We start from the raw sequence: 72089 nt of genomic DNA, 5'->3' as shown, positions 1-72089 counted from the left end.
AAGCTGCCCAGACAGGCCTAGGCCTTGGCAAAGTCCTCCTCTCTAGCAAAGAGCCCGGCTAGGCCAATTTACAGAGACTGTCCTCGCCCTGGACATCCAGCTACGCTCTTCTGCCTGGATGTCTACTTGAGTTCCTCTTCATTCCCGCCCTCAGCACCTACCTGCGTCCCTCCTCATGATCATCCATCCACTCCCTCACCCTGCCAGCTCAGCTAAGTCCTGCTGTGTTCCAAGTGAAGTTCAATCTCTCTCCCATCACTTTTCAACCTAGAGTCCAAACCATTTCTCTTTCCCATCACCTTCGCTGTGGGTGCCCAAGCCCTGAGCAGTGTCCTGAGCATCGATAAGGCTCAGGGCTTGACTCCAGCCCCTGTCTGGAGACACCTGCTGCTGTCAGGCAGAAAGTCCTAGCGGGTCCACCACTTCTCAGTTGTGTGTCCTTAGACAAGTGCTTTATTTTCTGCAGAGTGCAGGCCTGCCCAGCCTTCAGGCAGCGACTGGAGTGGTCAAAGCCAGTAGACATGTGCTTGCCCCTAGGGCTCCATCTCGGACCATTCTACTGGGGTGAGGGCATTCTGGAACCACCAGCCCACACATTGCTCCAAGTCCCAAGTCAACCTAGTTCTAGGAAGAAATAAGACAAGTCAGTGGAAGAATCCAGACTAAGAGATTCCTTATCCTCCATGCTTCCATATTATAATATCGAATGTACCTGCTTTGACCCAAAAGTCTGAGGTTTGACTGCAGAACTTTATATCGTAGCTGTTCATACCCAAAGTAACTCAGTGAAGGTGCTTCATTTATTATTTTTACAATTAAAGCCATTTCCTTTTTCATATGGAGAAAGACAGATAGCCAAATATTCACTCCTTTCAGTGACTCTTCCCTCTTCAAAAGGGCTTCCATTTGACCCACAAAGGAGGGAGTGGAAGCTAGAGGTATGGTGAGTGTGGCATCTGTGGTGTGGCTGTCCTCCCCCAGTGCGTCCGCCCTCTCCAGGGCACAGCTGTTACTAACTCTGCATGATGAATCCCATTACCTTCTAGGGCAAGAATTCAGCTTTACAAAATAAGATTCACATCCGTTCTCATCCATCCCTGCACAAGATGGAGCTTCTCTTATATCCAGAGGCCCAGGGATAGGAGACAGATGGGAAGGTTCAGGGAAATGTGCACTGAACCACAGCCTGAGCCCAGAGGCTGCAAAACCTTCCACCCCTGGTGCTCTGGGGCCTCTGGCTCCATGTGCAAGGAGAGAGGGTTTGATTCTGCCTTGACCTTGGCATGCCCTGCAACCAGGCCAGTGAGGACTCGTGGAAGAAGGAGGCGGCTCAACGAAGTTCCAGGCCAGGCATTCTCCATCAGGTGTCAGATACCCACATGGCAAGGCATCTAGCCTCCATGACCTTTGTCTTGTTCCATCCCCCTTGGCTAGACCCACACCCACCTCCCAAGAAACTTGGGTCAGTGCCCCCTTTGGGTAGACATCCACTACCCTGGTCTCCTACCCTGGTGTGTCAGGGGACATCCCCCCGACTTTCAAGTCTACTTCCCCTCCTAGAGGTGAAATTTCAAGCACAGACTGTACCAGAGGAAAGCATAGATTTCCTCACTAGAGAGTCTACAGATGGGAACCACTAGTGTCCCTGGAGGAGCAGCCCTGGAAGCCCTGGGTACTCAGTCCCACCTGCGGCATTCCCGCTCGGCTGCCACAAGTGTTGGGTCACCCCCACATCCCTGCTTGGTCTGTGTGATACTGAGCATTTCATCCCGGAGCTCAGGATCCTCCTCCTGAATCAGAAATTCATCTTCTTTTTGGCTTTGTCCCTTGATGGTCTGCAACTTTATCCCTTCTGACTGTTTGGGCTGTGGCCAGAGTTCAGAGTGTTCAGGGACTTACCTCAGTGTCTTTGCCAAAAGTGGAGGATCCTCCTTATCTACAGAAGTCCAGCCTGATAATCTGGGAGGGTCCAAAACTCTCAAAGCAAGTGGAATTCTGTTTCTGCTTGTTACTGATTATTCACCTTTTGAGCCTCAGTCTCCCCATCTGTAAGGTGGGGATAATGTCATTTTACAGGGCTGCTTGGTAATCAAAAACAAGATTACATGGGAAAACAGCAAGCACAGTCCAGACATGCGACAAATCTCCAGTAAATTACTTGACTCAGAACCATTTTCCTGGTCCTTAAGGAACATCCTCTAGGGTGTGGTGGGAGAGCCCCCGATGCCACAAGTCATGGGGACACTGGCCGGCTATCCAGTGTCATAAGCTCACACCCATTAGACTGTGAGCAGGTTCATAAATTTCCCCGGGACTTTATGTTCCTTCCTTCATTGGTCTTGCTTATTTTACAAAATATCCCATGTTTAAGAGAAAAGCACTCGGTGAAAATTTTTATCAAATTTATTTTTATTATGACCCAGCTCAGGAGCTTCCCAGCTAGGGAATAATTATTTTATCTGAGCCTTCATGACTTCAGACTCCAACATCCATAACAGCCTTTTCACACATTAATATAGCACCTTGCATTTGCACGGAAAGATGTCCCTGATGTCAACAGAAGCTTTTCTTGATTATCCATTTGCCTCACATATGCATATAAACACACACTTATTTTTATGTCTTTGTTTACGATGTTATGCCTTAAGTAGGTTTGATCTTTTCATTCAAGATAAAAGTTACATGCTTGAAATGGTTTGAAAACCAAGGCGCTTGCCTTTTGAGGGTTGCATCGCCACACCGGTGGGGTTTGCCAACCGTTGGGGGTCTCCACCCCAAGCTGACTCTGCTCCTGGCTCCTCTGGAAGATTGAACCCTGAAGTCTGTAACCTGCAGCTCATGCTGGTTGGGGACATGACGTGCCCATCCTGCAGGGATCGGTACCCTGCCTGCCCCCAGGAGATTTAGCATTTGCCTGCTTGCTTCATGGTTAAATTCGAAAATCACTGAGATGCAATGAAAATGACCCAGACCCCTGAACCAGGAGGTTCTTCAAGAGCCCCACGTGAGTTTGCCTGCATGCGGGAAGGTGGGATTAAAGTGACCCTTCGAGGAGACCCATTGAGGCCAGCTTCTGGGTTTCCTCCCTCCTATTCGAGAGCTCTCTTAGAAAAAGCTTTTCATAAGGTGGGGTTTAAAATATGTACAGGATTTGGATAATTGCAAGAAGCAGGAAAAACATTCCAAGCTGAGGTTTCAAAAACACAGTTTAATAATTCAATGCCTGATCATTAATTTACACGTTCAGCTTTACTGTCTGACAAAGACCTTGAAAGAGGGTTCTCAAGGGGCAGAGAGAGTCTACCTTCTCCATGTCTCCTTTGCTCCCCAAAGCACCAGCTCATGGCTGGACACACAGCAAGTTCCTAATAAACATTATTAATTACTGCTCTGCACTTCACTGTGTGGGACACAGGTACACACAGAAGATGGGCATTTGGTGATTACCCATAAAGAGTGCTTTGCTGTCGTGTCAAATAAGCATGTGAACACACTGAAATATAAGAAGATCAAATTATACCCTCATTGCTGCCTGTTCTCAAATGGGAAAACTAGCAAAAAACGGGTGACTCATCTTAAATCCACAATCAAAGGGACAGCATTTCTCTATTTTCCAGGCTCCACTCCAGAATCACAGTCTGGGAAGGATGTGCATATTCAGACTGTATCTGCACAAAACTGAAGGACGTTGACCACCAGAACTGAGTCTGGTGAAGTGTATCTGGAAGAATTTGCTGTTTGGGGTGATGTGGTAGGTCGTATCCTGTGTCCTTAGGATGGGGTCATTTTCCATTGTAATCTGAGCACCTACCGCCCTCAGGTTTCAGGTCTCATCTGCCATGCATGGCTCCTCACACATGGTGCCCCTTTCTCCTTGCAAGGGTGAATTTTGAAAGTGCCCCATAAATTAATAATCGTATCCGCCTTTCGTTGAGTACTTCACTCTGTGCCTTTCATGATTCTAACGTTTTAAGTGCATTTCTTTGTGTAGCCTGTCAGCAGTCCTCTGACGCAGATAACATTAGACCCAATTTGTAGATTCAGAAACTGAGCTGGAAGGGGCAGTTGGGGGGCTCCGTTGGCTAAGCGTCTGCCTTTGGTCATGATCCCGGGATCCTGGGATGGGGCCCTGCATTGGGTTCCCTGCTTAGCAGGAAGCCTGCTTCCCCCTCTCCTCCTTGCTTAGGCTCTCTCTGTTTCTCTCTCAAATAAATAATAAAATCTTAGAGAGAGAGAAAGAAAGAAAGAAAGAAAGAAAGAAAGAAAGAAAGAAAGAAAGAAAGAAAGAAAGAAGCATTAAGATGACAAGCTACTTGTCCAATTTACCCTTTGTAGCCTGCCTCCCTGGACTCATCCCAGTCTCTGCCCACACGGGCATAGCCAGTGCTGGCAATACAGTGCAAAAATGTGCTTAACTTTCTCTTACCTCTCTATTCTGATAAGAATTCAGGAAGTAGGGAGTTAGAGAATGAAGCCTGGGCCTAATCCCCAAGCAGTGAGCTGCCGACTGATCAAAGACCTTTGACCTTTCCAGGGTTCCCTGCAGGTAAGGCCTGGGCTCTTTCTGTTTAGTGCAGAAGTTCTCAAAACATGCTCCTGGCACCAACAGTATCAGCGTCACCTGGGAACTTATGAAAAATGCACATTCTTTTTTTTTAATAACTTTTTTAATTTTTTTATAAACATATAATGTATTATTAGCCCCAGGGGTACAGGTCTGTGAATCGCCAGGTTTACACACTTCACAACACTGACCATAGCACATACCCTCCCCAGTGTCCATAACCCAACCACCCTCTCCCCAACCCCCTCAAAAAATGCACGTTCTTGAGCCCCACCCCAGACCTACTGAATCTGAAACTGGGGGAGTAGAGCCCAGCGATCTCTTTTTAAAACCTTCCAGGGGATTCTGATGCACGCCAAATTTGCAGACCCTCCGGTTTAGCAGAATAACCAACAGACCCAGAAAGGGGTTAGCAATGAAGGCAGTGAAAATACTTGTGAATTTCATATTTGGAACCACAGTGTCCTAATATAAAATTGAAAGAGAATTTGGAAGCTTTCTACTCCAAGCCACTCTCTTTACTACTTGGGAAAACTGAAGCCCAGAGGTAGAGCACGTTACTCCTTGTCACATGGCAAGGTTGTGCCAGAGCCTTACAACCGAACCCAGACCCTGGCTCCTGATTCTGAGTCACCTTCTGCAATCCCGCTTCCCTTCCGATTTCCAAATATACCCTCAACAACTGTTCCTTCTCCCAAGTCTGTATTTAGAGATTGTCTAACGGTCTATGAGCTGGGAAAACAATCTTTCTTCTTCTTCTGAACATAGATTAAAGTACACTTCCTTTCTTTGTATTTCTGCTCTGCATCAATATTTATACACTCACAATTTTTAAAGCAATTTATCAAACATTTTCTTCAAACTAGTATAATAATTTTACTTCCTCTTTTATCTCATGGCTGGGCTAGAATTGAAGTCGTTACATTTTTAGGTTTTTATTATGCATTTGCATATTTTTTTCTGAAAAACTCAGAGCTGTGTTTCTTTATCTCTCTGGCAGATCATCATCTGAGATTACTCTAATCACGTTGCGCTCAGCGAGGCTGTTTGACTATCTTTGCTGAGCTGTGGGAAGCCATTTTTCTAAAACTCTACATCCTTATAATCAAATCTACTGTTTCCCACTCCCATATAGCAACCCAGATGGCCAAACAAAAATTCAGTCCAAGTCATCGGTTTATGAAAATAACTAGGTAACTGTCATTCGAAGGAATAGTTATCAGAATTTTAATAGTTCCATCCAAATATTTGGAATTTCACTAGTGAATTATTTGCTGAGTTGTTCGCACTTAATATCCTTATTTCTTTCTTTCTTGCTGAGTGTGGGAGAAACCAGCCTGTTTAGAGATAATCTTGACCACGGTCAATGCTACAGATGCTCTGGGACACACAGAGCTCGGCTCCCTCCCACTCAGGGAGACATGGTAGTGGCTTTTCAGTAGGGTCCCTCGAACTGTATCTTCACAGAGGCCACCAGCCTTTCTCGTCAACCTATTTTTAAAACTGTCTTCATTTCCAAAAATCAACGAAGTACTTGGTATCCAACTTTTTAGGAGGGGATCATGGATAATCTCAGAGAATTAAAATAATGCTATGAATCTATGCCGTAAGAGCTTGTGGTTCAAAACCAGAAGGAGCAATGTGGACATCATCTGGAGCAGAGAGAAGAATGAATTGCACAGTTTTGCGTACAAGAGAAGCGCCTGGCTAGTATCAGAGCATATCACTCTTGCTTTGGAAAAATAACCTGATCAAGCACCCTTTGGTATGAGATGCTACATCTTTCCTTAGACAGCGAACTGGAACAATGACAAAGGAGGAGGTAAGAAAGAAAGCCAAACTCTTCTGCCTGTGGAAATTTGGAGTTTCAGAGCCCTTCGTGAACAGCAGAAGACATGAAGGTGGGAAAGAGAGATGGAAGAAGAATCTGGGAGTTGGAAGGGAGGAAGAAGAGATCCACACAGGTGCGACCAGCAAGACAGATCCTGGCCCTGTGCTGCTGATCATCCAAGGATGAGGCCAGCATGAGGGCTCCCTGGGAGAGTACAAGAGAGTGGCACAGAAAGCTCTTGTACTAAAGCAAGACTGGTCATTCCTGTTTGTGAGCCTGGAATTTTCTGACGCTGAATTCATAGGAAGTCCTTAGGGCAAGTAAAAAAAGAAGCAATTCCTAGAACCAGCTCAAAGGACACTGTGATTAAGACCAACCTGTGAGTTAAAAGCCCTAGAATGTACGCCAATGCAAAGCCAGTGAGCCAAAAATCTGGTCTTATGAACAATACTTTTTAAAAAAATACAAAATACTGAGTCCAACACAGACATGCCTGGGCTCGGGTTGATTACAAGATTATGTGTTTTAGAAGAGGACTCTGACATACATCTAGTGGTCTGGGCTAAGCAACTTAAAAAAATATATTAAAATTTCAAGATTATTGAGGCATTTTGTCAAAAAGAGTGGCAAATTCTGATGTCTCCTTTTCATTACGTTGGCCATCCTTCTGTGTCCAGGCTTCTCAAATGCTTTCCATCTACTGATCAATTCAGAAGGTGAAAAGTATTTGTAGAGAAATTTCCACATCTTCCCCAAAATGCTGCTGAGAAAAAGAAAAGAAGAAATAAACCACCAGAATAGAAGGAAAAATGTCTTGATTTTAATGAAAGAAGAATCAAGGGTCAGGACACATTATTTACAATCAACATGGAAATCAAGACTCCACCCCACCAAGGGATTCTGATGCTGAGAGCATTGCTCTGGGAGACCAAGCCATGAATTGAGTGTGTATCAATATCTCTTACAAACCATACAAGGAAGGTCAGGGCCAATGCACCTTCCATGCTCAGTGCCCAAAAAGGGCCCCGTCTTTCCCCATAGCCTGAGCCTGACTCATATCCCACATATTGGGTGGCTTGAGAATTGGGATTTTGAGTAGTGAGTCAACAGGCTCCAGATGCCCACGTATTATTTCCATTGTAAGACGGGACACTCATCATTAGACTATCTTCCAAAAGAGTTCTGTTGGTCAGTTGTTCATTTCAGTAGCTATGATCTAAATCACAATCATTTTTAGAAAGTGTATAAGAGGCCTATTAAAAAGTCAACCTCCAAAGTCCTAATAGATTAAAGACTTCCAGTGTCAAACAGGTGTTCAGAAAATCAATCTATAGCAAAAGCAAACGAACTGAAAAAAAAACAAAAAAACAGTTTAATCACGCTCGGCTATTTTTATTCAATGCACTGCTGCAATATGACACTGAGAATAAGATTCACTTTTTTCTTTAAAGAAGACAACAGATGCAGACAACGAGCAGACAAAAAAAGAGGAAACAAACTCCCCAGCTCACTAAATCATTGGTCATATTAATTATTCATTATTGTCGATGAATGTTGATTCAACAGACATTTTGATTGGTACAACCTGAAGTCCTAGTTCGTTATTTCTTAGCCTCTGTGTCTGGGCTTGGGGTCTTTCACTATGGATGACTCTTTTCTACCAGAATAATGCTCATGAAGCGCAGCTCTGATCACCTATCTCTTGCTCAAAACTTCCCATGATCTCTCCCTTGAGGCCCAGAACCTCTGACCTCGTATGCAAGTTCCGTCATCCTTCTTTTCTAACCCTGCTTTCTGCCTCCTGCACGGTGTGCTAGCTTCTCAGAACTACTCACTGCTGTCTGCACAAACTCCAGCACTTCTCCCTTGACCCTTTGCTTTCTCTGTTTCCTACACCCGGGACACTTCCTGCCCTGATCCTCATAAAACTCAACCACTTCAAATGTTGCTTTCTCCACGGTGTCTTCTGCTCCTCCCCACTCTGCCTAGGCAGACTAAGAATTAAATATCCACATTGTTCTTGATCTCTGCTTTCTATAGGTCGCATTCCTTTTTCACCATATTATTTTTATCTTGTTTCACTTACTAGACAATGGTCTGCAGGAGACTGGTTGTGCTGTTTTTATCTTTGTATCCCATGCCTTCTACACTTCTTGGCCCACAGTGCATGTCCCGTATGCATTTGTGGATAGGAGGAAGGGAAGAAGAAAGAGAAGGAAGACAGTGTAGGAGGATGACATGAAGGGAAGGAAGGAAGGGAATAGGGAAGAAAGAATTCAGCTCATGCTAGTGTAATTGACATTTAGGAAAGTTGTATACGTGTCTAGAAATTTCTTTATCTACTGTCTTACTCCCTATTCTTTACTTAATCACCTATATCCAAGTTTTGTGCTCACCCCTCCACTAAACCGGTCTTGTTAAAGGTCTCGCACAAAGCCCCTCTTGCCAAATCTGGCGCTCAACTCTCGGGGCCACCTTATTTAACTGACTTGTGACATTTAATACTTCCATTATGCTTTTCTTGAAAAATTTGGAAAGCCATATTGGATTCCTATGATACCTTCACTCTTGATTTTCCCCATATCTCTTTTACCCTTGCATCTCTGGCCCCTGCACTGCACTCATTTCCTCCAGCCATCCTTTAAATATTGGTGATTTCCAGTATTCTTCATCTTGCCTTTCTCTTTCCATGCCACCCACACATTCTCTGGTTAAACTTATCCATCCCCCTGGCTTCAAATGATTTCCTATCTTTTGATAATTCCCAATCTATATTCCTTGGCCTCCTCCCACCTGAAATCCATCCAGAATGATGTGGCCTATCTCCTACTGAACACCTCCCTTCAGCAGCCACTTAAATTGAGCATGTCAGAACTAGAACATTCCATTGTTCTCCAGCAGACTTATTCTTCTTCCTGTATGCTTATGTCAATCAATAATACCCTGCACTTAACAGCCCACAAGGCCAAAAATAAAACAATCTTTCTAAAGCCCCCACTATTTAGCACAACCAATCAGTCATTGAAGTACCTTCATGTTTTTTGCATCCTCATACTACTGTTTTCATTGGTGCAGACCATTATTCCTTAGTGTCTGGGTCACCACAAAAGCCTCTGAAAGGTTTGGTCTTTGTTTATAAGGCATCTTCTAAGCTTTAGCCAACTCATCTACCTTTCTAAAATGTAAATATATTCACTTCACACCCTATTTAGAATCCTTCAATAGTACACCATTGTCTTCTGGACAAAACCCAAACTCATCAACTTCATGTGTATAAGTCAATCTTACTCTCTCTTTGCTGGACTATGCATTGAACAATAACTATAGCAGTCCATATAGAAATCATAGGAAGGAAGGCTAGTCTTCCAGTTAGTGTGACTCTAAGCCCACCTGCCTCCTTATTTACTCTTTTATCTTGGACTTTGGATGCCAGGAGTTGAGTTAATTGTATTGCTCCAACCTCTCAGCCTCTCCCCCTTATGAAACAATAAATCTTGATTCTACAAGCTTGCAACTCTCCTGAGTCTGACCTAAGTTACAAGACTCAGGTCATCAGCTGTGTATGGGCCTATGAATAAATTCCCCTCAAATTGGTCCCACCAAATTCCACTTTAACTTTACATTCAGCAAAAGGAAGGGAGAGAAGATTTTCATTCATTTCATTCCACCCCAACAAGAGGACTTTCATAACCCAGCACCATCCAGTCCTCCAGGCTCACCTTCCACCACTGCACCCCCACAATCTTCATGTATTACTATCGGCAGTTCTCCCCAAGCATGCCATGTTCACTAGCACCTCTGTACCTACTCATATGCTATCACATTCAGCTTGGATGATCTCCAAATTTATCCCTTCCCCTCCCATTCCTATTCCACCACTCCTCACACCTTAGATATCTTGTACCCATTAAATCTTGGAATCTTTATCAGACTCAGCTTTCCTCTTCCAGTTGGCTGGCTTTCCTCTGTATTCTCACACTGACTGAACATAATTCTAACATAGCATTTACATTCTGCAGTGCCACTGTGGGATATTCATCTATCTCAGCCATGAAACAGAAAGCTTCTGGAAACTGAGAAGAATGTTGTATATTCCTTTGTGACTGCAGGGTTTAGTAGAGTGTCTGGTTCTGAGCCACTGCTCACCCACTGGTTCTTGATAGATGATTGATTGATAATAGATAGATAAATAATAGTTAGATGAGAGAGCCTTTCATCAGAAAGAGTAGGATTTCTTCAAACATGTTTGATTTTGTCTCCCATCCAAGTAGAGTAGCATATGTCGCTAGGATGCAGCCTCATTCACACATTATGTGTGAATGACATAATGTGTGGAGCAGACACTCACAGGTTTTTTCCAGGCATATTTGCAAATGTGACTGAGGAAGATAAAACCAAACAATTGGGGCAGGGTTTTGTGTGTGTGTGTGTGTGTGTGTGTGTGTGTGTGTGTGAGAGAGAGAGAGAGAGAGAGAGAGAGAGAGGCTGGAATGGAAGTACAGAAGGATGGCTCATGGGGAAGTACACCTTAAAAGAAGAGTGCCAGACAGATTTGATCTTTTATTGGTAAGGGAAAATCTTAACCAACTAAGCTAATCCCTTTCTCAGATCAAAAAAACACAATAGAATCAATTTGTGTAGGACCTTTGTTTTAGGGCCTCTCCTTCTAGCTGGCCAGTCCAATTTTTACCACTTTCCATTTCAGAAGGTAACACCAGTATTCTTCCTTCAGCAGCTCCCTCAGTTGGATGTTCTGCCAGAAATATAGATTTCTCTGAAGTAGAAAGAAAAGGATCAAAAAGAAGAGGCAGAGAGCTTTGAGTTTCATTTGTACTCTGTGCTCGTTTTCTTTGGACCCAGTATTTAGCTTCTATAGGAATTCTAGCTCAAAGGCTAATTAATGCCTATGCTCACAGATGATATAAATAAGACATTAGAAAAATCAGATTGGAACCATGTGCTGGAACTGAATAGAAATCTCCAGTACACTAGAACAGCGGCTCCCAAATATGTTTTTTGGAGTTTTTTGTTTGTTTGTTTGCTTGTTTTTACCAATACACACACCCACACAAACTGAAAAAAATTTCCCAAAGCAAGACAGAGTGTCACAAATATCCTAGTACAGTTTTAAGTTGTAATAACCTCAGAAGGATAAATGCTAAAAACCTAGAACAACATCATTTGACTATATTTAAATTTATTATGTATTTATTTAGTTTTGTGACCTTCGAAAGATACACCTTCAATTTTTTTCAGTCAATGTCTGCCTCTTCAATCGGAGGTACTGAAATAAAAAATTAAAATTAAAAATGCATTTTTAAGAATATATCTAAAACTGAACCAAGACTTTTAGAACACTCTCCTCTCCTAATATTCAGCATTTTCTGTTGCTTTCTAGCCTGTTCAGTTATATTTTTCTTTATTTTAGTAATTCTGTGCTATTTTATTCTATTTGTCTTCTCTAAATGCTGATCTCACCCCAATAAATTTATTTCATGACCCACTAACAAAAACCATGATAGAGTGAAAAAAACATCTGTCCTTCCTTGATTCAAGAGCTTGGTTATCCTGGGCTTGGGTGAAATAGAGATCCATTGATACTCTAGATGACCTGGTGAGTGAAAACTAGGGAAGCAAGGATGGGATGAGGTGTGTGGAGTTCCTTGCTGAAGAAAATAATCCCCGTTACTACCCAATGGTGCTGACAGTCCCCCACAGCTGTATGTGTCACTGCAGGAAGTCATCATTTTAACAAGGTCTGAAAGCAATGGATTCTTGGGATTAATGACTCTGTGACATAATGGAACATTTTCTGTACCCAAGGAACATCTGAAAATATTTCACTTGTTAACAGTGAATCTTGTCCCCTGCCAACCCTCTCTGCTCCCCATTTCCCATTCCTGGTAACAGCATAAATGGTCTTAATGAAAAACACCCAGAGTGGAAATGACAAGCTTTTATGACAGCAGTCACTGAGTTTAGAAGCCCAGAACAGAGAAGAAATAAAATCACAGCCTTTGTGACGTATTCTCAGGATAAAGACGCCTGGTTCTGATCACTGCTGTCATACTAACTGCCTCTCTCTCTCTCACACACACACACAAATAGATAAATAAATCTTTTTAAAAAATAAATAAAGTAAATGTGTGTGTGTGTTCATGCATGAACTCTCATGTGTGAATGCATGCTAAACTTCTACCTTGTGTTTAGCTCCAATCTCTGAACTTAAATTCAGAATTTTATTTGATGAAATTATGTGTATCACTCATTATTGGTCTATGTGTGTTATTCTTGTATTTTAGTGTAAGAAACATCCATGTTTCTATCTTTATACCCTCTTTACTCAGTCTGGCACCTGGCAGCTAATAGGTGTGTAAAGAATACACTGAATGTGTAAGTTCCTTGAGGGGACAACTCATATTTCTTTTTAAGAATTTATTTATTTATTTGACAGAGATTACAAGTAGGCAGAGAGGCAGGCAGAGAGAAAGAGAGGAGGAAGCAGGCTCCCTGTTGAGCAAAGAGCCCGATGTGGGGCTCGATCCCAGGACTCTTGAGATCATGACCTGAGCTGAAGGCAAAGGGGACAACACATATTATGTTAGGTTTTGATTCTCCTTTAGTTTCTATTATAATAAATAAATAAATAATAATTTATAATAAATAATAAATAAATAAAGTTAAAAGAAAAGAAAGATAGGAAAGAAAAGAAAAGATATGGATAACAGAAAGCTCCTGCCTTCTTGGAAGCAATCTCAAAAATGTATTTCCAAAAAAAAAATTTTGGAAAATTCATTCATTTGCTCCAGGCATAAGGATTCCATGAGACCCATAGAACAGCAAAACACATTCAAGTGTCCCTGAGTCTGGGCCAGCCAGATGGCTGGATTTTGAGATGTAAGAGCAGAAAGAAGCCTGTTTGTTTGTTTGTTTGTTTGTTTACCTTTAACCTGAATCCCGCTCACCCTACTTCCTTCATGCATAGTACTGGCAGGTCTTCTTTCACTCACCACCTCCCCTCCTAAGACTAAACTTCACCTATTGTTTACATTCCTTCTCTTCAACTAAACCAGATTTCCAAAAGATCCCTCTAGACATTATAATGGGCCACCTGGATTGCCCCTTCAGGGCCCACCTTTGAAAGCTGAGCCACACCTTGAAAACAAATTTGCACTTTGTCCCAACTTTCTGTCATACCCAGCACCCTATTCATACCCAATACGTTCTGCTTAGACTTCTGCCCTCCTCCGGGTCTCAATGTGGTATACTTGGACTTTATTTACCTCAGTCTTCTCAGCCCAAGCATAACAGAACAGAGACTGCCAAGTATGAAGTTCCTGCTTACAGCCATTTCTTCTATGGAATCACAAGGATTTACTGCTTGTCACATCCAATTGGTATTTCTCAGCAGATCACGGACCTTTCCTGGAGCCCACAGCTAGATTTCAGGGCTTTCTTCAAGTGCACTTCTGCTTGGTTTTCAAATCATTTGATTTGGTTCACTTTGCACTACCTGGCCCACTAAATTACATTATAGCCATCCCATAAGCTCAATCACAGAAAGGGTTCTTTTTTTATTTCTTATTGAAATATAATTGACATACAATGTTATATTGATTTCAAGCACACAATATATTGATTTGACAATTCTATGCATTAGGCAATGCTCACCACAGTGTGTGTAGTCACTCTCTGTCACCAAATGTTATTACAATATTATTGACCATATTCATTGTATTTTTCATCTCAGTGATTTATTTATTGTATAAGGAAGTTTGTGCATCTCTCTCCCCTTCCCCTATTTTGCCCACTCTGCCTTCTGGCAACCACAAGTTTGTTCTCTGTATTTAAGAGTCTGTTTGTTCATTTGTTTTATTTTTTAGATTCCACATGTGAGTGAAACCATATGGTATTTGTCTCAAAAGTGTTTCTTTTAAGCTGGCATTATTGCTGACTTCAAGGTCCCAGTTGTGTATCCATTCTTGCCCTTGCGCAAAAGGTGTTGTGATAACATTGTTAACCCACCTCCTCCTCCTGATTTGTACTGATTTTGTGATCAGACCTGCTTTCACAGTCCAAGCTTCTATTAACTTTGAGCAACAGGATGTAGTCATAGACATAAATCTACCTATCATAGCAACTTAGCATATTGACTCTTATCTGGTTTTCCACCAAAGGCAACTTGCCAGGAAATACAGCTGTATTTTGAATGTCTTATCATTATTAATCAAGGTAATACCTTAAAAGTGTATCTATGTTGTTGTTGTTATTCAATTATAAGCTCCTTGGGGGCAGAAAGATAATATAACATCCATAAGTTTATCCCTAGAACACAGCTCAGCATTTGGCATATACATAAAATAAAATTGTTGAATATAATTAAATTGAGTCAGACTTTAAATTTTTCAAATAACTTTTCATTCAAATCACAAATGTAACAATTTCTACTTCTGGCAATGGCAAACCAGGCAAAAAGAATTATAAGCGCCCTTCTGAAAACAACCACAGACAACATTTTAAAAATATTTCTTCAAAAGCACAAAACAGTTATATGTGCAGCTTGAAATTGTGGGGACAGTATGTGGAAGAAGATGGGAGACCAAAGAGATAAGTCTTGCATTGGGTCCTCAGGTGTATACTAATTGTGAAAATGTGGTCGAGAAATCTAGAAAAGCTTCCAAAAGATCCTGTGGGGACATATAGAGTTTATGGTTTTCCATTTAAGAAGAGCTCTGGTAAACCTCACAAGATTAGAGGTGAGACCCAAAGAATCATGCCCAAGGAAAAAATGATGAATCCAAAATAGAAGGAGACTTTCTAGTAGATATCAGCATACAGGAAATTTATTTATAAGTTTCCTCAGACTGACGCCTATGGTGAACAGATAGAAGCAGGTTGGAGAGAGGGAGAAGTTGGGTTATGAAGGAATCTCAGTAAAGACTTCAGCAAATACTACAGGAAGCTCTGAAGCATGGACAGCCCCACAGAGTTTTCCCACACTGAAGGAAGGGAACCAGACCTTTATACCCTACATTTACCAGTCATTGAATACAGGCTGCCTTTGGGAAGAGGATATGACCTTGAAAAAAAAAAAAAAATGCTTCTCCTTAGTTATGGATACTACCTGGGAGACCTAAAAGCTGAAAGCTGACTGCAAGCATCATGTCTGGCAATTTGGGAAATAAGTCCTTCAGTCAAGAAAGTAGATCTGGACAGTGTAACATAGCAACCACTATAGCAACATAAATCCAGCTTTGAATCACCTCAGTTCCTGACTGCATTAAGGTGACCTGTGTACTCCTAGACTAGTTGTCTGGTAGAAGAAATCCTCTTTTCCTGCAGAGTAAATCCTCTCTGCAGGAAAAAAACCTTATCAAGAGACTAAAATTATCTCTCTTTTGTTATATACAATAACTGGCACAGTGAAAAATAACAAGGCATTCGAGGAGATATACCCATATAACTGAAAACCAAGGCAAACAGGAAAAAACTAAAACAGAGCCACAGGCATCCAGATAAAAAAGATACCAAATATGGACCTCAGGTAACTACAGTTAATATGCTCAAGAAATAAAAGGATAAGAAAAGAATTTAAGGATAGAACTAAAGGGAAATCAAATGGAAATTCTTGAACTTAAAATATAATAATTGAACCTATGGGCTTAAATAGCAGTTTAGACACAACCAAAGAAAGAAATAGAGAACTAGAAAATAAAAAATAACCAGACCAAAGCATGAAGAGAAACAAAAAGATAGGAAATATTGATAAAAGAAAAAGGGTAAATGGGATACTGGAGAAATATCTAATGTATTTGTAATTACAGTCTCAGAGAGGAAAGAATGCTATAAGGGAATACTTGGAGATAAAAGATGAGAATTTTCCAAAACTTATGGAAGATTTCAAACCATAAATTCAGTAAACTCAATGAACATGCAGCATGATTAAAAAAAAGAAGAAGAAGAAAAGAAAACCACTTTTAGACCCAACAAAGTAAAATTATTGGGGAAAAAAAAGACAAAAATCATAAAAGAAGCTAGGGAATAAATGCATTGCCTTCAGAAGTTTGATAGCTGACTTCTCAACAGAAATTATGAAAGCTAGAAAATAATATATAGGGTGCCTGGGTGGCTCAGTGTGTTAAGCCGCTGCCTTCAACTCAGGTCATAATCTCAGGGTCCTGGGATCGAGTCCCACATCAGGTTCTCTGCTCAGCAGGGAGCCTGCTTCCCTCTCTCTCTCTCTCTCTGCCTGCCTCTGTCTACTTGTGATCTCTCTCTGTGAAATAAATAAATAAAATCTTAAAAAAAAATAACAATATATAAATATCTTCAAAGTCTTGAAAGAAAATAAATGCCAAACTGCAATTCTATATCTCTCAAAAATATCTCCCCAAAATAATGTTAATTAAAAACATCCCTAGACAAAGACTGAAAGAACTGATCACTAGTTCTAATGAAAATTTCAAAAGTGTCCTTCAAGTAGAAGGAAAATATTCCTAGATAGAAACCTGGGTATACAAGAAAAAATATATATAGAAATGAGAAGGGAAATTATGTTGGTCTAAATAAATACTGACTGTATAAAGCAATAATAAAATGAAGTCTATGGGGTTTAAAATAAACAAAATTAAAATACATAAAAATAATCACTTATAAACGGGGGGGTGGATAAATGGGACTGAAGTAGTTTAAAGTTCTTAAATTGCCTAAGAAGAAGTATAAAATATGAATTGATTTTGAACCTTAATATGTATTTATGTTGTAATTAACTAATAATTTTAAAAATATATAATTTGCAAGTTAATTATTTTTCAGGGGACAAGATTGCACACTTATTGTTTGAAAGAAAGTGGTTAATAAAGACTCCTTTGATTCACGATTATGAAATCAAATATCAAGAGTTTAGAAATACAGAAGACATGCCAAGTGATCCCATCAGAATCCTTGGAGGCAGTGAAAGAATATATTGTATCTTCATCTATGGTAGATCTGTAAATTGTGTAATTTAAATCTTTCTACATTTGGAAAGCTTTCCAAATTTCCAAGTTTTCTCATTTAGTGTATTGCATTATTTAAAAGAGACTACAGGATAAAGGAGGAAATTGTTTTAGAACCTGGGCATGATAGGCTGAATCGAGTCTCCCAAAATTCATGTATTGAGATCCTAACCTTTATTACCTCAGAAGACTAATGCTATTCGGAGACAGGATATTTACAGTAATTAAATTCAAAGTAAGTTCAACTAACATCATATATGCGGCCCTAATCCAATATGACTGATGTTCTTATAAGAATAGGAGACTACCACAAAACAAACTGAGGGGGGCCAAGGGGAAAAGGGTAGGGAGAGGGTAGTGGGGTTATGGACATTGGGGAGGGTATGTGCTATGGTGAGTGCTGTGAAGAGTGTAAACCTGGCAATTCACAGACCTGTACCTCTGGGGCTAATAATACATTATATATTTATTTAATTTTTTTTTTTTTTTAAAGAGAATAGGAGACTAGGACACAGACACACACAGAAGGAAGATCATGTGAGGAAACAGAATATGGCCATCTCCAAACTGAGGAAAGGGACTTTAGAAGAAACCAATCCTGCCAACACCCAGATCTCAGACTCCTAGCCTCTGGAACTGTGAGAAAAGAAATTTCTATTGTTGAAACCACCCCGTCCATGGTACTGGGTTATGGCAGCCCTAACAAACTCATGCACTGGTTAAAAAGCTGGTATTTCCTTACTGAAGGAAATAAACTATAGAAGGGATTCTTTTAAGTCAAAAGAAAGAATCTCTATTAAGGAAAATGAAGTCACTTCCAAATCAAGGATCATTGTATCCCTTCCCTCCTCCCATGTTTCCTCCTCACCTCTTCTTCATATTGGCAAATCCAGGACCTAGAGTGGTCTTCCCCAAGCTCAGCGTGTATGCCATCAGTGGCAGTTCCCATGCCCCATACTCGTGCAGATTTTATACGGCTGATGACCCCCTCCCCACAGCCACAGTCAAATTCAGATAGTGTTACTAAGCTCTAGTGGAAACCTTTATTATATAGAAAGAAAAAACATGGATTCCTGGGTGGCTCTGTCATTTGAGCATCCAACTCTTGATCTCAGGGTCATAGGATCAAGTCCCATGTTGGCTCCCTGCTGGACATGGAACCTGCTTGAGATTCTCTCTCTCCTCTACCTCTGCCCCTCTTCCCCTCTCTCTCAAGAAAAGGAAGGAAGAAACAAATGATGGAGGGATGGAAAGATGGAAGGAAGGGAGGAAAGAAGGAATGGAAGGCGGGAAGGGACAGAAATAGACCAGTTGAGACACTCAGATCCCACCACACATCTAGTCCCTTTCTGTTCAAGCAACTTTTCATTCTTTTGCATCCATCTTTGCTATTAACATTTTTACATATGCATAGACATCTTTTTAGCCCCAGTTCTCACACTGATCCTCCCTTCCCACCCAAGTGCCATCTTGGAACCAAACTTTGCTCCCTTAACCCTTTGGAAATATCATTTGTTATTATGACTTTTTTGTAAACAGCCTCTTCTCATATTACTGAAAAGTCCTTTAAAATGGCTTTGGAATGGGTCATTGAGAGCTGTCCTCTGTGTGTAGCTGAAAGCCAGAATACAAAGACAATGACTCCTCATCATCAGGGCAGGGTTCTATGTTACCTAAACATATATAAGCAAATACAAAGACTACCTCCTCTAAGGTTTGTAAAAAACTCAAGAGTTGGAACCACAGGATGGACAGTCAGACCTCTTAAGGAACACTGAGCTCATAGGCACTCGTGCATCCTCAGTATTACACAAAGAGGAGCACATTAGAGGAACCTAACTCAAATTGTATGACTTATGATAGGTGGTAGGGTCTCTGTGTTGCAATCCTGATAAATTTTCCTTTTGACTTTAGACTGAGCTAGTGATTGCTTTCTTTTTTTTATAATTATATGTTAGATAACATAGTTGGTATTTTAATTCTCAGTTGTAATAAAGCTAGTTGAAATTATATAAGCCAGTCGACTCACCACTACATCAAATACAGAACACCAGTCTACAAGTGGTTACTATACAAGTTCAAGCTTGGTGCCTGACTGTTACAGATTATCCTGGTTGTTTAAAACTGAATCAGCCCAGAGCACCTGGATGGCTCAGTCAGTTAAGCATCTGACTCTTGATTTCAGCTCAGGTTATGATCTCAGGTTCCTGGCGTGGGGCTTCATGCTCAGTGGGGAGTCTGCTTGAGATTTCTTTCTCTCCCTCTCTCTCTGCCCTCCCCCACTGCACTCTTTCTCTCTCTTTCTCTAAAATAAATAAATAAATCTTTTTGAAAAAGGCTCTTTTACTTACTGGAATCTCTCCTCCAAAGGAAAATACTCATGGAAAATACAAAGAAGCCTTTTTAATGCTTGTCCTGGTATGTCTACATCCAAGATTAACAAATATAATTGGGAGATCACAGGAGATGAGGGGGCTTGGCCTGAGGTTTCCTTTAGAAAAAAAAAAAAATTAACGCAAAAATGTCTCAAATTAAAAAATAAGAAGAATAATAAAAAAAATTCTACTTTAATGAAAAACTCTTACCCACATAAAAATAACCTCCAGGGGCTTTCTCAAAAACTGTTAAGATAAAATATATCCCACATCTTACTCTTCACAAGAAGGCTTATTATGTTCTCCCCCATTAACTTTCTCCTCGGGGTATTTCTGATGTCTGCAAAACATATTACAGCCATTTCCTGCTGAACAGTTTCGCAACGCCGTCACTGAATTAAATTCAAGAAATGACTAAAACTGTGAACAAGCATAGGAGTATTTAAACGAGGAGCCCATTAAATAATAGATATGAAGGTAAACATATGTAACTACCTGATCCTGGTAAGCAGCAGGCCCAACACAAGGTTGAATATGGAGCCAGCAGGCCTGTGAGAACCTCTCAGCAGAGGAGTCGCTCGCCTGGCTGACCACATCCTACATGCCCCTTTTCCTTGGCCCCTTTTCAAGTGTCCCTGCACCCTGTATCCTCAGTCATCTCTTCTCAATTAGTCTTATAACTAAGTCCCTTTCTCAAAATGCTGACAATCTCTTCCCTCTAAAAGGGCTCCTGGCAAGGGCAAAGAGGTTGTTGGTGATGATTCCTGAGTGATTCATGTCTACATGAATTCTATCTTCCAATTTGACTGGAGAGACCATGGGTCTGTCTCTAGCAGAGGAAGGCAGAAGAAGGTGTAGCCTAGGTAAAGAAGGTGTGGCTGTAGGTGCTGTCTCCTCCACCACCTGTGGTGACTGTCCTGCCACCAGGCATCAACCACACGGCTTAAGGGTCAGTTCTATGCTACTCTACCTCTTGTACTTAGAAACAGCATTACCTCAAAAACAGACCTCCTTCAATTAGGGATGCAAACCAGGTTCTTTGGAAGGCCATAATTTAAAAGTCACTTCCTAAGAAAATGATTTATCCAAGTATTATGGTCAAAATAGGAAAGGAAAACCGCCTATAATCTTACCAGCCTACCACAGGTATATACGGAGGAAAGGCTGGGATCGGCAGGGTCCAACCTGGATTCCCATCAACACTCAGACAACATTCCCCAGGTAACAAGGTCATAAGGGCCAGGCCTGCTTAGTAGCCATTGTAAGAGAAGATATTCAACTCTTGAGACTCAAAGTGCAGAGCTCCCTGGGGCTGATTCTCTTACAAGAATGATCGCCCTTTTTCCTTCTAGTTTTTCTTTTTTTTTTTTTCCCTTATCATACAAAGACTTTATTTTTTTATTATGTTATGTTAGTCATTATACAGTACATCATTAGTTTTTGATGTAGTGTTCCATGATTCATTGTTTGCATATAACACCCAATGTTCATTACAATAGTTTTTCAAATACTTTTCATTGTATTTAAAATTCATTTAAGGGATGTACAGATATACAAATTATTGACCAGCTACTAATATATTTGGGCATCCCTTTTCTTTTGTACCCAAGAGCAAGTTCATTTTTTCTCCAAGTTCAACATCCAGGTTTGATAAAATTTTGGCATGTTCTTTCTCGCCTATGACTGAAGCATGAGTGTTTTCAGCCTGTTGGTTTAAGCTGCTCTTTTAAAGATTTTATTTATCTATTTAGTTAGTTAGTTATATGAGAGAAAGAGAGAACAGGGGAAGGGGCAGATGGAAAGGAAGAGACAATTTCAGGCAGACTCCGTGCTGAGCACAGAGCCCAATGCAGTGCAGATCTCACCACCCTGAGATCACGACCTGAGCTGAAACCAAGAGTCAGATGCTTAACCAGCTGAGTCACCCAGGTGTCCCAAAGTTGCTCTTTTAGTCTTCTTCCTGGGTGTATGTTTGTAAAACTCTGTTGTTTTTCTCAACTTCACTGTTTACATCCATAATCATCTTCTCATCCTCCCCTCCAGTAAGCAGTGAATAGGTGTAAGACAAATTACCCAGACCGAGGACTGAATGGGAGTCACCTCCAGACCTCAGGTGCTCTACAGCTCCAGGCTGAATACCCAGAGAAATGGGCTGTCCCCACAGAGGCCAGGAAAGGGAGAGAACAAAACAAAGACCTATGCTTATGTGTCCAAGGTCCCAGTCCTCCCATATCTGTGAAGTCACAGTCACACCTTCTCCCACACACCCAGATGCCATCTCCACATGGACCAAAGGGAGGAACAAGAACGTGAGAACATATCCCAAAGAAATTGAGCCAGAGTAACCAGATGAGAAGACATTTTGGTTTCCCTGTGACCCACAGGGTAGGCTGGGGAGTAGGGGAGGTGGCAGGGAGGCGGGTATGACAGGATGAGCAGTCCTGAAGAAGATTAGGTTAGTTGCAGGAAAGAAGAAAGCAGAGTTATACTTCCTCTGTGCACTGGAATGCATTATAAGTTAATTGTACACCTCTATTTATACTGTTTCACTGATCGTCCCCAGGATTAAAGCTTTTTCCATGTTTTGGGTTCTTTCTTCAGAGTAAATTCCCAGAAGGGCTGCAAGAGGGTTGAAAGTTTCCAGTATCTGGATATATTCAGTTAGATTGCTCTTCAAAAGAAATGGAGCAATTTTGACTTTTCACGCAATGTGTGTGTGGGTAACTTGTCCTCTTTGTCCTATTTTCCAGGGATTCTCTTACATTTCCAAGAAAGCAACTGAACATGGGGTAGGCCATAGGGTCAGAAAAACACATCCTGAATCACACTGCCTTCTGAGTTCAGAGCTGAGGCCTTTCTGCAGTGACAAGCTAATGCCCAGTAAGCCCACCTCCAAGGTGTGTGACCCTGGCAACTGCTTTTCTTTCTCCTCTATAAGTGGGGATGCAAATACCTACCCCATGGGTCATTGGTAAGATTTAGCAAAATACACTTAGAAAGTACACATTAACCTATACCTAGTAAATGCTCAATAAATGTTAGCCATTTTATTTTTATAATATAAACTCCTTCATGCCTCATCCATCTTTGTTCCCTGAAGACCAGTAAAATGCCAAGCCTATGGCAATGTTTAATAAACATCTGTTGAACAAATGGCAAATGAATATGTGCACATATTTTCATGCTCAAACACACTCGCTGACAGGGCAGGAAGAACTCCACAGGCAAATGGTGTGGAGCCTCAAGCAACAAGACTCAGGAGCGCCACCCTCCTCATGGACAGGGCAGAAAGCAGCCTCCATGGGATGCTGATAAACCAACAAGCTAGTGTGGCAGGGGAAGGGATGGATGGGAAGGAGAAGTGTACACAGGCTGTCAGGACAAAGATTCAGAGATGCACTGCATGGGGAGATTAAATCAAGAATGGAGAAAGGAATTAGAGAGGAGAATATACATGTGGTTCTGACAGGGACAGAGAAGAGGATTTTATACAACCAACTGGCCAAATAGTAATATGTTCCTGGTAGTCAAGAACCTCAGTGTATGAATATAAACCAGTCTGTCAGAGACAGAGGATGGAGGTGAGTATCTCTGGAGAGAATAAGGAGGACCTATGAGAGGTTCTCACTGAGGAAAATCAGGACACAATTTTTATAACATACACTACCTTTTTGTGTGTCTCTAGTCACCTGCTTAAGGAAAATAAAAATGCTGTCCTAGACAGTCAGTAATCCATACTATGACCAGTGTCCTCTCCTTTTCTCTCCTCGAAAGTATAAATATCTCCCCATGGGGGATTATTTCCCAGTGCTCATTTTCATTCCTAAGGTCTTCTCTGGGTCTCTCTACTTTTGTCATTATCTACAGGTGGTGCCCATCCATGTCCACCTGACAGATACGTTCCTTTTCTATCAGAGTCTGGAAAGTCAGTGGTGTGGTGGTAGGCCAAACAATTCCTCCCAGAGATATCCAGGTCCTTATCCTGGAAGCTGTGAATGTTTCAAGGGTAAAGGGACTTTGCAAGTGTGTTAAGTTAAGAATCTTGAGATGGGGAGAGTGTCCTGAATTGTCCAGGTGGCCCTAGATAGAATCACAAATGTCCTTAGAAAAGGGAGGTGGGGGATACTTGACAATGGAAGAGGAGAAGGCCATATGATGACAAGACAGAGTCTGGGGTGATGTGGTCACAAACCAAGGAATGCCAACAGCCTCCAGAGGTTGAAAGAGGCAGGAATGGCTTCTCCTCTCTGGAGTCTCCAGAAAGAATCAATCCTTAGCTACACCTTGATTTTTAGCCCCACAAAACTGCTTGGGAATTCTGGTCTCCAGAACTATGACAGAGTAAGTTCCTGTTGTTTTGAGCCATGAAGTTTGTGGTAGTTTGTGACAACAGCCCAAAGAAGTGAATACAGAGACTAAGCCAGTCTCTCCCTTCCAGTGAACTTTGCTCCTTTTGCTCCCACCAGCCCCACCCACTAAGAAGTGTCCATCCACAAAGTACCTTGCTGAAGGTACACGCATCTCTGCAAGATACCATGATACTGTCATGCTTGGACTTCATGTTGTACCTCACAAGAGAAGGTAAGTCTGGACCTAGCTTTCACCTGGAAGGTGGGTCCATGAACACTTTCCAAAGGGTTCTCCCTTTCAGAAAACCCACCCCTTCCTGCTGGGAAAGTTTTTGCCCTTTGATTGCTCATTGTTGACCCACACCAAGGCTGTCCCATGCCAAGCTGCCCAGGGTCCAGCTTTATTCTTCTAAGGCCTGGTGACATTGTGCCAAATCTCACCAGTCCTTTCTGTTTCCTAGTGTTGCCTAAGGGGGATAACACAGCCTCACATCACATTCTTGGGGGTTTGGGTCTCCCTCTTCTGACTGTAACAAGGAAAGGAAGTAGGGGGAAAGGAGGAGTTGGACAAGAGGGATTTCTCTAGTCAATAAGCTCAATACAAAAAATAACCCAAGAGACAGAAATTGGGGGAAAGCACACATTTGGCCAATGCCAAAGACCAGTATGGCTTCCAGCTTTAGATATCTCTTCCTTCTCATGAACATTTGGTGCCAAAGGTGCCAGAGCCTCCATCATTCTGGCCATTCAAAGGGCTTCCAGGGGTCCTCATGGTGATGAACCATAAACTCCAATAAAATCTTCCAGTTCAGGGCTTCTTCCATGGGATTATCTCTGCCTCCAGCCTCTGTGTTCAGTGCTGCTCTGGTCCCAGCCCTGGAATGTAGCTGCTTGGCTGGTCATATCCCAGGAACCCTACAAAAACATATTACAGGTGAAAATTTAATTTCACTATAGGTTTTGTTTTTAAAATTTTGTTACAAAACAGACACATAGACCAGTGGAACAGAATAGAGAGCCCAGATATGGACCCTCAACTCTATGGTCAATTAATCTTCAACAAAGCAGGAAAAATATGCAGCGGAAAAAAAGACAGTCTCTTCAATAAATGGTGCTGGGAAAATTGGGCAGCTATGTGTAGAAGAATGAAACTCAACAATTCTCTTACACCACACAAAGATAAACTCAAAATGGATAAAAGACCTCAACATGAGGCAGGAATCCATCAGAATCCTAGAGGAGAACAAGGCAGTAACCTCTTTAACATCGGCCACAGCAACTTCTGTGTCTCCAAAGGCAAAGGAAACAAAAACAAAAGTGAATTTTTGGGACTTCATCAAGATCAAAAGCTTATACACAGCAAAGAAAATAGTCAACAAAACAAAAAGGCAACCCATGGAATGGGAGAAGATATTTGCAAATGACAATACAAAGGGCTGATATCCAGATCTATAAAGAACTCCTTAATCTCAACACACACAAAACAGATATTCATGTAAAAAAATGGGCAGAAGACATGAACAGACACTTCTCCAGTGAAGACATAGAAATGGCTAACAGACACATGAAAAAGTGTTCATCATCACTAGCCATCAGGGAGATTCAAATCAAAACCACATTGAGATACCACCTTACACCAGTTAGAATGGCCAAAATTAACAAGACAGTAAAAACATGTATTGGAGAGGATGTGAAGAAAGGGGAACCATCTTACACTGATGGTGGGAATGCAAGTTGGTGCAGCCACTTTGGAAAACAGTATGGAGATTCCTTAAGAAATTAAAAATAGAGCTTCCCTATGACCCTGCAATTGCACTACTAGGTATTTACCCAAGATACAGATGTAGTGAAAAGAAGGGCCATCTGTACCCCAATGTTCATAGTGGTAATGGCCACAGTCGCCAAAGGGTGGAAGGAGCCATGACACCCTTCAACAGACGAATGGATAAGGAAGATGTGGTCCATAGATACTATGGAGTATTATGCCTCCATCAGAAAGGATGAATACCCAAATTTTGTATCAACATGGATGGGACTGGAAGATATTATGCTGAGTAAAATAAGTCAAGCATAGAGAGCCAATTATTATATGGTTTCACTTACTCGTGGAGCATAAGGAATAACACAGAGGACATGGGGAGATAGAGAGGAGAAGGAAGTTGGGGGAAATTGGAGGGGGAGATGAACCATCAGAGACTGTGGAGTCTGAGAAACAATCTGAGGGTTTTGGAGGGGAGGGTGTTAGGAGGTTGGGTGAGCCTGATGGTGGGAATTATGGAGGGCACGTATTGCATGGAGCACTGGGTGTGGTTCATAAACAATGAATTCTGGAACACTGAAAAGAAATTCAAAAACATAAATAAAAATTTAAAGAAAAGAAATTTTTTATAAAGTCAAAATAAAATAAAGTTTTGTTACTTTGGCATATTAAAATATGATGCCCTGTTTTTTATTTGGATTTCTGTGATACACAGCAAATTTGAACATTGTAATAGGCCTTTTCCATTTCTCTTGAAAATTGCTTACAGCCTTTGTACATTTTACTATCATACACTGTTTCTTTGGAATTGTAAAAGTTCTTTATAAATTAAGTACACTCTACTGTATTTATCAGGACTTTTCTGCTTTAAGTTTTGTGCACTGTTTTTGATATGCAGGGCTATTTAATGAGATTTCTTATGTCAGTTCTACCAAACTTTTCACCTGTGAATTTTCTTTTTTTTTTTTTTTAAAGATTTTATCTATTTACTTGACAGAAAGGGACACAGCGAGAAAGGAAACGCAAGCAGGGGGAGTTGGAGAGGGAGAAGCAGGCTTCCTGCAGAGCAGAAGGTACGATGCAGGACTCAATTCCAGGACCCTGGGATCATGACCTGAACCAAAGGCAGACACTTAACGACTGAGCCACCTATGTGCCCCTCACCTGTGAATTTTCAAAGGCCTTTATGCTGTAAGTTACTTTTTTGTTTTGGCTCCAAGAGAAAATAAATGTTAATTTATTGCTTCTTCCAGATATTTGTGGTTACATTTTATACATTATCTCTCTATTATTCATCTGGAATTCAAAGTGAAGTATGTTATGAGGTAAATATCTAATTTAATTTTTTCCAAATGCTGATTTCCCATACACTCAAATATATTAAAAAGCTGTTATTCTCCCCCCGTTTGTTTCAAAAACTCAACAAATACTTCCTACATTTAGTTTTTTAAAATATTTTATTTATTTATTTATTTGAGGGAGAGAGAGAGCAGAGGGAGGGACAGAGGGAGATGGAGAGAATCCCAAGCAGACTCCCCACTGAATGCAGAGCCCCACACGACCCTGAGATCATGACCTGAGTAGAAGCCAAGAAAGCTCAACCAACTAAGCCTCCCAGGTGCTCCTTTTGTTGTTTTTAATTGAAGTATAATTGACATATAATATTAAATTAGTTCTAGGTGTACAACATAATGATTTAACAATTTATACATTACCAAATGCCCACTACGATAAGTATATTACAATATTATTGACTGTAAGTCTGCATTTTTTACTATAAACCAGGACTGTGGTAGGTGTAGATTATGTAGGTTTGAACAAGATGGACATGGCCATTAGTGTCATGGAGCAGACAGATTTTAATCAAGCAATTATAATTATACTGGAGATCTTATAGGGACATCATCAGCAAGGAGAATCTAATATATTCCAGATGGTCAGTGAGGGTATCTCAGAAGCAGTGGTATTTGAAATGCTTCTTTCCTTGTATTAAGTTTTCATATATACCAGTATATGATCTAGAACCATTCTGACTCTTAAAAATCAATTTGTCAATTCTTATACTAGTTCTATACCAATATAATTATGATACATTAATAATATATATTAATAGCTGACCCAGCAAGTTCCCCTCCCAAGACTCTTTCCCTTTCAAAGTGTTTTGTTTTGTTTTTTCCCTCTTGCCTGCAAAATTTAAATACATTTAAAAATCACATCTTATGTTACAATAGTCATTATCACATTGTTTTTTATTAGGATTCTGTTAAGTATATTCATTTATTTGAGAAAAACACTGTCATCTTTATAACACTTAGTTTTCCCACTCAGTGGTTTGGTATTTCTCTTCTCATTTATGCAAATTTTTTTCTTAGTATGGATCATAACATTTTATAATTGTGTTCATATAGAACCACTTACTTCTCATTAGGATTTTTCTTGCACATTTTTGTTTGGGTTGCTATTCAGAATGGGGGAGGTGATGTCAAGCTAAAAGCAGTGTTTCAACATTGCCCAGAGTCCGCTGGCCTTACCCACATTTCACACATTGTCAGCTTGGGTATTATAGAGGCATTCCATCCATGTGGTCTGTTCTTTGTCGTGTATTTCCATTAGAGTAATTTAGGATAAGGGTCTGTACACATCACAATTACCAAGTCTTCTTTAAAAGAATCTGCTGACAAATGGAAGTTTTTACCATCTCCTGTAAAATACATGATGTAGATACATGGGCTCTCATAAATCATTTTCTATATTTAAATATTAATCTTGAAACAATATTTACATTTTCCGTCCTGCAGTTTATAAGACTCTACTGGGGAGAAAAGAGAAACCCTCCATATGTTTCTAAGCATTGAAATATTAACTGATTTTTCAACCACTCTTGTGCATTTGAAAAATAAAACAGCGGAGCCAAGTAGAGAAATAAAAGAACCAAAAGGCCTGATGCTGGGGCTTACAATGCCCACATTTTTTTCTTCAGAACTCTCTCAGAGGCAGGCTCTCCTTGGAGGAAACTGTCCTTCCCTCCATGCCTCTCATCCTGCTACTCATTCCCAGATGCACAGCCAGTCCTGAGGGGGTGCACACATACCCCAACCACCAGATTCCAAAGCAGCTCCTCTTCCTGGTTTCCCTTTGCCCTGGAAGACATCACATCAACCCAATGCTCAAACCAGAGCTGAGTGTCAACCTTGACACCACCTTTTCCTTCAGCCCTCACTTCCAATCAGCCAGGACTTCCTATAGGGATGGAGGAGATCTACAAAGGAAACTTTTGAGGGCTTTCCTAATCCCTCCCCCTGCTACATTCCCTCTTCCCAATTAGTCTCCAAACCTCTCCCTTTCACACTTCAGCAAGAAAGATGTATTTTTTTCCCCACATAATCACCTCACTTCTGAAAAGTTTCTGTACTCCTGCCAAAGGATTTAACCTAATCTTCTCACTTTAATTTAATTACTGGTGGCTTTCTTTTTTTAATTTTAGGTGGAACTTTACATGACTTATCAGTAAAAACAGCGGTCCCTAAGCTTCTCTACCATTCCTGTTCCCTGGATGCTCAATGGCCATGACTTTCCAACCTTTCTAGCTACTTTGGTACTTACAAGATACCAACTGTATGCTTACACTACTCTCAACAGAATACTGGTATCACCTGATTTTTCAGACCCAGATCAGATATTACTGAATTCCTATAGTGGAAAGTAAAGATTTAGCTGTTTTCCTAATCACTGTCTCCCAAACTCACACAGACATATACAAACAGAAACTTTCCCTTCATCAACCTCTGAAATAATTATATCAAATGTGGGATCACATTCATAATCAGGTTAACATGACAAGGACCATATAAATATTATTCATGAAGAGTCATGCAGTACACTACAATTAAGTTTCCTTTCTCGTATAATATTTTACCCTTTACTTAGTAATTGTTTCCATTTTAAGCACGGTGGCAGGCTGATTAATGGCCCTCACAGATAATCAGGTCCTAATCCCTGAAACTCTTTGTATACCCCTTTATGGCAAAAAAAATTGCCAATGCAATTAAATTAAGCATCTTGAGATATGGAGATTATTCTGGGTTCACCAGGTAGGTGCTAGAAGTAATCACAAGGATCTTTCTAAGTCAGAGATTCTACTCTAGAGAAGAGAAGGCAATATGACCCCAGCCAAAAGTTTTGATGATGAAGGAAGGCTCTGTGAGCCAAAGAAAGCAAGAAATGCAGCTCTGAATGAAAAGGCAAGGAAACGGATTCTGCCCGAAAGCCTCTAGAGGGAGTACAGTCCTGCCAACACATTAGTTTGGGCTGGATGACACTGATGTCAGACCTCTGGCCTCTAGAACTGTGAGAGAATAAATCTGTGTTGTTTTATGTCATCAGGTTGTGGTAATTATCGCATTACCCACAAGAAACTAATACACTTGTTAAATTTTCTAAGTATTTGTTACTCATTAATTTCCAGATTCTCCACCAGCGATGTAAGCCTCGTCTCACATCATTCATTATGTTCGCCATTGAGTCCATCTTCTTAGACTTTGCTGGTAAGCCTTCCTTCACCTAGCTCAGTCCTGACTGCTTGTCTCCAGGTCTGCTGCAGAGCAGAAATCCCAAGAGCTTCTTCATCATCATCCAAGGGTACCTGGTCACCTCCTTCCTGTCCTAGACACCATGCTTCCTGGATCCCATTTCTCTCTCACTCATCTGATATTACCCTCTCACTCCACACATTCTCTGAGGAAATAAAACCAGAGATCTTGCCTATCTGAAATACTGCATTTATATTTTGTCTGAATATAGAACTATAGGTTGGGCATCATAGAATTTTGAAGACATTCTTCCCTTGTTTTCCAGCTTTCATTATTGCTCTTGAAAAGTTATGAACAATTTTGGCTTCTAATCTTCTGCAAAGGACCTCTTTTCTCCCTAGGGGTGGTCTCAGCAGCCTCTCTCTGCCCTTGGGGTTCTGAAAGTTCACATTTATGTGCATTGTAATGGTCTTCTTTGATCTATTGTGCTAGGCATCTCTCCATAGCCCTTTCAATCTGGAAGCTCATATTCCTTCATTCTAAGAAATTGTCCTGAATTAATTCTTTGATCATTTCTTCCAAGTTTCTCTGTCCTAAAATACATAGCCTTAAAAGTTTGACCTCCCAGTCTGGCCCTCCAGTCTTCTTACTTCTTACCGTTCTTATTCTATTCTGAACCTTTCTTTTGTTTTCTTCTTATTCTACTTCTGAAATATTTCCTCACTTTGTCTTCCAGGTCTTTTATTGAGTTTTTTAGATCTTCTATAATTATTTTCATTTCAAAGAACTCTTCTTGATCATCTTAATGTCTCTTTCATTTGTAGAGTAGTCTTTGTCTTAGAGATGACATGTCATTTCTTCTTTCCTTAAGAATGTAACTCTTTAAAGAGTATTCTAATTTCTACAGTTTCTCTTTCTTCTGAAGGCTTTTTTCCCCCCATTTTGGATTCTGACTTTCATGTCAGAAGCTCTCCTCAAATATGTCCGTTGGTGGTTGCTCATGTCTTCATTTTTAAGGAGGCACTAAAAATTTAATTGGAGGTTTGAGCATAAGTAGTAGGCTTCACCGAAGTGCAGAATGACAGGGGCTGAGCTATTCCCTTATGGATCCCTAAGTAGCATTATTTGTAGTACTTTTATAGTGTACAAATATTTCCCAGAAATAACTTTTTAAATTTCCTGCCAGAAGGTTGTGGGTGGGAGATAAGTGTAAATACAACTGTGACCATTTTGGAAGGCAAGTGGAGGGAAAGGATTGAAGGTAAGGATCTCACTGTTTAGAACATCAACCTTCAGTTAATTCCCCTGTTTTCATTAAAACTCTCAACCTTCACTATCCCTTGTGCTCCTAAACACAGAGACCAACTGGTTTAATGTCTTCAGAGAGTTAATTATCAGTCTAATGCAGGAGTGTCTTAGTGATATTTCTAACAAGGTTTACTATCTCCTATCACTCTTCAGTGAGTCCTACTGCTATTTGAGGAGAATTCAAGCAAACTAAGCATAAACTTTCAGTCTGGTCTCTGATAATCTTTCAGTTATATCCCAGCACATTTTGTCTCTCTCCACTTCACCCTACCATTCCATTCCCCTTCCACTGTATGTTCCAGGTACACTGAACTAATTTCAATCACCTGTCTGAGTCTCGCTTTTCTGGACCTGCAGACCTTCTCAATTGCCATGTCCTCTGCCAAAGACCAATATTTTCATCCTTCTTTTACATGGCTAACTGCTACCTATACTTTAGGATATGTCACTCCCTATGTGGCATTTTCTCTGAGCCAGATAAACTGAATTATAATGCCTTATCGTATGTTTCCTCCAGCTCACTGTTCCTTCATCTTCAAAGACTTCCACAAAGTTATCTTTGCTCATAAATTTGATCTTCCAATAGAGAAAACTTCTGTGAGCACAGGGACCCAGCACTGATTTTGGTACCCAGTCCACAGAAGTGTTTTAATGAATATTAGTTAGAGGAAGTCATTAAGAAAAAGAAGGAGGAAGAATGGAAGAAAGACAGGGAGAAAGGAGGAAACACTTGAGATCCTTTCTTTCATCTTCCCAAGTTGTCACTTGAAATTACAATAAATCTGAAATGTTATAAGCTGTGTATGGTTACTTTTCCCTTACATGTTAAACTAATGCATATATAAATGTGTTACACTGACATAAGATACAATGGTACGCATGACTGCCAACTCTTTTATTTCAAACAAGCTGGACATCAACTCAGTCTAACTCCCTAGACTCAGATATACAGCAAGGAACCTCAGAGATATAGGCAAGAGAATGTCTTGGGGCAGCCCAAATCCAGTACCCCCACCCCACACACACACTATTTGTGAAGAAAGCCTGTGTCTTACTGATGGTGGGAGAGTGGCATAATAAATGAAAGCTGATGTAACAATTTAAATTTATAATACACTGATTTGGAAGATAGAAGAAAAAAGAATTTTCTGTATTGCCCTTAAATTCACATTTAGGTTTTCCAACTTACTTGACAGGAAGCCATTAGGGCCTTAGCTACTCCTTCCCCTCCTCTATCAACCCCTCAGTGCCAAGCCCTCACTCACTCCCTCTGCATCTACTACATCCCTCCCTCTGACCACTCTTCCCCATGTCCCAGACTGCAGGAATTTAATTCATTCCTTCCTCAGAGGCCTTTGCACCAGGTCTTTCCCTCCTAATCACCATGGAAATGTACCTTCCCTCACAAGTTCCAGGGAATAGCTCTAAGCAGGTGGCACCAGGACCTCCTAAGTGAAATTTCCAGCTTAATTAGATGGCAGCAGAGCTTTCTCAGAGATACACTGGAACGTGGAGTCTGGCCCTGTTCGAGCACTGGCAACCGTACTGAGAAGAACCCAGCTGCAAATTAGATGATCTAATTAGGTCTTTTTCATCTGTAGAATCTCTGATTATAGGCATGTCATTTCTATTCCCATTCCAGAGTAGATGCATTACTTTCTAAAGACTGAAAGAGTCTGGTTTCGCTGTTTATGAGGACAGAGTATGGAATTTAGAGAAGTTCAAGTTTAATGACACTCTGGACATACCAGATTTAGGATCTCCGTAGAAACAAACTTGGTTGCAATGTGTAACATTAACAACTAACGAACAACCATATGAAGAAACAACCCTTGCAATGCACTTTACAATGCAGCCTCCATGTTCTGAGATTCTCCTAAGAACTCCACTCCTAACTAGTAAGTTTCACCCCAATGGATAAAAGAATTTGCAAATGTTGGGCGGCCAGAATAGCTCAGTTGGGAGAGCATCAGACTGAAGAATTTGCAAATGTTATCTTGGGAGAGAATTTCTTATGTTACTTTAAAATAAACAGTTTATATTCAAATGACTTGTCCAGTCATGCTCAGAGCAAAGATAGGGGTAGGACCATGGCAGTGGGTAATCTGACCACAGATCTGGAATTCTCATGGAAGCAGGACAATGCTCTATCCCACTCTCAGAGTTTTGTCATGCTGCATCGAGGGCCATTTTGATTTTGAGCCTGTCTCCTCTTAGGACATGCAAGCTAAACTTCAGAAATCCAATAGCTTGAGCACTTATACTAAGCTTACTTGTGCGTCAGTGTTTCCCACTCAGTCATGCTACTTGCTAGTTGTGCAGAAAAGGGTTACCATAGCGGCGTATCCTCAGAAAGGCCTTCCTGCAAGATTGGCCTTTTAGCTGGTATCTGGGAATGTGGATTTCAGGAGGGTTCCCACCACCCTGACTTGTGAGGGGCTTACTGTCCTATACACACAATTTATATAAACAATATAATTTGCCCCCAGACACCTGCTGTCATTGAGATCTGGAATTTTGGTACTTCTTTGACAAAGGGTGCCTGTATGATAATCCCCCAATAAAAACTCTGGGCACCATGTCTTTAATGAGCTTCCCAGTGGACAGCCTTTAGCATATGTTGTCATGAAGTGTTGCCAGGAGAATAAGCATGTCTTGTGTGATTTCACTGGGAGAGGACCCTTGAAACCTTGCACCTGTTTTCCTATGGATTTCATTCATGCACCTCATCCCTTTGTTGATTTTGCTTCTGATTCTTTTGCTAAAAAATTATTTATAGCTGTGAGTATGACTACGTGATTAGTCCTGTGGACCCTCATAATAAATCACAGAGCCTGGGATAGTCATGGAGACCCTTAACACACCACTATGGTCACAAAATTTTTACAATTAGAAGGCTGTATTATCAATTACATTGCTTTTAACATTAAACTGTCCCTTGTTGAAATTACTAGAGAGCAGATCCTCAAATGTGCATGCTCATTTTTCTCCATTACTCTCAATAGGGACATATTGCAATTCTCCTTACTTTCTGGTTTTGGTGCCTTATGTTATTCTCTCCTATGGAGTCTACTTCCAAAATTACTTGTGTAACTAGAAGCTGAATGCATCATTCGCATTAAATCCATTGCATAGTAGTACTTCTCCTTTTCTGAAATATGTTTTCTCACATGGACTGAAAACTTTTTCTTTGGTTTTAATATAGGATGATGCAAATCCTACTTGCCGCTTTCATTCTCATGCTCAAAACTCGTTTGTAGTTAGCCCTTCCTGTGCTCCTATTGACCCCAACCACTTCAAAGGTACTTGCTCTTCAAGATAAGATGCTTTGAGGGGCACCTGGGTGGCTCAGTGGGTTAAAGCCTCTGCCTTTGGCTCAGGTCATGATCTCAGGGTCCTGGGATCAAGCCCTGCATCAGGCTCTCTGCTCAGTGGGGAGCCTGCTTCCCTTCCTCTCTCTCTTTCTCTCTCTCTCTGCCTGCCTCTCTGCCTACTTGTGATCTCTGTCAAATTAAAAAAAAAGATGCTTTGAAAAGGAGATATTTTGTTTCCTTCCCAAGAAAGTTACAAGACTAAAGGTTCTACCTGTTATGCTTAACTTATCCGATTGGATTTATTTTCAGAAAGTAGAGAAAAAGATATGGGAGCTACAAATTCTAGGCCACTTTCTTAGCATTTGATACAAAATCCAGATCCCACTTTAGGAAATGTGATCAGAAGACCTCTAATATACTTCACTGACCTGGAGTTAGCCCATGTCATTAATATGCATAATAAAAAAGTGTCTGGCTTTCTCTGAAAGCACATAAAATCACACCAGTAAAGCTTTCAGGAATCATTGGCCAATAGTAGAAACCTAAGAACCAAGAACTGGTTAGACCTACGTGAGGAAATTCATTCCCTTAAATCTTGCCAGGCAAGCTTAGAGTAGCAGCCTGAATAAGAAAGAGTATAAACTCCACAGCAAATGGGAGTCGAGCTTTAGGAAATTCTAACCCTTCTGCCTAAATTCCTGAAAATTCATGTCAACTCCAAGTTGACAGAATGAGCCTATCTCTCCAATAGGCCAGTGACATGCTCAGCTTGGCCATACCATGAATAATTGTTACATATCATCTGATCACTGGATTCAAATCCCAAATTGAATAATTAGCAATGTGACATTGACCAAGTTAATTATGTATATTGGGCCTCAATTTCCTCATCTATAAATGCACACAATTATAGAATCTACCTTACACTATTGTTATGAAGATTAAATGAGTCCATAAATATTTAATACTTAAATCTCTGCCTGGCACCTTGTAAGCCCAGTACTCTAATGATTCATTATCATTAATATTATTGTAGCCACTTGAGGTTACAGTTTTCTTTCCATAAAAAAAGAAATCCTTTTATCCAAAGTTGGCAAAAGGCTACATGACCCAATCACTCTACTACGCTTGAGTCATTAGAAGAATAAAATATTTGACATATAACCTTCAAAATGTGAAAAACAGGAACCAACCCAAGTTAGAGTGAGAGAGCAAGAATTATAGCTGATTCACAGTGTGGATATCTCCTTTATGGAAAGCAAAAAATGGCAGTATTTTTTAAAGATTTTTACATAACTCTTGAAAGTTCGGAATGTTCTATGATTACTTTTCCTCACGTTAGGACTAGCCAAGTATGAAATTTCCTGGAAGCCTCTTCTTAGTTTTCTTTTGTCCACCGCTCCCCACCCCAATGCCTGGGAACAAGTCAGCATCCAGCCACCGTGGCCATCTTGATGTAATACATACACTTAATTGAATAATTAAGAGTCCATTATGTCTTGCAAATGTTTTCTTGAGGCCCAACATCTGGGTATTTGGTAACATCTAGATACTAGGTGTTGTGAAAACCCAAACAGAACTGCCTTTGAGAATATGCCAAATGGAGCTCAAGTTCCCAAGAGACTGTAAGAAAGAGTAAATGCATTCACCAAGGTTTTGAGAGGATTTCATCCACATGAAGTGCAAAATGTTTTGATTATCATTAGATTAGGCGTAGGGTTTATTTATACACATATTTGGGTGCAGTTTCTATTTTAGCTAGAATTACCTCAGGCTTAGAACATAAATCTCTGAGACTGAACACAGCAGATAATATAAATTCTCTTTATTGGCCTGGCAAAAGGCCCACTCTTTGTGATTTTTTTTGTTGTTGTTGTTTATCTCTTAAAGAATGCCTCTCTTTGATTTTGCTTCAAACTTTTATAGTTTGTTGACATAGTGTTAACTTCAACTCAAACCTCTCTACTTGAATTGAAATTTCCAAAAGTCATGTGCAGATGAGAATCACACTAAGGATGACAACATTCCAGTGACCCATTGACCACTTTTCTCTAAAGGGATTTTTAGTGAAATTTTTGAGTAGACATACTGGAGGGGGGGAAGGAGGAAGTATCTCTAACATGCATTTTGTCATCTCTTCATTCCTATTAATTTTGCCAGAAATTTTATATTCCCTAGACTCTAATTTTTTAAAAAAATCACTTATAGGTCTAGAGATCTAACAGTCAGATGCATTGCTCTCTTATTGGTGTTCTTATGTTGGGGGGATGTGTATAGGTTTCAACAGAGGAATAGAAGTATTCTGTCTTGCATATGTTAAAGAACAAATCTGAAGCTACAACAGGCAGCATGGAGGAATAATAATGCCCTTGCCTTTCAGGTATCTATAGTAAGAAATATAATATACAGCACATGAATGTGTACATGCACACATACACAAATATAGAAGTAAGTATCAAAGATTAGAACATGAGAACATTAGCCAGATTGATGGACATTTATACAGAAAGCTAACATCTACAAAAGGAGGAAAAGATCAGAAAGAACAAAAGCATTCATTGAGCCATATACAGTGCAGGGGCTGCAATTTCACATGCATTTTCTCCCATAGTTCTTACACTAATATTGCATAGTCAGGCATGTTTTAAAGATGAGGAGAAACACAGACATCAACCAAGGTCCGTAGACTCCAAAATTCTAGGTTTTACTCAACATGACCCAGCTACCTCACCAGACTATATGCCAGACTATTTTCCTTTCTTTTGAATGTTGTCCTCTATATTGTGGAGATTTTCTAGTACATGGTGTCTGCATACATGTTATATACTTTATTTCCTCCCACACTATGAAACATCTTGAAGGCAAAGGTATTCTCACTCCTACACAGTGCCTATTCTAAAATTTTAGTCAATCAACCTATTGGAATTGACTTTCATCACCATGAAAGTGGTTAACATTAAGTGTTCACTTTGCCCGGTATAGGGAAAGCCTGATTGACTACATAATGAACAAAATCTATGGAAACCCTCTGCCAAGCAAAATCTTATCTTCAACTCTAATATATAAGCTGAATAGAGATGTCATTGCTCTGGTGGAAGCAAGGCAGAGCAGACTGTCTCCACTTCAGCCCTACCCTGAGATCATGACAATCCACCATCCACTGCCTCTGAGCCTCTTGGACTCCACAAAGTTCATGAAGAACAGTTTTAGAAACAACTAAGCTGGGATACTTCAGCCAGGAAACTCAGTTTACCAGAGCAATACTCCCATCATTTTGTCTCAAAGAAAAGATTGTTAAAAAAGAAAAAAAAAAAAAGTAATATGAGAGTAAGGCCCAATCTCTTCTTCAACTGCCCAATAAATGAGCATATGGAAGAGTCTGGATCTATGCTAGAAGGTTATTCCCAAGGTGATTCTCTAAGAATCTGGAGAACAGGCTGCAGGAAAAATTTCCAAGCCACTTAGTATAAGTAGGAATATAAAAACACAACAGATGTTTTCCTCATTCAAATATTAATCTAGAATATTCCACTTTAAGTGTAATGAAGCAGAATTGAGACAAGGAAGTTAGTTTTGTGATCTGTATAATTATTCTGATTTGGGTCTATAACTGCTTAGAAATCAGAACAGAAGAATGGAGAAATGGGAAGTTAGGGTGGTTTAGAATCCCAGCCAGCAGGAAGTTTGAAAACAGTCCACTTTACTCATGGTCTAAGAAATATGCCAAGACTCAAATCCCCAGAAATTGGAAGGAGGGGACTCCTTAGTGCATGGCACTGATAGTTTTCAGTAATTTTTAAAAGTTTGCCCACAAAATATTCAAGATACATGAAAACAATTAGGATGTCTTCAGTTACCCCAAATAATATATTATTTTTTCAGAGTAAAGTCCATAACCCTATCCTTTAAAACAACTGAAATACTCCATCCTGAGATTAGGCACTGAGCTCTCCACATGATAACACATGTCCTTTAACAAGAACAAAAATAGTAACCAAAGAGGAAAAAAATCAAACAGGATATATGATTGGAAAATCAAAGATAGTGAAAAAATGGACTCAAAGTCATTAGTAATCAGAGAATTAAAAACTAAACAAAATAATATCATTTTAGGCCAGTTAAGTGGTAAAAAACATTGTAAAGGGCAAACAGTTCCAAGAGTTAGGCAGGATGTGGGTCTTATGGCCAAGGCATTAGGAAGAAGGAAATTGCCTCCACCTGAGATGAAGGAGGATCCTAGATAGAGCAGGTGTGTGTGAGAAAATCTAGGGTTCTGTTTTTTTTACATGTTAGCACTGAGAGTTTACTAGATAACCAAGTGGTAACATCAAGTGGGTGACTGGTTATACAAGATTGGAGTTTGGGTGAGGGATTTAGGCAGGAAATATAAATTTGACTATTAGGAATATATACATGGCATCTAAATACATGAACCTGAATGTGATTAACAAGGAATAAGAGTTTATCAAGAAAGGAAAGAGAATAAGATCAAGAAAGGAAAGAGAAGATCAAGAACTGACCCCAGGAGCTCTTTGGGATTGATATTAGTAATAAAAGGAGAACCTAGCAAAGGACACTTGAGGACTCAGTGAGTGCAGAGCAGAGAGGAGTGTGACCATTCCTGCAGACAACAGAAGGGGTTGTGGCTGGCCATGTCAATGTCACTAAAGCCTAAGCAATAAGAAGACTAAGTAGTGGTCATTGGAAATAGTGACATACAGGCAGATATTAAAAAAAACTTAGTGAAGGGGTTCTAGGTTGCTAGGGAGTGGAGGTAGGTAAAAGACATTCTACTAGATACTTTTTTTTTTTTTTACTTTTGATACTTCTTCAATTTTTACCCACATGAATATATTGCCTATTCAGATTAAAAACAAGCAAACAAGTATTCTTCAACCATTAAGACTGCTATAACAAAATATCAAAACTGAGTGACTTATAAATAGCAGAAACTTACTGGTCATGGTCTTGGAGACTGAAATTTTGAGATCAGATGTCAGCATCAACAGGTGAGGACCTGCTTCTGGTCACAGACTTCTTGCATCCTCATATATTGGAAAGAAGTAGAGATCTCTTTGGACCCTTTTTTATAAGATGCTAATCCCATTTATGAGGGCTGTACCCTCATGACTTAAGTACCTCCCAAAGACCTCATTCCCTCATATCATCATTTTGAGGGTTTAGGATTTCAATATATGAATTTTAGGGAGACACAAACATTCAGACCATAGCATAAATAGAATTTGATTTTTTGAAATCAAAGGAAAAAGTCAAACAACAGATTAGGTACAATTAAAGGAAGAATTAATAAAATATAATATATATATATATATATATATATCCAAAAATGGTCACATTACAACAGAGAAATATGGAAAATATGAAAAAGAAATTGAAAGATATATACACTAAATGAAAAGGTATATAATGCACCAACTCAGATTCTCAAAAAGATAGAATAAAAACAATAAGGAGAGCCAATATTATAAAATATCATGGCTTTGAATATATCCAACTAACAGATAATATGAATCTACAGATACAGGAAGTCCAAGATACTCCAAACAGGAAAAAGAAACATCCATGTCAGGCATATTATAACAAAGTTCAAAAAACAACAAATACATGAACAGACATTTCTGCAAAGAAGACATCCAAATGGCCAAGAGACACATGAAAAAGTGCTCAACATCACTCAGCATTAGGGAAATACAAATCAAAACCACAGTGAGATACCACCTCACTCCAGTCAGAATAGCTAAAATTAACAAGTCAGGAAACAACGATGTTGGTGAGGATGCAGAGAAAGGGGAACCCTCCTACATTATTGGTGGGAATGCAAGCTGGTGCAGCCACTCTGGAAAACAGTATGGAGGTTCCTCAAAAAGTTGAAAATAGAGCTACCCTGAAACCCAGCAATCACAGTACAGGGTTTTTACCCTAAAGATACAAATGTAGTGATCCAAAGGGGCACGTGCACCCGAATCTTTATAGCAGCAATGTCCATAATAGCCAAACTATGGAAAGAACCTAGATGTTCATCAACAGATAAATGGATAAAGAAGATGTGGTATATATATATATATATATATATATATATATATAAAATGGGATACTATGCAGCCATCAAAAAAAAATCTTGCCATTTGCAGTGACGTGGATGGAACTAGAGGGTATTATGCTGAACTAAATAAGTCAATCCAAGAAAGACAATTATCATGTGATCTCTCCAATATGAGGAATTTGAGAGGCAAGGCAGGGGGTCATGTGGGAAGGGAGGGAAAAAATGAAATAAGATGGGACCAGGGAAGGAGACAAATCATAAAAGACTCTTAATCTCAGGAAAAAACTGAGGGTTGCTGGGGGATGGAGGGAGAAAGGATAGGGTGAGTGGTTTATGGACACTGGGGAGAGTATGGGCTATGGAGAGTGCTGTGAATCATGTAAGACTGATGATTCACAGACCTGTACCCCTGAAGCAAATAATATATTATATGTTAATTTAAAAAAATACAAAGAGAAAGTTGTGAAAGCCATCAGAAAGGATGGATTACCTACCAAAGAATGACAATAAGAATGACTGTATACTTCTCAAAATCAAGAATAGATGTCAGAAGACAGTGGAATAAGATCTTCAATGTTTTAGGATGAAATAATAGTCATTAGAAACTGTGTTAACCGACAGAACTGTATCATGAACAAGAGTGAAATGAAGTCATTTACAAATAAGCAAAAACTGAGAGTTTGTTATCAAAAATCTTGTACTAAAGGAAATTATAATGGATTATTTCAGATAAAGGGAATGATTTCAGGATAGTCAAAACTAGAAAAAGGGATCAAAGAAGAAATGCAGGTGAGGTTCTAAAGCTTTTTCCCTTGAGGGACCAAGAACATGGTCCTTAATTTAAAATCAGAGAGAGAAGCAGGCTCTTATCCTTTGCTATAGCTGACTTCACAGTGGTTGACAGCTCAGCTCCTGAGTCTCAGTGGAAAAATAGGTTGGTGTGTTTATCTGTTAGCAAAATGTCCACTGAAAAGTCATTTCAGAACCAGCTATCAATAAGTTGTTTCAGACTTTTCCTGCTGCTACTTTTTGCTATCTTCCTACTAAAGTAACTCATTGATTTCTTCTGTCCTCATCTGGTTCAAAACGTACCTCTCTTCTCTGCACCAACCCAGGGCTTTATTCGAGGAGTCACAGTTGTGGCCACCAAAGCTGGGACTGAATCTTGACCCCACTAAGTGTATTTTCCTTCAAAGCAAAGTCATAAGAAGGCTTTTCCTGTAGACTCTCTCGGCTGGGTAAGCCTTTGCTCTTGGGCTCCATCTAAGACCATCTAAGAGGGGTTTCCCCTCTATCTTTAATCACTCCCAAGGAGAATCTAATCACTCAAATATCAGATTCTGACTTGAGGGAAGCCTGGGTGTCTTGGTCAGTTAGGCATCCAGCTCTTGGTTTTGGCTCAGGTCATGGTCTCAGGGTGATGGGACTGAACCCTGCATTGGACTTTGTGCTTAGTGCAGAGTCTGCTTAGGATTCTCTCTCCCTCTCCCTCTGCCCCTCCCCCCCTTACCTGGTCTCTCTCTGTCTCCCTTTCCCTCTTTCTCTCTCAATTAGAAAGAAAAGAGAGAGAAAAATTAATTAATTGGTTAATAAATTAATTCTGGACTGAGTCTGAAGCAAGATGTTTAGTTTTACAATTTTGTTGTTGTTGTTGTTTAATTGATCTGGCATTTGGAAAGAAAGAGTCTATGCCAGTGTAAAGCCACTAACTTCACACAGTAAATGGGCAGATAAAGCAATAGCTTAGAAATACCTGAAGAAGTGGGGCACTTGGGTGGCTCAGTGGGTTAAAGCCTCTGCCTTCAACTCAGGTCATGTTCCCAGGGTCCTGGGATCGAGCCCTGCATCGGGCTCTCTGCTCAGCAGGGAGCCTGCTTCCTCCTCTTTCTCTCTCTGCCTGCCTCTCTGCCTCCTTGTGATCTCTGTCTGTCAAATAAATAATAAAATCTTAAAAAAAAAAAAAAAGAAATACCTGAAGAAGCAATGGTGTGCTGAAAAGTAGCATGGAGAGATAAAGAAATGAAAAAATGAGAGGTTAGTAAGCATAGAAGATAAAATGAGAAGTTTCAATGTAGTCTCCTGAAGAAAATATCAGCTCTAGAGAAAAAAATCCTTCGAAGAAACAGTAATGGCTGAGAATTTTCCAAAACTGAAGAAAAGAAGACATGTCACTGAAGAAGCGTAACTAGCGCTAAGCAGGCCTCTTCACACGCTTGTGTTCTGGCACCTGGGGTACCATATGGTGAATATCGATCTTCTCACCCATCTCTCCACTCAGAAAGCCCCTTAAGAACAGGAAACCTGCCAAACTCAATTTTGCATTGATAGCACCTATGAAGAGCTTTGCAGAGCTTAATAAACATGCACTGCTTACCAGGAAGCAAAAACAAAAGAAAGTACTTACTATGAATTTGCTAATCAAGCGGGCATAGCTATGGAGCATGACCATTTTTCTTGCATGATATCAGCTTGTTGTATCTACCGGATGCTGTCGTTGGAGTTGGGACCGGGAAGAGAGCCCCCTTCTGAAAGGAAGAGTTTGTCACAGTTTCTGAGATCTGCCCCCAGCATCACTTACTCTGCCCATATTTATCCAAACATGGGATTCCAGCTGGACGTAAAATAGAGTACTGGCTTGAATCCAAAGCATGTGGAACAAGAACAAAGGCCAAAATAAGGTATAAGATAGGCAAGAGATAAGTTGAAAGGTAATAACAAAACAAAACAAAAATAGTTACAAAGAATTAGGAAATATTGAACCTCAGTGGAATGAAATTGAAGGGACTCCTTTCAAAAAGAAAAAAAAAAAAAAATCCTGAAAGCAGAAGTCAACAGACATAGATTTCCTGAAAGTGTCTAATTTGTCTGCTGTTCCACCAAATATCTAAATTATGATGCAAGCTGATAACACTTGGCACTCACGGGGGGTTTCCATCTACACACTCTGTGCATAGAATCCCAGTAATTGATCTTGACAACTCGGCTCTATGGGCTGCTGCTCAGGAGGCAGTGGAAGTGAAGGTCCACAGGCTTATCATGCGAGATTTACAGGCACCCACTTCTTCCCCCCATGGGTTCTTGGTCCCCACAGCTCCAATTCTCATGGCAAGTTTCAGGCACAGTCCCATTTTTAACATGTCCTTCTGGGTCCCCTTCAGGATCGGGATCACAGCTCCTCAGATCTCACCAGTGCCAATTTTCTCAGGTTGTTTAAATGTATCCCAGGTTCTAGCTTGAAAATGAAGAAGGTAGAATGAGCTGCAGCTTCCTCTGGCATGGGGAGCATGTCCCTTCATGTTTCTGGAATGATGCTGCAAGTTCCAGTCTTCCAAGATGTTTCCTTCAGAATGGGAGAGAAATAAAACAAAATCAAATACAAGAAAAGACATTTCACTACTGCAAAGGAGAGAGAAAAACGAACTGAAAAATTACACCCCTTCCCCTGTCCCAGCATTCTTTCTTTATGGCAAAAGCTAGACTCAAATGAGAGGACCTCATTAGTTAAATGCTAGACCGTCTCTCCACGTTTGGATGAAGGATAAGTCCAGTGTTACCCAAGAGCCCACTGATATGAAGAAAGGACAAATAGACGTTGATAGTAAAAGTTATTGGGGTTTCCCCACTTCTAATGTGTTCTAGCTATGATAGAAACCAAGCCTGGTTGTGCCACGTGCACTAAAATTTAAACCCAAGTCTATGGGGCTTGGCGCCTAGCTTGGAGAACGGGATGTGATAAGTCTCCCAGTTGTGACTCATGCTGCCCAATTCCTGACAAATTACTTGGATATTTGGCAACAGTTAAATGAAGTGTCCCCTCCAAGGATATCTAAAAACACCTTTATGAACATCTAACAAAAGATAGTCACATACATAATGATGTACAAAGATGTGGGGGGGGCAGGGAATATCTTCTGAAAAATCACAGAAATCCCATAACACCACAGCATTAATAATCAAATGGTCATAATTACTCCTGAGTATCATCTGAGTAATTTGAAGTCAGATAAATATGAGGCTAATAAAATAAACCCATAAGAGCCAAGATTTTTAATTTAAGTGAAAAATCTAAAGAACAGAGCAATAAAGGGGAAAAAATTACATAGCCCATTTTAACTAATCACTCCAGAAAATCTGATTTTACAAGCTCATCCATTCTACAAATACAGCTTCTTATGAACAATTTTACCTTAACAGTTCCCGACTGTGGGTTTTAGGGAGCACTGTTCAGCAATTCCAATACAGTGGCTGTAAATTCCTCACACAATACATCAACTACCCAACATGAAAGTCACCAACACCCTGAAATTTCATCTAATCTTTGAAACATCACTATTTTGACATTCCCTTATTTTAGTAAGACATTGGGACTCTCTGAAAACCTCTGGTCACTCTTCTCCACAGAAAGGGTATCAAATTTTCAAAAGCCTGTGTTCTTCATTCATGTTCATCCCCAGTGTTTCCTGATGTGGGTAAGTTCCATTCCAGCCCTCCTGGACCTTTAGTTGGCATGAAGTTGAGGATCTTGGTGGAAGATGAGTCTGAAGAAAACTAAGAGCCACAGAAAGCAAGGACTCCCATATAAACTCCTCCAGATGACTGAGCAGTACAGCAGTGTCTTTAACTGGCATCCTTATCAATGCAAAATCCAATCTAAGGGAACAGAAGTTGGGAATCAGTAAGCCACCTGCAAGAAACAAAACAGGAAAGGGTTTGTTCTTCGGGTGGGAAAGAAGAATGCTGGTGAGACCCAGGTGAGATGGTAAGATGCTGGTCAATAGTTCTGAGATCGAGAGCAATACAGGGTCCTAACATACTTGAGGTCCTAATAACTTGAGGCTGGAAAAGAAGCCGGCAGAAGTCCAGTGCTGCAAAATGGGAACCCACAATCCAGTTTAGGAGGTTACAGCATCATGAACTGCACTACCCGAGGTTCATCCCAGGTCACCAGAAATGCAGCAAGATGGGTACCATGCTACAAGGCTGGTGGGTCAGAGCTGAATGATATGCAAGCCTCCTGACCAAAATCCTAAGCAGAGTATAGGCTTCAGGGAGAAGACATGAGTATCTGTCCTGGAGTGGCTAGGGCCCAGGATGACACACACAGAGTTCCCTTCCCCTTGTTAAGTCTGTGAGATAAATGACAAAGATGAGTATCAGGCTTCAGATGTTCTAGGTGCAATAACATCACTGACACATAGAGGTGTCGCCCACAAACCCCATGTTAGGACTCCTTTAGAAATGTACTCAGAAAGGATGAATACCCAACTTTTGTAGCAACATGGACAGGACTGGAAGAGATTATGCTGAGTGAAATAAGTCAAGCAGAGAGAGTCAATTATCATATGGTCTCACTTATTTGTGGAGCATAACAAATAGCATGGAGGACAAGGGGTGTTAGAGAGGAGAATGGAGTTGGGAGAAATTGGAAGGGGAGGTGAACCATGAGAGACTATGGACTCCGAAAAACAATCTGAGGGATTTGAAGTGGCAGGGGGTGGGTGGGAGGTTGGGGTACCGGGTGGTGGGTATTATGGAGGGCACGGATTGCATGGAGCACTGGGTGTGGTGAAAAAATAATGAATACTGTTTTTCTGAAAATAAATAAATTTATTTAAAAAAACGGAAATGTACTAGTAAGTCAGTATCTGATGTTTCTAAAAGCTTGGAGGAATCTATTTATCTTTACATTTTGAATACATTATTTAGTTTTCTGTTAGACAGGGGGTATTTTTCACATTTTAACATCTCTTAAATCAGGCTTCATCGATGAACAATAGCCACTCTTGGCCTCATGGTCTTCATCCCAGAGGTGCCATTGCTGGCATGCCCATGAACTGGATACTTATTCCTGGAGCTTGTTTGGACAGCTGCCAACCCTACACATTTCAACCATTACAGCATTTAAAGACCACTTGAAGAAGCAATATAATTTCTGGTTGCCATTGTCCTGAAAGATCAAAAAGTCCTTGCTTCAAAACATGCAGAAATGTTATAAGGGGCCCACAAGAAGATGGAAGAGAAACTGAAGAGGGCTCCCAATGGCACAGAGGACAGAAGCAAATGGAAAACCGTGGACGCTGATGACAGACCTAAGAAAATGATTCAGAGAATCTGACTCTCAGTGTGAATAGGCTTAAGGAACACATGAACCAGTTTACTTTGCTTTTATTTTCCTTTCTATTGGGTGCAAAAATGAGGTATGATTATAGAATTTTAAAATGTCTAAATAAGCCTAAAAGAAGTCTTTTGGTAAGTTTTAAGTGAAAATTCTTTTGGTAAGTTTTAAATGAAAATTTAAATAAAAAGGCAGTATAACTACTTAATTCAAAGAAAATTTTCTTTATTAGCACTACACAAAATACAGTGGCTTACAGTCAAGAATTCAGTGAAATACAGCAGTATTTCTCATTTTTCCAGGCTTTATTCTTTTACTTGGTCCTTTCAACAACTTTCTCTCACAACCACCATCCCATCCAGTGTGTTCCAACCAAACCAATCTTGAAGTAACTCATGCTGCGGCAGAGAATGCTGGGGCTCACCAACACCCCTCTTTCTCCTCTTCTCCCAGGGCACAACTAGGTTACAAATCCCAGTCGCATTTGAGTGACACCGTGGCTGTATGAGCTCTGACCAAGGAAACACTAGTAGGAGTGATCATGTCACCTCCAAACCTGGTCTCTGAAACCACTCATGTAACTCTCTCTGAACCCACTTTCTTTCATTTTTTATTTACATTCAATTTAATTAGCATATACAGGTTTATAAGTTTCAGAGATGGAATTCTGTGATTCACCAGTTGCATACAACACCCAGTCCTCATTACTTCAAGTGCCTGCCTTAATGCCCATCACCCAGTTACCGCATCCCTCCCACCTCTCCTCCAACATCCTCAGTTTGTTCCCTAGAGTTAAGAGTCTCTTATGGTTTGCCTCCCTTTCTGTTTTCATCTTATTTAATTTTTCCCTCCCTTTCCCTATGATCCTCTGTTTTGTTTCTTAAATACCACATATGAGTGAGACCATATGATAAAGGTCTTTCTCTGATTGACTTATTTTGCTTAGCGTAATATCCCCTAGTTCCATCCACGTCATTGCAAATGGCAAGATTTCATTCCGACGGCTGAGTAATACTCCATTGTATGTATATACCATATACCACATCTTCTTTATCCACTCATCTGTCAATGAACATCTGGGCTCTTTCCATAGTTTGGCCGTTGTGGACATTGCTGCTATAAACATTGGGGTGCAGGCGTCCCTTCGGATCACTACATTTACATCTTTGGGGTAAATACCCAGTAATGCAATTGCTGGGTTGTAGGGTAGCTCTATTTTTAACTTTTTGAGGAACACCCCCCTGCCCCCGCCGTACTGCTTTCCAGAGTGGCTGCACCAGCTTGCATTTCCACCAACAGTGTAAGAGGGTTCTCCTTTCTCTGCATCCTCATCAACATCTGTTGTTTCCCGAGTTATTCATTTTAACCGTTCTGACTGGTGTGGGGTGGTATCTCATTGTGGTTTTGATTTGGTTTCCCTGAGTCCCTCCACCCACTTTCTGCACCTTCCTCACACTGAGCTAGAGATGGTCCCATGGAAACGGTGGAGCCATGGTTAGAACCAGAGGGGCCCCCCAGCCTGGATTCCGGACCAACAAACTGAAGCAGAACTCCCACAGCCACAGATGACTGCTAGAAATGAAGGACCAGTTCTTATTGTTTAAACCACTGAAATATGGTGGATGCTATTGTTGTTTGTAGTTACAGAGATTTTTTTTTTTTTTTATCCTGGCAAGTACATTCACACCTCAGGCTTGTATACCTGCTGCTTTTTCTTCTCCAATACATCCATGGGCTTAACTGCTCACTTCATTTAAGTCTATACTGAAATGTCACATCCTCAAAGATGCCACTCCTGACCTTTCTACCATCTAATCTATGCTGCCTTATTTTTCTTCATACCACTAATCATTATATGATATTATATTATAGGTTTATTTATTTATTAATATTCTACAAGAACATTAAACTTTGTTTTATTCAATGACATTTCCCCCTTCTGCCAGCCCTGTGCCTAGAAACGTGCCCAGTACTAAGTAGGATGTCCATAAATACTCATTGAATTAATTAATGACTTCATTAACTATAAGAGAGAAGTAAAACGGGTTAAAGTGTCATGCCCACTATAGACAAAGATACTGAGTTACAAAGAGAATGAGTGGCATCTGGAGTTTGAAGCACTGGCAAAAAATAAAATAAAATAATAAGATTAGTGAAGTTCTAATTAGTTAGATGATCAAGTCATGGCAAAAAGTAGAAAGTTCAAACAAGTACCTAAGCATTTGTCAATATCCTTCAAAACTCGAGATGTAAAAATAATTGACCATATTTTTCCTACCTTTTCATTCATCCTAGACAATTATACTCTCCTGATGCAAGAAGACTGCTCAAAATAAGCTCATTGTTCCAGGACCCCCCAGCCTGCATTCCAGCAACACCGGGACCAACCGTATTTTCAGCTACATGAACAGTTCCTTGGGGCTTCTTACACCCACACTGACTCTTTCCTTTCCCTTCCCTCTACTCTACATGCACCCAGGCCTCACAACGCCTAGGAAATATCTCCCAAAAATCAACTAATAATCCCTTAACAAGGGGACCACAATCTTAGCCTTCCCAGAATTCCTAAATGCCGGGTTTAACATTTAATATCTCTTTTCTTGTGCACAGAGAATGGTTGAGCATCGCCCTCCTACACCATACCACTGCACTTTAATTTCCATGTTTTCTTTTCAGTATCTGTGCTGGACCTGGTTTTGGGGAAAATGCTGACATTGGTAAAAAAAAAAAAAACCATTCTTGGGCCTTTCTTTAGCCCCTTCGTCAATGGCTAAACTCTCCAGAAATCAAAGCTGTGCCTCCTTTTGGCCTGCCTTCTGAAACAGTATCACATGTGCTGGACCAACATTCCCCAAAGTCTGTTCCCCAGAAGAACATTTGTGTGCAACTGTCCATTGTAAATAGATTTATGCTCAGAGAAGTGGGGGAAATCCTGTGTCTTACACACCAACTTCACAGACTCACATTGCATAAAAGCATATTAAAAAAGCATTTGAGAAACGCTAAGGAGTTTAACTTTGTTTAAGCCAGAATTTCCTGAAATTTCCTGAATTTCCTGAAATTACTTGAAAAAAGAATCACTTTCTCTCTTAATGTCTATTAACTTCCTACCGAATTAGTGTTCCTTGAAAAGCATTCTGAAAAATGTTGCTCTAGGTCTTTATAATCTGTTTCACACACATCCTCCTGGCCAACACTGCCACTGAAGCCAAACAGTGTTGAAAAAAAAAAATCAATTTACAATTTAAATAATTTACACTACTCATCAAACATCTGCATGTGTGTCTCTGGGGCTGTTGCAGTTCTGACTCAGTCTGGTACTTGAGCTGTCCTTGAAGGCTCTGTCGCCTCCTGCCCTTCCCCTTGGCATTTGCTCAGCTTCCTTTGGCCAGATCCAACCGTCCTTGCTAAAGAGTCATGTAATGACTCTGACCTGAAGAGACCCAGCTTTCTGAATCCTTTTGTTCTTCTCTCCATGCTTCAATCTTTCTCCCGGGCATTCTGCTCCACGTTCCAAATGTTCCCTGACGTTTAAACAATTGCCTCATGAACTATGATTAATTTGATGATGGGAAGAGTCAGGGTAGACAAGAGGCCAGAAAGGCAATCATTTGTGGCTCCCAAATCCACTGTAATTATCTCTGAAGATGAAGAGAGAGGCAATTTGGAGAATCCAAAGCAGTTACCGGTTGGAACCTCTAAACCACGTTAGGCAAACTGGTGGACAAACCCCACCCCCACCTCATGGCCATTCCAGTCTAAGGGCCATCATGGAATTTAAGTGACATTCAGAGCCTCATCCACTCAATCATTCAGGCCAACTGATCTCATAAGAGGAAACAGCAAAGGGAATAGACACCACCTCAGCAACAGGGCAAATGCTAACTGACCAATCCCCACAGGAAGCTTCTGGGGGCTTCTAGTTATAGAAAGGGTCTCTGTGAAATCACAAGACAGAAATGGGAAGAGGCTGGTGCACTGAGTGAGCTTCACCTTCTGAATAAGTGCCATGCACCTGCCCTAGACCCCATCATCTCTGGGGGATGCCAACATAGATAGCATGAACCCAAGCCTCCAGGGTTTAGATCCTGGGAGTAGGCACAGCTACAAGAACATGAGAGCTGAAAGTCACAAAAACTTATTTTGCTGCTGGTTCCATTTCCAGTCATTTTTGAGGATGAATCAATGTTTATCTTCAACCCCTTTAAGGGCTTGTAACATGGCTGCTTTCAGGATGGCTTAGTCACATTTGTTGACAGCTTGGAGAACACTGTGGTGTTTTTACTCTTCAGAGGACTCCTTAGGCTGAAGTTAACAACATAGGTCTGAAGCTAGTTAGACGTGGAGTGTTGTCAGGTCACAGCGCTTGGCAGCATCAGAATGCTCCCCATGCATAACAAATGGTATTCAAGAAAGTCACTAGGAGGGATGCAAGACACTAATGAAGAAATAGTTTAAAATAATAAATAATCAAAAAAATAAAATAAAATAAAATAATAAATAATCATACAACAATGTTTTTGCATGCGTAATAAAAAAGACAAACTAGCTTGCAGAACTTGCAGATCCGTGGAAATAATTAACAAATGACAGGAAACATGAAAAAGAAACATTACAGGGGCTCCTGGGTGGCTCCCTTGGTTAAGCATCTGCCTTTGGCTCAGGTTGTGATCCCAGGGTCTTGAATCTAGCCCCTTGTTGAACTCCTTGCTCACTGGGGAGTTTGCTTTTCGCTCTCCCTCTACCCTTTCCCCACCCCGCTCCTTGTCTCTCTCTCTTTCTCAAATAAATAAGCAAAATCTTAAAACAAAAAAAAAAAAAAAGAAAAGAAACATTACAAACCTTCATTCTTTCCTTATTCTACCCAACCCTCTGAAACAAGAAAGAGCAAAGGAGTAAAAGAGTTAAGAATCTTTTGAACATAATCTCTTTCTTTGAATATGTGTTATCATTTATACCTGGCCCTTCAATTTAAAACATTCAATATTGACCAACGGTATCCCCTCTCTCATAATAAAAATGGATAGAAATAATTTTACTTGCTTCCATATTTATCTAAAGTTAGCTAAAATCCCACCAATCACTCATCTCCATAGCTTGTACTGAAAATGCTTCTATTGAAAACGATTCCTGTGTACAGAAAATTCTATCACACACTCTCCCCACTGCCAGCAAAGCTGAATAAATCAGTGAGTGACCCACGCTGTTCAAGGTCATCTTGTGTCCTTGATACTGCTCCTGCTTCTTTGGATATTCCTTCTATGCTCCTTTCCTGCCCTAAGACTCCTTTGTCTAGAAAAAGAAAAATAGAGTAGAGAAATCCAGTAAATAAGGAGTTTCAAACAGGCTTAAAACTGCAATCTCACTCCATATGAAATTAATTAAAGGGAGAATAAACTTTCTTAGAATTTTTACCATTTTTAGAATATTACTGAGTCTTACTCAAAATATGGAGATTTTGTTTGTTAGCCTTTTAAATGTCATTGCATATGACCTCTTGACTCATGCAAAAACATCATAATGATCTATTTGAGAAGCAGCAACTCAAGTTTTCTCCTGACCAGCAAGATGTGTGCTTTTTCCTCCTCCCCACAGCAAACACATATATTGATATTGATCTGTTGTCAAAAGGTGATTCCTGTACAAAATTAGTCTGCAAATCACCTTGCACCTAACTAGATGTCTTCAAGTACAAACATGAAGATGATTCATCTTTTCAAAACAGAATCTAACTGGCAAAAATGTTGTATTGCTTTAATTTTGCCTTTGGATTAAAAAAAAAAAAAGACAACTCAGCTATTACAGAATGAACTACTTCATCTCCAACACGGAGTCTGACTGGACCAGGAGAGCCCATAAACAGTCTGCTCGCTTTAAGAACAGCTGGTTGACTCTCCGATAGCAGTCAGCAAATTTTCTAGCTGTGTCAGAGCCTGCCTGAGAAGGCAACTAGGGAAGCAAGGATATTTCTTAGGCAGGTGGGACTTCTCAGATCAGCCAGCAGCTTAGGAAACTCAATAGTTCAAGTCCCTGGGCATCCACAATTCATCATGTGGCCCTGATCAGCCTCTTCTCCCTACTCGAGATTCAGCCATCTGAGAAAACCTGATTATTCTTCATTGCCATCAGCATCTTCATCATCACTGTCATGCTCCTCACCCAAAAGAATTCATCAGACTCCACCTGTACATGGGGTAGTGCTTGATGCAGTGCAAACACGAGGGAAGCAATCCCTCCTCCCCAGATCTCCCACTCTGCCTCTTCCTGAATCTCATTCATCACCCTGTTTTGGAATTAATGGCGCAGGTGTGTGCAGACATAATCTGGGAGACCTCCACACTGGAGACTCGCTCATTCTTGCTCACCATACCACCCTGCAGAGTGATGCTTAATTCAAAAGAGGATTTCCTTTTTTTTTTTTTTAAGATTTATTTGGCCATTTGAGAGAGAGAGGGAGAGAGAAAGTAGGGGCAGACACAGAGGGACAGGGAAAGAGAGAATCCTCCAGCAGACTCCATACAAAGTGCATAGCCCAATGCAGGGCTCGATCCAGGACCTTGAGACCATGATATGAGCCAAAAACAAGAGTCGGACACTCAACCTGTTGAGCCACCCAGGTGCCCCCCCAAAAGAGAATTCTAAACAGAATTCAAGTGGAACCGAACCAAAATTCATCATCCAACTTGAAGCCTCAAAATGATTATTTGTCAAAAGATATTTTAAGACATTTTGATAACTATACGTTTAAAAAAATACAGATTTAAAATATATAAGAAAATCTTTTTTATTTTTGTTCATGTGAGGAAAAAAAAAAATGAAGTCATTAATCCAAAGCAGAACTTAATCAAGACATCATGAATATTTGCCTTTGGGATGTTATGTGATTTTTATACAATGATTCAATGTGTTCTCAAGTCCCACTAAGACCAGTTTGCATTCCTTAAGTACTCTGAGCAAAGTTGCGGGGAGTATAATTCATCATGTCCTGGGTGGCAGGGGAGTCAGTGAGAAATGAATTAAGCAGAGTCCATGAACCAGAGTATGATAAATGGAAGGAGGTGGAGGAGGTGCATGGGGAAGTGAAGTGAGATGTGTGTGAGGGTATCTAAGTGTGTGTGTGCATGTTTGTGTACCTGACTATGCTTAGCCAGACCTTATTATACTTACCTAAGGATCAAAGCTGTGACACAGTGTGTTTGATAATCATCTTTTAAAAGTAGTTCTCACGTGGAACTTATTTAGTTAATTTTATTTATCAATAGTTGTATATCACTCCCTGTGTGTCAAGTTTTGCTCTAAGCTAGGGGCCAGCAAACTGTGGCCAAATCCAAGCTGCTGCTTATTCCCATCCATAAAGTTTTACTGGAACATAATCATGAGCTGTAAGATAATAGAAAATGTGTATATTGGTCTCAATCCCCAGGGCCTGGCACAGAGTTCCTAAAATGCTTGTAATTTCTTAAGTGATAAGAACAGTAGGAGCATCTCTTTTTCTAATATTTGTTCATTGACCCTGGCTGACATGGGCACCCCAAACCCTTATACATTCTTCAGTGATAAGAGCACTAGGAGCATCCTTTTTTCCAGAGGTGGCTTCTGGAGAGTCCTTGGACCAGGGCTGATCATCAGAAACATGAAGCCATGATTAGAAGCTTGGAATTTTCAGCCCCACTCTTCCCACCACATCCCACTTCTCCAAAGAAGGGAGAAGAGCTACAAACAGAGTTAATAATTGATGTTGCCTCCAAAAAATTCCAATAACATGGATTTCAGGAGCTTTCGAACCTGGTGAACAAATGGAGGTGGGGGGAGAATGGTGTGTCCAGAGAGGACAGGAAAGCCCTGCACCACTTCCCACATACCTTGCCCTATGCATTTCTTCCCTCTGGATGTTCTTCTGTGTTCTTTTTCATATTTCTATAGCATTAAATTGGTAAACATTAAGTTAGCAGTTTTCCTGAGTTCTAGGAGCCATTCTGGCAAGTTAATCAAACCTGAGGAGGAGGTCAGGGGAACTTCAGACTTCTAGGCACATGGTCAGCAACACAGGTGACAACCAGAACTTGCAAATGACAACCGAAGTGAAGAAGGGCAGCTTCGTGGGACTGAGCTCTTGACCCGTGGGATAAGATGCGATTCCAAGTAGATAGAGTCAGGACAGGGTTAAAGTGTAGGACACCCAGCTGGTGTCATGGAGAATTGCTTGGTGTAGAGGAAACAGTCCACACATTTGGTGAACAGCAGTGTCAGAAGTGAAGTAGTGTGTGTGAGTCGCAAAGGAGACACATAAGAGGTAGAAAACTGAATTTTTCAAATACACACACATTTATTTACATAATGTTGATGGGTGCTTTCATACGAAAATAGTTGTGACAGAAACCATATGGCCCACAAAACCCAACATATTTACTATCCGGCATTTTACACAGAAAGTTTGCCAGCATCTATCCCGAGTACTTTACAGTTACTAACGCATTTAGTGTTTATAACAACATTATAAAACAGATACTCTTCCTGGGAGAAATCATCCCTTCACACCCAGCAAATTAAAAACCTTTCCATGAGGCTTTCACCAGCTTCTTAAGGACATGGAATTGGAGTAGAGATGAAGAATCCACAACATCCAGGATTTCTGTATCCAAACCACTCTGTGGATAATGAACTCAGAAAAGAAATAGAAGGAGAAAAACAAACAAACCCATATCAGAAAGAAAGACTGAATGATATGGTACTCAGAGAGGATAGTTGTGAGTGACTATTTTATAAAGAGCATTGAATGCAAAAACAAGCATAGAATGAGAATAGGATATGGAAGAAGTACAGAGGGCCAAGAGGAAGTCATGGAGCAGGATAATAGGAAAAGGAAGTATAACATTTATTGTATTGGTTTTCTGAAAAAGAAATTTATAAAGGAAAGAAAAATAATTGAGGTGATAATTCAATAACTCTTTCCATCAAAAAATAATAATTTCTTTAAAAGACCAGAACCTACACACTGAAAGGCCACCAGATACAAGGCAAATGGATACAGAATTATCAACTGTGAGACATATAGTCATAAAATATTAGACCTGAAAGAGCCTCCTGCCAAAAGGAGGAAATAACTTTCAAAGGAAAAAAAAAATTAGGTTGGTATCAAACTTCACCAAAACAACTTACAAAGCAAGACAACAGCTGAACAATATTTTTAGGAAACTTTGACAAAGTGTAAACTAAGTACATTATATCCAAACCAGCTGGTTTTCTAGTTTCAAGGCACAGGAAAAGGGTTTATCCCCAAACTAAGGAAATACTATACACACGTGACTTTTCTAAGGAATCTGGACGAAGATAAGCTTCATCTAATCCAAAAATATTAAGGCACACTTTTCAAAGGACTGGGCATCCTGCATATGCAAGTGTAGAGGTAGGAATAAAATGAGAGCAAGTCATGGGCTCCGTCATAATATGTAAATCCTAGATGTTCTGACAATGTCAAAAGGAAGCAAAGGAAAAGGAAAAGGGAGAAAAAGGAATAAGATAATTATCCATTGTCCAGGCAATAGATGGGAGTCAGATATCACAACTTAAAACTGACAAATACCAAAATAAATAGAAATAAAAGGGATTTAATGGCGCTATAAAATGTATTAATTCTAAACCACTAGAATAAAAATCAGAACTTTCCTCAATACCAAAATATTTTTTTAATCAAAGAGGATATACAAATAGAGAAACACAGTAAATGTAAAATAACACACATAATAATCACAACATAACATATCAGGGCAGAATTGTGATGCAACATTATAGTCATATCAATAAATATAAGTAGGCTTAAATCACCTATTAATAGAAAAAGATTTTTAAATTGGCATATAAAGCAAACCCTAACCTATGCTATATGCAAGAGATACAGTTAAAATGCTATAATTGAAAATGACTCAGAATAAAGGGGGTGGCCAAAAATTTTACCAAGTAAAAGAGACCCGAGGTTGCGATTCCTTTTTTTTTTTTTGAGAGAATGAGCGCAAGTGCAAGTGGCAGGGGAGGGGCAGAAGAAGAGGGAGAGAGAGAATCTTAAGCAGGCCCCATACCCTGTGCAGAGCCCAATGCGCAGCTTGGTCTCATGACTCTGAGCTCATGACCTAAGCTGAAATTAAGAGTTGGAGGTTTAACCAACTGAGCCACCCAGGAACCCCAAGAACAAAGGTCATGATTCTGATAGCAGACAAAGTAAAATCCAAGACAGAATGCATTCCATGACACAGAGTGCTTTTTTCTAACATTCTAAAAATGTTTTATAATGTCTTACATAATGTAAATGCTCTGTAATGTTAAAACGTTTTCTATAATGTTAAAAGCCACATTCCACAATGAAAATTAAAAAGTTATGAATACCTAGGCACCCAACAACCCAGCAACCACCTAAATAAAACAAAAATTATGGTGCATACACAAAGAATTTTGGAACACCAAAAAAAAAAAAATTACATTAAATTAAAAAGAAAATTATGGGATATGCAAGGAGAAATAAGTGGAAACACTCTGACACATTAGTCTCAGTGCAATATAGGTCAAATAGATCAAAATGGCAAGTTTATAAAATATGGGAACAACATAGTGTGGATCTTGTAGACATATATTGAACACTACATTTTGATAATAAAGAATATACCTCTTCTCATGTGTATCTGAAATAAAAGTTTATCATATACTTACACTCAAAGAAAAATCAGTTCTGCACAGAGGAAATACTGCAAATAGTACTCTCTGGTCACGAGGCAAAAATGGTTGATAGTAACATTAATGCCCACAAAAAAGGCCTTTCTATCTGGAAATTAAAAGATCTTCTAGTAAACAATTAGAGAAAATATAACAATTAGAAGTATATATATATATATGATTTCTGGAAAATGACGATTATGGAAACACTACATATCAACACAGAGATTCATTAAAGGAAGGATCAGAAGAAATACATAGCTCTAAACATCAGTATCAATAAAAAAATAAAAGAATAATAATAAGTTGAAACTAGAAAAAGAGCAGGTAAAACAAAAGAAAGAATAATGAAAGAAAGATTAATGAGTTACATATAGTTAATAAGATATTACAATTTCACAGCAGAAAAATAAGAATTTAGATGAAATGGATAAATTCCTTAAAACATCCAACTCATGAGAACATACACGAGGGGGAATAAAAAAGAAATTTATTCTTTGGGTGTTGAGTTTGTTTCAAGCGGAGAAAGACAACTATCATATGATCTCCCTGATATGAGGAAGTGGTAATGCAACATGGGGGCTTAAGTGGGTAGGAGAAGAATCCATGAAACAAGACGGGATAGGGAGGGAGACAAACCATAAGTGACTCTTAATCTCACGAAACAAACTGTGGGTTGCTGGGGGGAGGGGGGTTGGGAGAGGGGGGGTAGGGTTATGGACATTGGTATGTGCTTTTGGGTAAATTGGAAGGGGAGGTGAACCATGAGAGACTATGGACTCTGAAAAACAATCTGAGGGGTTTGAAGTGGCGGGGGGGGTGGGAGGTGGGGGTACCAGGTGGTGGGTATTATAGAGGGCACGGTTTGCATGGAGCACTGGGTGTGGTGAAAAAATAATGAATACTGTTTTTCTGAAAATAAATAAATTGGAAAAAAAAAGAAATTTAACTAGTCACACATCAACTTTTAAAAATGAATCTATAATTTACAATCGTCCCTCAAAAAATCTCAACCCAGGGACACCTGGGTGGCTCAGTCTGTTAAGTGTCTGACTCTTGGCTTCAGTTCAGGTCATGAACTCAGGGTGGTGAGATTAAGCCCTGTGAGGATCTCCACACTCAGTGCAGAGCCTGCTTGAGTTTCTTTCCCCCTTCCTCTCTGTCCCTCATGGCTCCTCCCCTCTGCTCTCTCCCTCTAAAATAAATAAATAAAATCTTTTCTTAAAAACATCTAGGTCCAGGAGTCTTCACCGATGAATCCATTCAAACATTTAAAAAGAGGTGCACCTGGGGGCACCTGGGTGGTTGAGTGGGTTAAAGCCTCTGCATTCGGCTCAGGTCATGATCTCAGGGTCCTGAGATCAAGCCCCGCATCAGGCTCTCTATTCAGCGGGGAGCCTGCTTCCCTCTCTCTCTCTCTGCCTGCCTCTCTGTTTACTTGTGATCTCTGTCTGTCAAATAAATAAATAAAATCTTAAAAAAAAATAACAAAAATTTTAATAAAAAGTACCTCAGAGAATAAAAAAGGAAAGGACTCTCTACTCATTTTATGAAGCCAGCCTAACATTAATAACAAAACATAACAGGATATTTCAAAAGAGAAAAACAGAAGATGTGTTTCATCATGCTATTGTAAAGCAGATTTCCATATTACATCCTCTAATCGTCCTTGTACAGTAGTGTTGCCTCGCCATAAGACTTATTTTTCTGGGGAACATTTCTTTTAGCTCCCTTGACAGGGCAGGAGTCAAACATTTTGAGAGCTACTAATTTAAGTCTCTCCTTGGCCAACTATAATTAAATAAATGGGAGTCCCTTGGATCGCTGTACTTCGAAGGATTCTGAGGCTCTCTCCAGCAAGAAAGGGTACCACAATTAATAAACATATCACCATATTTTTGGTTGTAAGTAACAGAAAACTTGAGCAAACTAGCTTTATCAATATATCAATATGAAAAATTACTTCATATTAATGAAAAGTGCTGACTTCAGGTGAAACTAATCCAACAACAACTGCACAATGTGCCGATCTTTTTCTGTCTAAGTTCTGCCTTCCATTCAGCCAACTCAATCCTGATCCTGGCTCTCCTTGTGAGTCCAAGATGGCTGCCGGAGGTCCTGAACTAGTATAGATCACATCCTCACTCTGAACCAATGGGATATAATAAAGAATGCTTTAACGTAGGTCACATACTACACACCTGGAGCAATATGTTGGATTAGGTATCCCAGAATCACAGGCAGGGCTATTAAAACGGAGATGTTTGGGGTGGCTACTAAGGGGATAACCTATAAATGTCTTCTAAGATTAGCAATGACCCCAGAGGCATGGAACAGAGAGTGACAATAATATACCAAGTATTTTTCTTCCCTACTCCAAATGTTTCACCTCAGATCCTGATGGGAGGGAAAAGAGCAGGTGAGAAAGGACTGAGGAGAAACCACTGTCACCAGGGGGAATGGAGCAAGGGGGAAACTTACCTCGTGCTTCAAAGACATTTTATAGGGAAATCTAACAGCTGGTCCATCTCTTAACTAGCACAGGTAACCAGAACTAAATCACCACACCTCCAAGGATTTCTCTCCCCCTAGTGATGGGAACCTGCTAAGTCCTAGTCCACCTCCAAAGGCAGGAGACAGTAGACATTTTGTCTGTATGGCAGAGACAAAAAACAAATGCTTTCCAGACATTAAGCCACCTGCCCCACACTGGAAGGGCTGCAGTGTCTGGGCACCAACAGAAAGCCCAGCAGAGCATGTCTTTCCAGGGACCAGCAAGGAAGGAAGACATGGGAGAAAACAAGGATTGAGAGAAATACAAAGAGATGGAGAAAGGGGGGCACGCTGGTAAGACATGATGGATTTTTAGACAAAGGAAAACCTCTGGGGGCAAGGAACTGATGGAGCATTTCACCAGACCACAAGGCAGACATCACTTTCATTTCTTCTTCTTCCAGGTTCATGACCCCTGGAAGGACTTCCTAGAAACCACAGAGACCTACAGGCAGAGATTTCAGTATTTAACCCTTTCTTTCCTTCCCCTAACTCTAAGGCGGATCCATCCTCCCAAAACAAATTGCAAATAGAGAATCTCACTGCATACCCAGAAAACACATCCAAATAGAACAGGATATTGCTGAGCATTCAGTCTTGTGCTCCATGATGGTGGTGGAGGGTGGCGGGGAGAAATGCTTATCTGTGGCAGAGACTCACTCATGTTCTGCAGGCTATCCTCCATTTGCCCTCCCTTCTTCCCCTCAGTGCCCCCACTCTCTCCTCATCCACTTCCTACCCTCTCCACCCTGCCTCATGTCCTGGGAAGTTGACTTGTACAAATGATATCAATAGGCTTTTCTGGCTCCTAGTTAGGTCGAACCAGTGCAAACACAAACATGGACTAGGAAGGTGGTGGAAAGAGACAAGGTCTGAGCACCTGCGGAGTCCTGCAGAGCGCTGACTGATTCCCGAGAAGGAGGCCCCATACTCAGATCCTGCAGCCTTTGCCACACAGTTCTTCCTCTGGGTTCCAGGAAGCTGTCCTCTTTGTCTCCATAGACTGCTGCCCACTCCCTGGATCCTCCGTCCCTTCCCCTGAGGAAGTGGTTTTTCAAACCCTGCCTTCTGCTTTGAAAAGAACTCATTGATTCAGTTCTCTTCAAATATCTGCCTTCCCCTCATGTTCAGCTCTTGAGTTTCTGAGTTTGGAAACAAAGTCTCTGTAAAGAACAGTGGTAGCCTGGAGGGCAGGACCATGTTGCAATCAAAGAGCAAGGTCATGACAGTAAGGACATGTCCCTAATTGTCACTCCAGGATATTCTAAATTGGAAAATAAAAAGGAACACTGGCATCCATCTTTGTTGGACATAGAAAACCAGGACTGAATATCTTTTTTATTTCAATGCAATATCTGTACAATAAACATTTACATTTCAGAAGCATTTTTCCAAAATATTTGAGAAATAACCTTCCTCCCCAATCAGTATTTGAAATTGTTAGTAAGATTTTATTTTCTTCTTTTTTCTTCTGTTTTTATTTTTAAAGTCATTAAAAAAAAATCATCCCCTGCTTGGCTATCCTGTTAAGATTCAACTCCTCAGGGGCGCCTGGGTGGCTCAGGATCCTGGGATCGAGGCCCATGTCGGGCTCTCTGCTCCGCGGGGGGCCTGCTTCCTCCCCTCTCTCTCTCTGCCTGCCTCTCTGCCTGCTTATGATTTCTCTCTCTCTGTCAAATAAATAAAATCTTAAAAAAAAAAAAAAGATTCAACTCCTCAGCAGGGGTGTCCAAGAGGAAGGAAAGTGCTAGCCACCAGTCCTGTAGACTGTGTGGCTTCAACCCAAAGGTCTGAGAGGGCTCACATGACATTGTCCAACTCTATCTGTACTACTTTCCCTTATGCTGATTTCCATTCCCTTCTGAACATGCCTGCTTTATAATTCCTCTAAACTGGCATCTCTAACAGGAAACAAAAAGAAAATGTGTAAAACAAATGACTGCCATGTTTGGTCCAATCTAAATTGACCATACACCTCAAAGGAAGAGGGAAAAATGCTTAATTTTGTAGTCAGAAGACCTGGGTTCAAATTCTGACCCATGTACTTAGTAGTTGCGACACTTAAATGCTCAGATGCTCATATTAGTTATTTGTAAAGTGAGTATAATAAAATGTCCTCACCTGCACCATGTCATTGTGAAACACAAATAACGTAATTGACAAACAAGCATATAAAAATCTAACACGCCCAGCAAACTGATGTTTTTAAAATAATCTCTGATGATGGCTACCAGAGTGGAGGCGTGGAGGGGATGTGAGGACCAGATGAAGGGGACTAAGAGTACACGTATCCTGATGAGCACTGAGTGATGTAGAGAACTGTTGAATATTGTACACCTGAAACTAACATAACACTGTGTGTTAAGTATATTAGAATTAAAAGTAAAGAAATATACAGATGTTCAATCAAAGTATAAAATTCTATAAAAACTACAAAAGAAGACACAAGCAAATGAAAACACAAGTCATGGGTAGATAATAAAACTCAATATTATTTTTTAAAATCTCTGAAAAAAAATAGTGGAATCTAAGCAATTTTATCCAAAGATTATTCATCAAAATATTAAGTAAGGGCTTTGCAGTGATTCAGATGATATACATAACATAGAATCTGCCTCAGAGTTTGCAACATAGTTAGTGAGACAAGCTGAACACACCTTTAAAATTATTAAAGAGTACTAGCAGGTATATTCTGAGTGCCAAACTATATCATTAAAAAATATTAAGGGGTACCTGGGTGGTCCAGTTGGTTAAGCACCAGACTCTTGGTTTCAGCTTAGTTCATGATCTCAGGGTGGTAAGATCGAGCCCATGTCAGGCTCTGTGCTTAGCACAGAGTCTGCTAAAGATTCTCTCTTCTTCTCCCTCTGCCCCTCCCACTTGTGCTCTCTCTCTCTCTCTCTCTCTCTTTCAAATAAATAAATCTTAAAAAAAAAAAAATAAGTCCTTCATGATTAGGGTTCAGAGAAGAAAAAGAGTAATGTGGATTCACTGATATTATCAAGAGAAGCCTTCATAGAGGAATTTTGAACATAATAATGGTAGGAGTTAACACTTATTGAGTACTTCCTATGGACCAGGCATAATTTTAGGCTCTCTTTACATATTAACTTGTCTAGGGCTCATAACAACCCAATGAGATAGAACAATTTTTCTCTGTGAAACTCTAGGATTCACAGAGTTTAAGCAGCTTGCTCGGTGTATACAATTAAGTAAGCAGAAGAGCTAACACTTAAACCTGGGCAGCCTGTCCCCAGAGTCCTGGCTTTGAACGTCTCTGTGCTACTGTGTCCATGTTCAGGCACCTGCTAAGCTGCCAACCTCTGCGGGATGAGCTGCAGTGGTGCCGTGTCCCGCGGTAGACAGGGTGGCAGGTATGTCATTTGGGGGCTGCACACATGCAGGAGAAGAGAAATTACGTTGGGAACCAATCTTGTTCCTGCTTGTGTTCCGCTTGTGCTATTCTGCACTACAGTATGTCTCCTTTTACATTTCTCTGAATACGCGTTCCTTTGATATGTCCACGCAAGACACGGGGCTCTTACATAAAGGGAGAAAAGAGAATATGGACAAACAGTATGGAGACGCATTTCTTTCTTCTTTTAAATATATGCTTTCATCCTTCAGCACATAGAAGCCCTAAAGGAGCGCTGAGCAGAATTTTTAAAAGGCTGCTCCACTGATTCAGTCCATATGACTTCATGATGAAGGCCGGGCAAACTCAGATGAATGAGTTCACAGTGAGGTGACAGAAATCAGTCAGACTCTACTGCTGCCAAGTTCACAGGATGATAATGTCACTGACTAAGAGGAAGCTAGTACTGTCCCTGACACTAAGTGTGGGAACCTTGAGATACATAACCCGGGGGCCCCCCGGGTGGCTCAGTGGAGTAGGGCCTCTGCCTTCAGCTCGGGTCATGGTCCTGGGGTCCTGGGATCGAGCCCCATGTCAGGCTCTCTGCTCAGCAGGGAATCTGTTTCCTCCTCTTTCTCTGCCTGTCTCTCTGCCTACTTGTGATCTCTGTCTGTCGGATAAATAAACAAAATCTTAAATAAAACCATAAAGTAAAATAGATGACATGAAAGGAACTGTTTGTTGCAGGGAAGTTTGTTATGCACTTGTTATGCAGGAAAGTTTGTTATGCATTTGATAACAAGAAAAGGCCAAGGGAATAAAATTCATATATCCTGGCATTTTCCATGTCCAGTGAATTAAAGAGAAATTTTACGTGGCCTAAAACAATGCAGGAATAGAACCACAGATGTGACAGAAACATTGACAAATAAATATTTATACATTTATTATTTCATTCACCCATAAATCATTCAAGGACTGTCAAAAAATTAACTACATGCCAAGGACTCAAAGCCTGTGCTGGGTGCCATGGATACAAAGATAAAGGAAACATAATCCCTAACAAAAGATCATGATCTACTGGCAGAAACATATATACACAGATAAATATAATGTGATGAGCTTATGTTTAATTATAGACATGGGCACCAGGTCCTATAAGGGCATCTAGGGGACGGGGAGCTGGAGGAAACTTTCCTGGAGAAATGACACTTCAGCTGGGTGTTCAAGTGCCAGCAGCAGTTGTCCAGGTGAGGGGCAGGAAGTTTTCCCAGGAAGAAGACCTACATGAGCAAACAATTGAAAATGAGCTACAGAATAATTTACATATTCTCCACAAGGAATGGCAGACAGTTCCTCAAACCTATGATGTAAAATGCAAGGTAGGAAATAGGGGGAAAGAATGTGGAGAGACAGTGGGGATCAGAGCAGAACCAGCTTTCTCAGGACAAGGAGCTTATAGTTTACCCCACTGGCTGGTGGTCCTCAAACATTAGCAGGCTTCAGAATTCCCTGATGGGTTTTTAAAAATAAATTTAAAACAATAAAAACACAGGATGCTCGGCTTTGCCCCCAGAAGTTCCAATTCTGTAGATTTCGGCTGGGGCCTGAGAGTTTGCATTTCTAACAGGCTCCCATTGGACAATGCTGCTTCTGTTGCTCAGAAACCACACATCCTAGGCAATCAAAAGGACACAAGCGATTTCAAGCAGGACAGTGGTAGAGTGAGCTGCTCCTCTTTGAGCCTCAGACTCCTGGCACAGGCCGGAGAAAGGAGTCCCACTATTGAAAAACAGAGAATGGAGATTACTCTTCTATCTCAGATTCCTAGTCCCTTGGGATGAGATAGTAAGAGACATCCCATCATCTTCTTCAGAAAGTAGAATTCCCACCTCGAAAGAAGAATGAAAAGCCAGGGCTTTGCAATTAGAAAGCAAGGAGTGTATAGTAAGTAACAATGGAAACCAGGGGGTTGGTTTAGAGGAAGTTGGGCTGAGTGAGCACAGACACATCAACCCAGCATCCAGCTTACCAAGCCCCACACCTGCAAAACCACTGGCTATTTAATAGCTGCTTTTCCCCAAGCTGAGTTCATCAGAAACTCTCTTGGAATCTACAGATCAGTGATAGAGACCCAAAGATGGAAAGATGCTGGAGAAAAGTCATCAAAGCAAAAGTCCTGCTACTGGGGGACCCCCAGAATCCAGAGGCACCCTGGACCTACCTTTCCCTTGGTCATTCAGAACACCTTCAGTTTGTGAATGACCCAGTATACTTGAGAAATACTTCCCCTACCAACAGTGGAGAAGAAACTCTTGGTTTGTAATTCCCAATCTACCACACACACACAGGGCTTTTGTAACTTATGATAAAAATGGATTACTATAACTCCAGTCTAATCATAAGAAAAATACGAGATGAATCTCAGATGGGAAATGTTCTACAAAACACCCCAGCTGTACGTCCTCAAAACCACCAAGGTCATCAAAAACAAGGAATATCTGAGAAACCAACACAGCTAAGAGGAGCCTAAGGACACACAATAATTAACTGCAGTGTGATGTCCTAGACGACATTTGGGAACAGAAAAAGAATATTAAGAAAAAGTACAAAAACCTGATTAATGTATGGACTTTAGTTAAAAGTAATGTATCAAGTTTGCTTCACTGCTTGTAACAAATGTAGAACAGTAATACAAGATGTTAGTAATAGGGGAAACTGGGTAGGGAATATGAGAACTCTTTGAACCATCTTTATGATTTTTTAAAGGTTTGTTTATTTATTTTAAAGAGAGAAAGAGAGCTGGTGACGGGGCAGAGGGAGAGAATCTTCAAGCAGACTCTGCACTGAGCATGGAGCCTGACATGAGGCTCAATCTCATGATCCATGAGATCACGGTCTGAGTCAAAAACAAGAGTTGGACACTCAACCAGCTAAGCCACCCAGGCACTTCTTTATGATTTTTCTATAAATCAGAAAGTGTTCCAAAAATAAATAAATAAATAAATAAGTTTTAGCTTGTAAAAACAAAAAATAAAATAAACAAAAAAGATGAAAAAAAAAACCCAGCTCAAATTTTATTAGTATATTCAGCAGACATAAAATTACAGTTCCACAAATATAAGGACAAATGTTATCTAGAAAAAAAGAATGGCAAAAATAACACACTTTATTTACTGTAAGGTGTGAGTATAGGTGAATAATGAATCACCAATATGTTCATAACTTCTTTTCATTCTTCTCATTCAATTGTAACTAAACAAAGAGTTATATGTGCAAGAGGGAGTCTCCCTATTAAATGCTTAAATGCACACTTTGAAGGAACATCATATTTTTCAATATCAAAATTCTTAACATGACAAATGAGCATGCTTTCTGCCTGTTAATGTATCTGATCTAGTTCAGATTGATTACAGTGCTGCTCACTGGTAATAATATATATCTAAATTGTTCCTGTGTTTTGTTTTAGTAACAAGCCAGTACATAAACCAGTCTCACAAATAAAGGAGAGATATTTTATGCTCGTGAACTGGAAGAATTAATATTGCCAAAATGTTCATATTACCCAAAACAATGTATAGATTCAATGCAACCCCTATCAAAATACCAACAGCATTTTTCACAAAACTGGAAGAAGAAAAATAAAAATTTTTGGAACTACAAAAGACCCTGAATAGCCAAAGAAATCCTGAGAAAGAAGAAAGATGGAGGTATCACAATTCCAGATTTCAAGATATACTTCAAATCTGTAGTAATGAGAACAGTATGGTATTGGCACAAAAATAGACACCTGGATCAAAGGACAGGATAGAGACCCCAGAAATAAACCCACATTTATATCATCAATTAATCTATGACAAAAGAAAAAAGAATGTACAATGGGAAAAAGACAGTCTATTCAATAAATGGTGTTGAGATACTGGACAGCTACATGTAAAAGAAAGAAACTGGACTATTTTCTCACACCATACACAAAAACAAATTAAAAATGGATTAAAGACCTAAATGTGAGACTTAAAAACATAAAAATTCTAGAAGAGAACACGGGCAGTAGTTTCTCTGACATCAGCCATAGGAACGTTTTCTCCTAAAACAAGGGAAACAAAAGCAAAAATAAACTATTGGGTCTACATCAAAATAAAAATGTTTTGCAGAGCAAACAAAATCATCAACAAAACAAAAAGACAGCCTCCTGAATGGAAGAAGATATTTGTAAATGACATATCTGATATGTGGTTAATATCAAAATATATAAAGGACTCATATAACTTAACACCGAAAAACAAGAAATATGATTAAAACATGGGCAGAAGACCCAAATAGACATTTTTCCAAAGAAGACATACAGATGGCCAACAGACACATGAAAAGATGCTCAACATCACTCCTCATCAGGGAAATGCAAACCAAAACCATAGTGAGATATCACTTCAGTCTTGTTAGTATGGTTAAAATCAAGAAGACAAGAAACAACAAGTGTTGGTGAAGATGTAGAGAAAAAGGAATCCTCGTGTGTGTGTGTGTGTGTGTGTGTGTGTGTGTGTGTGTGTGTGTATAGATAGATAGATAGATAGTTGGTGGGAATGCAAACTGCTATAGCTACTATGAAAAATAGTGTGGACATTCCTCAAAAAATTAAAAATAGAAATACCATATGATCCAATAATTCCATTATTAGGTATTTACCCAGGGAAAATGGAAACACTAACTCAAAAAGGCATATGTACCCCAATGTTTGTTGCAGTATTATTTCCAATAGGCAAGACATGGAATCAATCTAAGTGTCCATCAATAAATGACTATAAGGAAAAGGAAAATGAATGTAAACACAGTGGACTATTACCCAGCCATCAAAAAAGAGCTCATGACGTTTCATGGATGGCCCTAGAGAGTATTATGCTAAGTGAAATAAGTCAAACTGAGAAAGACAAATGCCACATGATTCCACTCATAAGTAGAGTCTTCAAAAAATGAATAAACCAAAAGCAGAATTAGAATTGTAAATATGGAGAACAAACTGATGGTTGCCAGAGGGAAGGGGGGCAAGGGGCTGGGCAAAATGGGTGAAGGGGAGAGAAAGATATAGGCTTCCAGTTATGGAACCAGTAAGTCATGGGAATAAAAAGCAGAGCATAAGGAATCAGTCCATATTGTGATAATTATGTAAGAGGACAGATGGTAGCTATACTTGTGGTGAACACAGCATAACATAAAAACTTGTCAAATCACTAAGTTATACACCTGAAGCTAAATTAACATTGTGTGTCAACTACACTCAAGTAAAAGAAATAAAAATAAAATCTATTCAATCACTCTTAAAAAAAAAAAAAAAAGGTACCTAACAGATTTTCTATCTTGCAGAAACACTTAGTTTGTTCTGAACATCAAGCATTCTCAACTTTTCTTCTCTACAACCATTGGGCCTCAATATTCAATGGAAGTCATTTATAATTCATTTTCTATATGACCAGATGTGTCAAAATTTAACATATTGCACTTCACTTAATTTATAATTTTTATTATATCCCTAGTGCATTGTTTATTTTAGCTGATTTTTTTTTTCATAGCAAGACCTTCTCAGTAAAGAAAGTGGTGCATTGATTTCCTTCCACCCAACCTCCTTGATCTGGGTAAGCACTCCAGAAAGTTTCCTTTTCACTACAACTGTGACATCAGAGTGTATTTCCACACTGAGCTAACTCTGAAACATGCCTGTACATGTTGTAACCCTCCACAGTTTTACGCAATTTAGTTTTAAGTGTCGATAATGGGGCTGAAAAAAAGTAATTTTCAAACTGCCGTCAAGTTCAAACTACATATATGTGAAAAGAATTGCAAGGTTAGCAATATCTGTGCATAAGTCAAGGTACAATAAAAGCCACCTTGCTAGTACGCCTCTGAAAATTGAATCCAGCCATATATTTTTAAAGGTTAATACATCACAACTAATTGGAGTTTATCTCACAAAATCAGTTGGTTTAACATTCTAAAAGCACAGCCTAAATAAACAAAAATAGTATTATTGCCTCGATACATGAAGAAAACGCATTCGATACATTCCAACAGTAATTCCATTAATTCCTGTTAATACTCCCAGCAAACTAAAAATAGATGGAAAATTCCACAATTTGCTAACAGGCATCTACAAAAAAAACCCCTGACAACTAGTGTCATGTGTATTGATGAAAGACTGGATGTTTTCTTCCTGCTGTGAGCTGAATTGTGTCCTTCATTATTTTTATGTCAAAGTCCTAACCCCTTGTACCTCAGAATGGGACTATATTTGGAGACAGGGTCCTTAAGAGGTAATCAAGGTAAAATGAAATCATACGAGTGGGCCTTAACCCAATATGGCTCGTGTCTTATTTAAAAAAAAAAAAAAAAAAAGGGGGCGCCTGGGTGGCTCAGTGGGTTAAGCCGCTGCCTTCGGCTCAGGTCACGATCTCGGGGTCCTGGGATCGAGTCCCGCATCGGGCTCTCTGCTCAGCAGGGAGCCTGCTTCCCTCTCTCTCTCTGCCTGCCTCTCCATCTACTTGTGATTTCTCTCTGTCAAATAAATAAATAAAATTTAAAAAAAAAAAAAAAAAAGAAAAGAAAACTACTTAAAAAAAAATAAAAAAAATTTTTAAAAAAAAGGATAATTAGGTCACAAACAAGTATGGGCACAGAGGAGAGACCATCCACAAGCCACGGCGAGAGGCTTCAGAAGAAACCTTACCTGCCAGTACCTGGATCCTAGATTTCTGACCTCCCGAACTACATTTGTTTTAAGTCCTCAGTCCATGGTGTTTTGTAATAGCTGCCCTGGAAAACTAATATACTGCCTACAATCAGGGAAAAGGCAAGTGTGCCTTCTCCCTTTCCTTCTCTTCAATATTAACCTGGAGATGACAGTCAATTAAAGAAAAAGAAATAAAAGTTCAGAATGGGAAGAAAAAGTTAAAACTATTTCCGTCTGTAGACAAGATCATCTGTGTAGAAAATTGTATGAAATTTTCAAAAAAAGATATCAGAATTATAGAGTTTAGCAAGGTTGCTATTTACAAAATCAACATACGGAATTCTGCTATGTTTCTATACACTATATACAGCAACAAAAAAGGTGGAAACTGACATTTCAAAGCTCTGGGCAGCCGCTAACTACCATTCATAGCACTTTAGTGATAAGCCAAGCTACAAGAAAAGGCAACATTGGCCTCCTTTCTCAGCCTCTTTGTAGAAAATTACGTTTGTTGTTGGACTTGGTCTTCGGGTTAAACTATGTCTTCCCTGTGCTATTACCTGAGGTGTTAAAATAGTGGGTCCCTGGAAGGGAAGAGACATGGCTTTCTGATTTCCTGTAGGAACTTTCTCTTCTATTGTCTTAAAAGAACCTCACAATTAAAGAAATTGAGGCACTTCACAGAAAACCTTTGGTTTTTATAAAAACCTCTATGTTGGCCTTGCAAAGATCATAAAGCATCTTCATGCCTATTATCACACTTGATTTTCACAACAGCTGCATGGGATAGGCTGTGCAGAAGTCACTGTGCCCATTTAATAGGTGAGGAACATGGGAGCCCTCTTGACTCACAGAACTGGAAAAGTCAAGGGATGAGTCTGACTGAAGACACAGCTGAATTTATGATTTCAAATTACATCATTTGGATGTCCAATTTCCATCTCAGAGAAGTTAAATGTTTTGCCAAATGTCATGTGGTTCATCATTAGTAAGACCAGGGCCTGAATAGTGGTCTCCAAACTCCATATCTCACGCTTTCTCACAGCTTCTTCTGTTGAAAAAAGACAGAGGCCAGAAGTTCCCTGCCCAGGACTAATCATCCGCTGATCTTTATTCCCATACTCCTATTATGGTTCATGTCACATTGCATTATAGCTATTTATTAATGTATCTGTCTTCTTTGCTCATGAAGGCAGACACTGTCTCATTCACCACTCAATAGTTGTCTTTTAAATTGAATTATCATCAAATATATTTTATTAATGGCTTGCATCAAAACATACTCTCTCTAACCATACACACACACACACACACACGAAAAAATACTTTAGAGGAGCTTTGAAGAGAAGGCCACAGAATTATATCTTGCCTTTTCATGGATTATAAACTAAGACAAACAATATAGAGACACATGGATGGGCACAGTGAAATTTGATAGGATAGATTGAAAAAGACATAGTCAATGAATTAATAAGAGAGCAAGTGTCATTGAAGGAAAAATCCCAGCACACACAAAAAAAATGATATTGGCTCATAATCCTGGGAAATCCA

The sequence above is a fragment of the Neovison vison genome, chromosome 10, assembly GCF_020171115.1.
Source record: "Neovison vison isolate M4711 chromosome 10, ASM_NN_V1, whole genome shotgun sequence".
Taxonomy (NCBI): domain Eukaryota; kingdom Metazoa; phylum Chordata; class Mammalia; order Carnivora; family Mustelidae; genus Neogale; species Neogale vison.
This window is presented reverse-complemented; position numbering follows the sequence as displayed.